Here is a 72,089-nt window from a genome sequence, read left to right as displayed (position 1 = left end):
GCCTCACACAACACATCAGAACTCACACCAAAGAGAAACCATATTAATGTGAATATTGTTAGAAACGCTTTACAATTGCGGTAATAATGATTTGAAAAGGCACATCAGAATTCGCATCAAAGAAAAACCAATCAAGTGCGAGTATTGTTACTCATAGAAGCGGTATTCGGTACCATGTCAGAACTCATTACACAGAAAAAACCTTCAGGCAGCGTAGCAATCCTCATGAACCACAGCAGCAGAACTCACACCAAAAAACCACCAGTGTGAGTATTGTCAGGAATATGATAGCGGGTTAAAACGACATATCAGATCTCACACCAAACCCAAGACCATATAAATGTGAATATTGTCAAAAATGCTCTGCCCAAAGTGGCCTCGTAATGACATTAGAGCTTACACCAAAGAAATGCCACACCAGTTTTGAGTATTGTCAGAAATGTTTTAAGGTTAGCAACTATTTTGCGAATGGTAGTGAGCTTTGGCAAAAATTACATTGATCAATGAGTGTGTATGTAGAAGAATTCAAATATCACAGATATACTTTTGCAGGTCCTGTGGTTCTTCAGTTATGTTGTAAAGTGGGCTGACAAACAACAACACTTTTTTTTTAAAAAACGTACATAACTCATTAACAACAATAAATCAAGCAAGCTTTCAAAGTATATGATTTGTAGAATGTACTTTTGCAGCAAAGCATCAAAGTGTTATTTTTCAATAATATACCTAGTCTACCCTTAAATGCCACACCAGTTTAATATGAGTATTGTCAGAAATGGTTTTGCAGCCAAATTTGATGGTGAAAACACTCCCCTGGGGAGTGGGAACACTCCTCACCCAAAATTGGAATCTTTAATATATCAGATATGTGACCCGAAGCCCATGCGGCTGGCAAAAACTTTTGGTAATGTATTGTAGTTACTTTTAAAGTTTGCTACTATTGTTGTAGTACTAACAATATACTATGCTTCACCCCACGGCTCATCTTGTCATATTCTTGTGCGGTAGAAGAAAATTTCCTGGAAATGTGGGGCAATCATGTCACAAATTCTTTCTTATTGTATGCCCGCCGGCTTCTCTCTTTCTATTTGCTGGCTACTCTTAAACTTAAGGGGACTCGATCTTTTGTGCGTAATTATAGAGGGCCAGGGGATTCACTCTATCATTTAAAAATTATTTGAAGAAGTTAAAGAGCCCTACGAATAAAAAACTGTAGTGTAATTCACGCCAGACACAATTTCTTTATATGACAACAAAAATTAATTTTTTGTAATTGATCAAAAAACAAACGTTTTATATCAATTTTAAATTTAGCCTGAATCGGTAAATATGGTACCTCTCGCCCTTTTTTAGGTCAAGGCTGTTTTTACTTTTATGCAGCGAACCATTGTTGAAGCTATTTCACATACATGTACAAAACATTCTAGAGAAAGAATGAGGCCATATATTGTTGAAATATCTTTTGTTGATTTCGAATGATAATGTCATGTCGTAAATTTTAAGGTCGAATTCCTAAAACCAAAACAAAACATTGCGACGCAGATATTTCCCGACTTACGCAATTTCATCATCACATCAGTGTCTTTATTATTTGTTTAAAACCTTTCCCAAACGTTTGTGCTCTTTATGCATAAAACGGCTAATCTATCTTTACAAAACGCGTCTTTTTTTGTAAACAAAATGCTAAAGATGGCATTATGAGATTTATCATTTATCATTCATTACACTCCTCCACTCAACTGCCACCGTGGCCGAGCGGTAAAGCGCTAGACGCGTAATCAGAGGAAGTTCCGAATCCCAACGAAGCCTGTGGAAATTTTTTTTTTCTTCAAAATTCATGATCGCATTCCGAAATGAGTCACTTGTCGGTAAATCATGTATCGTATCCTTAAGAAAAATCTATATAATACAAATTAATTTTCTATTTTTACCCCTTACTAGTAATTTCCCTCCTCATTCTTCAGGCCCTGCCCTCTATCGGGTGTTAATTTATAGTTTGAATTTGATTGCTATTGTTTTGTGAGCAATATTGTTTTTTATTCTTCAACCCCATCCCTGATGTGGCGGTATAACCTGTAATATTACTTCCAAATACACATTTACTATAATATAATAAGACTGTTTCAGAATTCTCACTGTACCTCTTTATTCTTTTGTTTTGTATCCAGGTTAATTCAGCGTGGTCATCACAAGATTTTCTTCTGTAACAGAATCCGGGAACACTGCAGGATAAACAATGGAGTTGTTGAAGCCTTATCCCTGTACATTTTGTAAAGTTATTTTTCACTCGTTTGATATGCTACAGCAACATAGAAAACGGCATATGATGAAATATATCAGAGCTCTTGCCAAGAAGAGAAAGTATCCCCGTCATATCAGGGACGTGCAGACTACACAACTTTTCTTTCAATGCGCAGAATGTTTTGTCGGAAAAAGCCATTTGAATGAACAGTTGGAAACCCATGATAGCAATGCTATGGGACTGCATCAGTGTCAGTATTGTAGACAATATTTTAGCCAAAAGTTTGCTCTTAAAACACACATGAGATGCCACACTAAAGAGAAACCTTATCAATGCAAATATTGTCAGAATCGCTTTGCCCGGAGAGATGGTCTCGGCAACCACATTAGAACTCACAACAAAGAAAAACCACACCAGTGTGAGTATTGCCAGAAATGCTTCTTACAAAGAAGTGGCCTCATACAACACATCAGGACTCACACCAAAGAGAAACCATATAAATGTGAATATTGTCAAAAATGCTTTGCCCGTAATAGTGACTTGAAAAGACACATCAGAACTCACACCAAAGAAAAGCCATTCCAGTGTGAGTATTGTCAGAAATGCTTTGCCCGGAGATGGAGTCTCGAGGACCACATCAAAACTCACACCGAAGAAAAGCCATTCCAGTGTGAGTATTGTCAGAAGTGCTTTACTCAAAGAAGTGGCCTCACACATCACATCAGAACTCACACAAAAGAGAAACCGTATAAATGTGAATATTGTCAAAAATGCTTTGCCCTGAATGGTGACTTGAAAAAACACATCAGAACTCACACCAAAGAAAAGCCATTCCAGTGTGAGTATTGTCAAAAATGTTTTACTCAAAGAAGTGGCCTCACACAACATATCAGAACTCACACCAAAGAAAAGCCACATCAGTGTCAGTATTGTCAGAAATGCTTTGCCCGGAGATGGAATCTCGAGGACCACATCAAAACTCACACCGAAGAAAAGCCATTCCAGTGTGAGTACTGTCAGAAATGCTTTACTCAAAGAAGTGGCCTCACACATCACAAAAGAACTCACACAAAAGAGAAACCTTATATATGTGAATATTGTCAGAAATGCTTTGCCTGTAATGGTGATTTGAAAAGACACATCAAAACTCACACCAAAGAAAAGCCATTCCAGTGTGAATATTGTCAGAAATGCTTCACACAAAGAAGTGGCCTCACATACCACATCAGAACTCACACAAAAGAGAAACCATATAAATGTGAATATTGTCAAACATGCTTTGCCCTGAATGGTGACTTGAAAAGACACATTAGAATTCACACCAAAGAAAAGCCATTCCAGTGTGAGTATTGTCAGAAGTGCTTTACCCATAGAGGTGGCCTCACACAACACATCAAAACTCACACAAAAGAGAAACCATATAAATGTGAATATTGTGAAAAATGCTTTGCCCTGAATGGTGACTTGAAAAGACACATCAAAACTCACACCAAAGAAAAGCCATTCCAGTGTGAGTATTGTCAGAAATGCTTTACTCAAAGACGTGGCCTCACAAATCACATCAGAACTCACACAAAAGACAAACCATATACATGTGAATATTGTCAGAAATGCTTTGCCCGTAATGGTAACTTGAAAATACACATCAAAACTCACACCAAAGAAAAGCCATTACAGTGTGAATAATTAATACTGTCAGGTATCATATCTAAGGTATCAGCTCATTTAAATATTTTTGCCATACAGACTTAACAATTGCTTATTGATTGTTTAGTTTGATTGCAATGGTTATGAGCCCAAGGGTAAAATTACAAGCTTGTGTGTAAGATTGGTACTTGCGAATATCTTTTTTCGTTAATGTTAATATGATTGTTGCATAAAGAGTTATTGCATAAAGAATTGCAGCTGGCTAAAAGTTTTTCACACCGTGATGTTTCTGTCTATATAGAGCAGTTTAGGATGACGATATTGACGCCCTCTCTGTTACATTACATTAAGGTTACTCTTGTTTCTCAAGTTGCCCTGCGGGGCAATTATATAAGTCATCACTATGGGAGCTGGGGCCCAGTATCAAGAAAAAAGATTTTCACATGATCATGATGCGAATGTCAAGGTCATTTAGGAGTCAGTCGTGATCATCCAGGGTCAAATCGCCATAGATTGTCACTAAGGCAGGCATTTTCGGTCTGGTTTTCGGGCATACCTGAGTAAGAGAGTCAGCATCAGGTTACCATGAAAAAAAAGTTATTTATTTTTTCGGTTTTGGAGTGTCACTGGATTTAGAGCTAAATGCTAGAATCAATCATGGTTGACTAAGAAAAAAAATTAGTGTTTTTACTTTTTACATAATATGCAAAGTGTTAATTTGTGTCCATGTCATATACTCTCTATTAATGATTTCAAAATGCATTGAATTTTTATCCATTTTGAAATCATTAAGAGTATGACATGAACACAAATTATCACTTTTCATAATGATTATAAACACACACAATATATATTATTATTTAAATTATTACCCGAAAATGCCTACCTTAATTGGCTTATGCTGTTGATATTTGGTGATGACCACCAAAGCAAGACAAGGTCATTTTGGGGTCATCCAAGGTCAAATCGCCATAACTTGTCACTGGTTCATGATATTTGATGCGAATGACCACCTAAGTGAGACAAAGAATGTCAAGGTCATTTTGGGGTCACCTAGTGTCAAAAAGCCATAGATTGTCACATGTTCATGATATTTGGTGAGAATAAACACCAAAGCAAGACAAATAATGGCAAGGTCATTTGAGGTCAACTCGGGTCATCCAGGGTCAAATTACCATAGATTATCACAGGTTCATGTTTAATGGGAATGACCACCAAAGTGAGACAAAGAAATTCAAGGTCATTTTAGAGCCATCCGGGGTCAAATTACCACAGATTGTCACAGGTTCATATTATTTGGTGGGAATGACCGTCAAAGTGAGTTAGGGAACAAACCAAAAGATCGATGACGTCCTATAAACGTAACTAGTTTTGTTTCTCAGCCGACCCCCTCCCTCCCTGCCAGAAACGTAATAATGAAATGTTGAAAATTTTGACATATAACAATAATGACACATTCTTCAGACCGATTTTTGGTACAAACGTAATCGAGTATTTTTACCCCCTCCCCCCTAAACGAAACTAGTTTCGTTTTATAGGACGTCATAGGGTATATTGCTGATCCATTAATTATCCTTTTCTGGTGCATTGTGGGATAGAAAAGGGAGCAAATTAGCGATCGATTTGCCCCCTTTTCAATCCCACAATGCACCAGAAAAGGATAATTAATGGATCAGCAATATACCCTATCGATCTTTTGGTTTAATGTTCCCTTAGTGAGACAATGAAATTCAAGGTCATTTTGGAGTTGTCAGGGGTCAAATCGTCATAGATTGTCATAGGTTCATATTGGGTCATCCAGGGTCAAAGCGCAATGCATGTTTATGAAATGTGGTGGGAACGACTAAGGGGTGGTGCAATAATTATGTGTACCCGGGGTGGTGAATTCTCATGTCTGCCAAGAATCGCTTGCCCCCCCCCCCTTTGGCCGTGCAAAAAAATCTTTGCCCCCCCTTTTGACGTGCCAAAATCGCTTCCCCCTTTTGACATGCCAAAAATCTTTGCCCCCCCCTCCCCACCTTACACATGCAAGATTTTGGGGAACCCAATTTTAAAACCTTAAATTGTCTTATCATATAATGCGAAAGCAGCGAGCAGGAAATTTTGCATATTTGAACGTGTTCCTAACGTTTTCCTACACCTTTTTAGGGCGGAATTATTGAAACAGTGCCCAAAATATCTGTGCCAAAAATCGCTTGCCCCCCCTTTCGACCTGCCAAAATCGCTTGACCCCCCTTTTGGCCTGCTAAAAAATCTTTGCCCCCCCCCCCATAATTCACCACCCCGGGAGTACACATAAATATTGCACCATCCCTAAGCCTGCAACCCACAGAGCAAAAGCAGGCTGAATGTTTTCAACTATTACGTAAAAAAGGGGCGTGGCTTAAAACATCAATACAAAAAGGTAGTTATGCCTTCCAGGTGATCTATAGTTGACTTGCATATATTATTTCAAACATTAGTTGCAATCCATATGAAAATAAGCTCAAACATGACTTATGTGTTCAGACCACAAACAGTATTTTTCATAATTATTTTGTAAAGGGGCGTGGCCTAAAACGTCAAAAAAAATGCCCAAATGGTGCCATACATTTGGCACCCATCAGATTGTGAAACTAGACACCCTCGACTACCATTTACTGCACAAAAAATTGTATTTGTACCCTATGTCACGCTTTTGTCATATTATCCTCTTGACTATAATGTCCATTTCAGACCAAACGGTAATTAAAGTAAGTTAGTAACATACACTAATAATATTAGTAGGCTGATACCACACTGAAAACGAAATTTGGGGTGCCCTACTAAAGAATACTTAGTTAAAACAATGTCAAGTACGACTGAGCTATACCTAGTACGGCTGGACTGGACTAAACTATATATTACATCAGGATACACTAGCGACTTAAAAGGGCATTTCGTGATCCACAGCCTAATCCCCCCCAATTTTCTCAAAAAAAAGTTGAGATTTTTATATCAGTGGTTTATGTAGAAAATAGTTCTGTATAGGATGATGGCCACATAATCAGGAAATTTGAATTTCATAATTCGCGAACGCAAAATCGGAATCAACTGAAAATTTGGGAATAGGTTTTTTTCTTGGATATGTAATGAAAAATGACATAAATAGAGGATGCTAGGATACTATTTCAACCTTGACCAACTAATAAATAAATTAGTTCAACTACTACTAGGGGCTCAACTAATATATTGGGGTGTTCTACTATATTGGCTCTACTATCAAAAACGATGCAATGTCCAGTTACTCCAGTACGACTATTTTTCGTGTCAGTTCCTGCAGAACTGACACCTTTAGTACAGGTTTGACGATCACGTGACAAATCGAATCTGTGACGTCAATATTAATATCGATATCAATTTAAGGCTGTTCTAGTTAAATTACATACCCATTGGAATTTTGGCTGTTCCATTTAATTTACATACTCAACATTTCCCTGTGCACTTAGTCCATGAATTGATCCTGATTTGCATTGTCGTATAGAGTTATATATTGTACACAACAGGGATGTTACTATTGTTTTAACTAAATGAAGCATACTGTTGCTTTTATCTTTCTTTGTCCTTTATTAATTATAAATTCGGTGATTCAATTAATATAATTCTTTGTTTCAGCGACCCTGGGGTAAACAGACAAACAAAAACATAGGTCAAAATCCTTCAATTTCTGTGAAAATTGAACAAAAAGTACCCAAATCCCTACATTTTATATCTCCCTGTGTTATAGACAAATTTTATACGTCACATTTAAAATCATTTAAAATGACTTATAAATTGCCTCATGCTATAATGGGGTCTTATACTAGGGATGACCAATGAACCATCAACTTGATTAGAACACTCCCATAGACATGCAGGGAGCTCAACTGTGCACTGCTTGCACAGACATTTCTAAATTGATCTCATTCTTTTAATTTTCAATATTTTTCTGTAAAAATTGGGGAACTTACTGCCAATTATATTTTGTAACTATCTTGCAAATTACAGCAACATAACTTATTTCGTTTTTCTGTAAGTGCGAGTCAAAATTGGTCCATCGCCACAGTGCGCTTAATTGCCAGTGGCTGAGTTCAGCACTGCTCAAGAATGGCACAAAATATTCATGTCAATAATTTCAGGTGAAAAACGTGGCCTACTGAGCTGAAATTTGGCAGAGTTGCCAGTAATACCTCTGTCATACCCTCTGTAAAAAGGTTAAAATATTGAACAAGTAGATCTTGAGTTACAAATTAAATCACCAGCTTCCCATTGGAATTTCCATACTCCTTTCGAATCATGCTAAGAAGACACCTTTCTGAACATAAATGTGAAGTTTCATGCTCATTTGATGTATTTTTCACCTGATTTCAACCCTAAATGTTTTGTTATATTTAGGCCCATACCATCTACAACTTGCTGCTGGCTATACCTTGTTTAGGACTTTCACCTGAATGTGCAACCATAACTGTTTCAAAATAGCCCGCGATAGTCATGCAGGTAACTCCGAGGTCAAGCATTGAATTGGTTTGAACAAAGATACTCATAATGTATTGAGTATCTTTGGTTTGAATGAGGAATACTACAGGAACCAGCGCCTTTTGTTAGAAGTCACACATGAGCATGATGAGTAAAGTGGATAATCTCTATTGTTGTGAATGAGTCAATGACCTTCAAAACTTAAGATTTTGTTTACATACACCTACTAATTGGTCATATTAAACCCAATAACATTGAAATTCTTGGTTGTGAAAAAAAAGTTCACCTTCTTAGTGCTATTTTGATTTTGTGCCATATCGGCTATCTTGGATGATTTTTGGCAAATGTCCTCTAAATGCATGATTTCAATGCCTCGGTTTGAAAAAAATAAGTTATGCCAGTGACTAGATAAGTGCCATTTCATAAGAAACCCTTTGATACTTTCACAATATGCTTGTTTCATGTTTGCAAATTATGTTAAAATAAAGAAATATATAAAGGTAAATATATGCTTATGCCAATTTTGCTCCCAATTGCTATTTTTGGACCTTGCATTTTATTTCGTTCCAATGACCGGTCAGAATGGGAAACTTTGATAATTCATAATTCGAAAAGTTTTTGAGCGATTTTGACCATTTAACCACCAAAATACTTCTGTTGATGAGTTCTACCCAGAAAACAATATTTTGTAGCAATAGGGTCAACATGAAATTTTGATGGTTATCCCTACTTATACATTTGTATTGTGTGAACTTTGTTTTTAAATGCCTTTGGCTTCCAGGTTAGTTTCTCGGAGCTGGCGGGTGAGGTGTGTCTGGGTGTAACTTGGTAGGGTGGTGGTAAGTGGCTGCCCTAAGACTTGATACATTTTTTTTGCGCAAAATATGCAAATTAGGTAGCTAATTTGCATATTAAACTTAAAAATTGGTTTTTTTTTGGTTCTTTTTGCCATTTCGAAGAACTGGTGAGGCGTATAGGGATGTAACTTGATGAGGTTGTGGTAAGCGGCAGTTTCTCGGAGCTGGTGAGGTGTATCGGGGTATAACTTGGTAGGGTGGTGGTAAGTGGCTGCCCTAAGACTTGATGCAATTTTGGGCGCAAATTAGGTAGCTAATTTGCATATTCAACTTAAAAATTGTTTTTGGGTGGTTATTTTTGCCATTTCGAAGAACTGGTGAGGCGTATAGGGATGTAACTTGATAAGGTTGTGGTAAGCGGCAGTCGTAAGATCCGATGCAATTTTTGTCGCAAGATATGCAAATTAGTAATCACATTTGCCTACTTTTTTATTTGTCGAATTGCTTTTGGCCATTTTTCGGAACTATATAGAAATGTAATTTGGTGGGGTGATGGTTAAGAGCAGTCTTAAGATCAGATGCTATTTTTGTCACAAAATATGCATATCAGCCACCTCATTTCCCTTTTTTTTTATTTTTAAAAACGCTTTTTTCCATTTTAGAAACTGTTAGGGGTATATAGATGTAACTTGGTATGGTGGTGGTAAGGGGCAGTCTTAAGATCCCATGTGATTTTTGTCGGAAAATTTGCAAGTTAGCTACCTCATTTGCATATTTTTTTTTATTTTTAAAACGTTTTTAGCTAGAATAGAAGGCTCACGCTGCGCCAAAACGCGTATGTAAGTGTATAATTATTTAATGATAAATGAACTACCACTAGATGTTCCTGTCAGTGCTAATGCAGTGCAAAACTTCTCATGCAATTCCATCTTTAACATTACATTCAAATAATAATTACATTGTAAATTGGAACTGACACCAATTTTTTTCAGGAATTCTTGTTTAATAGGGCATGCTGTACTAATGATGTTTGATTAGTTCAGCTGACTGAACTGGCCTGTGGAACTAGCTCAATTCTAGCCCGGTAGAAGTGGTCGAAGATATGGAAAGGTACGTTTTATTGACCTTTTTCCCAACCTTGTGTTTTTTAATAAATTACAAACCGTTTTAGCATGGTTAGAATTTGAAAAAAAAAACACCCAGATTTGGCCCCGTTTTTCGAGCCCTGTTTTCTACTACACACGGCAAGCTGCATACACCAAGTACATAACCATTATACTTTTTTTAATATAAAGTTTAGGCCTACTTCGAGGACTGTTAAATCAAAAATATCAAATTTTAATAATTTGTCATTAAATTTGTATTACATAGGCCTATGGCGAATTTAAAAAAAATCAAAATCAAAATGTGACACGATCTGGTCCATGGGGGCCAAAGGAGGCATTTTTGACAATTGAGTTACTGTAATTATCACATTCATACAATAGGCTATCATCTACTGAAAACACTTAAGGGCTGGGGTATTAACGTTTGGACAGTATTTATTTTGGGACATCAGAGCACATCAGACATATCGAATTGCATTCTGAATACGAAGAATGTCATTCTGTTATCAAATAATTTTGATTTTTTGAAATTCGCAATTTCATACACATTTTATGGCAAATCATTAAAAATTGATATTTTTGATATTTAACAGTACTTGAAGTAAACTTTATAAATCTGATGATTTATACTTAAAGTGTATGTAGGTGGGATGAAAAGCCGACGATCAATTGACAATTTTGACCTTTCGTATTGAAGATATGGATTTTTTTCCTAAAACACCAAAAAAAAAATTAGGTCTTTTTGGGAAAAAATCCATATCTTCAATATGAAAGGTCAAAATTTTCAATTGACCGTCAACTTTCCTCCCTGCTACATACACTTTAAAATATATCATTAGATTTATATAATTTACTTCGAGGACTGTTATATATCAAAATTTGAAAAATATCAAAATTTTATAATTTGTCATAAAATTTGTATTATATTGTGATTTTTAAAAAATGAAAATTATTTGATATCAGAAAGACATGCTTCGTATTCAGAATGCAATTCGATAGGTCTGAGGTGCTCTCATGTCCCACAAAAAATACTGTCGAAACGCAATAAACGCTCATTTTGGATCCCTTCCCAGCAAACACAACACGTTTAGAAAACGTTTTCTCTAGGTTCTAGTTTGGTCTTTTACGTCTTCGTCTTCCAAAACGTTTTAAAAACGTTTTAAAACGTTTTGACTTGGTTAAAATATTGTTCGTTTTACCATGACGTTCAGAAAACGTTTTTAAAACGTTACAAAATATTTCGATTTTTTACGTTATTTTGCCACGTTTATAATACGTTATTTCCAGAACGTTTTCCGAACGTTTTGTACAACGTCAATTAAATGTCTTTCTAAAGCGTTTAATTATTATTTCATATTATCAAAATGTTTTAACACGTAGCCTACTCTGGTTTAAGGCACTGTATGGTCGTAAATCCTGGGGACAGCGGGGACACGTCCGCATACACTTTGGGATATCAAATGTCACCCCACCCCGTTTTCGGCAAACACTTCCCTGGTCTAGTTTAGAATTGAAATTTTCTCGCGCTCCGCGTACTTCATCGAATTCAAATTCACCTTCATATTCACATCCAATTCACCGTGATTGGGGGCTAAAATAGTATAACAAGATTTGTGTGAATAATACGCGCATCTCCCCGTAAACTTGACCGGTAAAAAGCAATTTGTCTATGCCATACCCCCGATATCTGCTACGTCAGCAATTAACAGAAAGGAAAAAGAGGAGCTATCATGTCAGATGACTGAGGAAAAGGACGGAATCGAAGGATTGAAGAAAGTAAAAAAAAGACAAGATACACATGACAACGCCGACTAAATATTAAATCAACAGGGATTAAATAATTCCTTGAATTCTTATGACAACCCCCCCCCCCCCACATATCAAAGAAGAAAAAAGTGAAAGAAAAATTCCTTGTTGTTTATAGATAGCATTAAACGCCTTGATTTGGTATAAAATAGTGTAAAATTGCATATTTTTGCGCGCTTCGTGGGAAATGAACCCAAATGTGTATCAACTTTCACTTCAAAATATGAAACTTAATGTTCGCCTGCTGTGCGCGCATATAAATCCCAGCAATTATGAAGTCAATGATGTCTGTATATTGTTGATGAATACAAGTTTAACTGTTTAATTCTTTATTATATGTGCATCAATCAGGAAACATGTACCTAATTTGGCAAGTGTTTCACGCAGTCCTGTTTGGGGCATATACTCTAGGCCCTGCATAACAAAATTCAACAATATTCAATATCCAAAGCAATATCCTCACTACAATAGGCCCCCAAAACAGAACTCCCACCCCACATAATCGCAAATTGACACGAAAGCTTCATTCCATGAAGCATTTCTCTCGTATTTGATCATCATATCCCGTCCAGCTCACACTGGGCGCCCCATTCCTTTTTTAAAGGAATTTTTATTATTATAACAATCTCTTCATCACAGCACGGTTCAATTATATGCATTCGACAACATCACTTCTCGGACGTTGATCTCAATTTGTAGAGATAAGCTTTTGCAACCAACATTTTAAAGTCAGCCTAAGCCTAGCATAAGCTGCTGGTTAGTGAGGAACTGTGTCTTAGAGATTGTGATGTATGACCCGGTGTTTGACTTGCTTGACATCTTTAAGTGTGACCTATATAAAAGTTTTATGGTTTTGTGAATCGTCTGGCAACCCAAAATTCAAACCTGGAATGTGAAAAATTATACGTTTCACACGATCGTTTATGCTGGCATGCTGTTCTAAGGAATATACATCAAGTTGCTCATCAAAAGGAACTATTTGCATCTGTTTCTTTCAGTTCTACCAAACAAAGGTAAGATTGTATTTTATTATTACTATATTTGCATTAAACATGTTAAAGCGTGTATGTTTTTAGTCAATTTAATCAGTGAAGTTTTAAGTACAATGAGTAACATATGGCATCCACAATATAATGACGGTTGATGTAATTTGAATTCGAGGAAAGTCTTTAAAAGGTGAGGACTTAAGATGTTTTTAATAGGATATTGTTTTTCTAATTATTTACCATTCTTGACTTAAAAGTATGTTGTAAGGTTTGATGATATTCATGGTTTAATTCCGTATTGGTACTACTAAATAAAATACTTGTATGTTCGTGATGCATTCGTATAGCTGGCCTATTCGTCGTGATTGAAAGCTTTATAAAATTGCAATCTCAAAATTGAAAAAGATCGGCGATGTTGTCAGAATCGAAAGGCCGTGCCTACAATTAATTATTTGGTTGAAATTCAAGGTGGTTTATTGACTTGAGTTTTGTCTTGTTTGTCAAATTGTTATACCTATTTCATAAGTCTATCTGACATAATGTGTTAGATGAGTATTAGATTAGCATGACACTCATGACACTCGATCATCAGATCGTCGGACAACTTAGTACCTGATTTAATTACAAGTAGGCTATATTATTATTCTCATCTATATCATGTATATTTACACAGGCAAATTCCTGAAAGTAGTAAGAGAAGTCATCAAGTATAAAAACAGAACACGTGAGAAGTAACATTATTAATTACAAGTGCAAAAAAGAGTGGCCGTGGTTACCCAATATGTAAGCAATATGTGATTAATAGGGAGTATTTAGCGCCCAAAACCTCATAATTTGAATAATTACTTTAAAGTCAGGCAGAAGGGTTTACTGGAAATCCATTGAAATGATTATCATGTTGCCGGTTATTGCACCCAGAGGTGTATTTTGTGCACCCAGAACTTCACCTGTACCACCTCAGTCTTGACCTATGTTCTGGGTTAGTCACAAACTCCAAGTCCATGGTTAAAAACAACAGATGGTATGACCTATAAATCATATATTACCCAGAGAAGTTCAAGTACGCTAATTTTTGCCCTAAACAATGGAATGTTGCAGATGTTGGAATATTTATGAAATGATTGCAAATGAATAATGATGTATATTGATTGCTTGGAAGTGGAACACATTTGTTTTTATTTTTAGTGTAATTAATTAGGTTTGTGTTGCCTGAAAGCACTGAATTAAAAAAATCAAAGAGATCGATGACCAGTACGATTCTTTAGCCCTAGGTATGCATGCATAAGAGTTCAAAATGATTAAAAACAACAAGTAGAATTTTTTAGCTGTAAATTAAGACCAAAATCAAGTTCATGTAGCCCCTGTAGTCATTAATTTATTCAAGTTACACATGCGAAACGCCCTGTTCCCATAGACTTTGTGTGCTCCTCTTCCCCATCCTTCCCTCACAACTTTCGATCAACCACACATCTCCAGTAGTTGAAAAGCTACATTGTTCATATTTACAGGGTTGCTAATGTTAGTGGTGTTTTAGCTTTCAAATGACACCAAAACAAACTATGACATTTTATCAATTAAACAGATCACAATTTAAAATACATAACCCACCACCCTGTTTGGGTGGCGACTGGGAAAACGCATATCCATTAGTATTAGATTACCATCTCTTGTAATCTTAGTTGTTCTCCTTCGTATAAAGTTTTAAAAGCAAGACAATTACTTATTTTGTACATGTAACATGTCATAAAATCATATAGGCCTTAAGGTCTGGCAACTGCTGGTTCAGAAGTTTAAGATATTGTCCTTCGTTCTGTTGAAACATTTTTTCGATGTGCTAAGAACATTGTCGAAAAATATCCATATTCCATATTTTGCAACATTGAAGTTTATCATTTGTTTAAAGAGTGATAGAGTTACGCAATCTGCTGTTTAGTTAGTTATCAATTAGAACTTTGTAAAGAAACATGACAAGATAGCTTTTTATTGTACCTGATTGAAATACAAAAAAACTATGTCAATATTTTGGTGCACTCTTATGGGATCTAAAATGAGCGTTTATTGCGTTTCGACAGTATTTTTAGAGGGACATGAGAGCACCTCAGACCTATCGAATTGCATTCTGAATACGAAGCATGTCTTTCTGATATCAAATATTTTTCATTTTTTGAAAATCACAATATAATACAAATTTTATGACAAATTATAAAAAATTGATATAAATTCAAATTTTTGATATATAACAATCCTCGAAGTAAATTATATAAATCTAATGACATATTCTTAAAGTGTATGTAGCAGGAGGAAAAAGCCGACGGTCAATTGAAAATTTTGACCTTTCATATTGAAGATATGGATTTTTTTCCCAAAAGACTTTGTTTTGGGAAAAAAATCCATATCTTCAATACGAAAGGTCAAAATTTTCAATTGATCGTCGGCTTTTCATCCCACCTACATACACTTTAAGTATAAATCATCAGATTTGTAAAGTTTACTTCAAGTACTGTTAAATATCAAAAATATCAATTTTAATGATTTGCCATAAAATATGTATTACATTGCAATTTCAAAAATCAAAATTATTTGATATCAGAAGGACATTCTTCGTATTCAGAATGCAATTCGATATGTCTGATGTGCTCTAATGTCCCACAATAAATACTGTCCAAACGTTCATACCCCAGCCCTTAACTATAAGTTTTGCTTTTTGCAAAACATGCACATGAGGGCCGCATGTGGTTTTATATTAAAACTCCACTCAGCCAAAAATATTTCTATATACATGTATTTTAATATAGGAATATCGAATAGACACGAGAGGTTCTTTAAATATTTTAATATTTCTCAGGAACTGTCATTTTATACCAAACAATCATAACCTGTGCAAAATGTTCCTTGCCTCCACCCTATACTAGCTTTAAAAACAAAATTATGAATTAAGATGCAATTTTCGTGTGTTCAAAAGTACACAATATGAAATTGTGGTTGATTTACACAATTGAAGTACTAATAATCATGATCATTTATAAATAGGCCATAATTCAAAATAGGCCTATGTTTGACATTTTGCACTTGCGATGAAAATCACAATAACTTTATTCAGTTGTGGGTCAAAGTATCACAAGATACTGAACCATCAACAACGGCAACATCATAAACGATATTGACTTCCAAATTCCATGCGATAATGCATTAAAATATTTAGCTTTGATTCATATGTCTTTATTCCAGATACGACACCTTAGTCTTGTTGGAGGACATGATCTCAACGAAACCATCAGGAGGATGATGAGGAAGCTGGGAACGAACAATTTGTGGTCCTCCTACAGTGTATAGGGAGAAAAGGCAAGCTGAGCATTAAAGATAGCCCTTTCAAGTTTCTACAAAGTTATCGTCAGTAAGTTTCATAGGCCCAAGATACAATCTATGATTAACATAATATGTCAAATCACGCAGGCCTTTCCTTTTGGGTGAGAAAACAGATCCATAAGCTTCCATAGAGCTAAGATCGGCTAAGCCTAAACAGAATGCATATAATTTGTCATGCTGTCTGAACCAATCATAGTGGGTGTAATATACTCATATTCTGTGACTATAAAATTAAAATATGGATATTTAAATCTGACCCCTAAATCGGACATACGTTTCCAACTTGGTTTTTTTTTGGTTATTTTAGATTATATGTGTATACTTTATTCATAAACTTATCAAATAAAAAATTCCCCTAAGACCACAGACCGCACGTATGGTAACACGTCGACATGTAGGCTTTTGGAAAATCCTAATATTGAGATACAGACCGTTTATTTTGATAAAGGAGTTTAATTTAATACTGAACTCATATCATTTCCACCTTTCTATAGAAGCTTGCATGAAGAATCATCCTCAAGCTAAGGAGGTTGAGATAGAGAAGGGACTTGGAGATTATCTGAAAAGAACACCAAATCGTCCAGGTGGAAAAAAGTATAAAGTAAGTTCAAATATCATTGCTGAAATGCCAAATTCATTTATTTAATTCATGTAGGCCTAAAACAATGTCTAGGGATTATAATATAAGCACTCATTCTGGACACCACCTTGTCCTCTATTTGTAAACACGTTTAAATGCTAAACATGTTTAGGAATTAATATGTCTTAATGTGTTTAGATATTAAACATATGATGTTTTGAAATTTGACATTGGTGTTTAGGTTTTAAACGTATTTACAAATTGAGGACAAAAAAAAAGTGTTCAATCTCTAGACACTGTTTTTGCAGTGTATTACTATGTTTCTGTATCTGAATATCAAAAGTGCATAAATATTGTTCGTTTAATGTAAAATGAAAAAAATATCGCATATCGCACAGCTCATTTTCTTTTAAAAATAATGTTTAAAAAAATAATAAAGCATAGCACAAAGCTATTTTACCAAATGTATCTGAGACATACGTTTTTGTCCTTACATTTCACACACCTACGTGATGTTTCTTTCTCTATGGAGCATTTTTGTTTATTTTCACTTCTCTTAGGTTCAGTAGGGGCACCATGCCCCCTCCCCACACACACCCCCACGCGCGCATTATGATTTCGTTATGGTTTATACAGACCTTGAAAATTACTCAGAATTAATGATACTGATAATATAAATAAGTTGTCTGGATATCTAAGGGTGACCATAACCTGATAGTATTTTTTATTCATAGAATTTCTTATGCCTATTTATATATATTTTGTCATGGCTGCTATTTTAGTGAGCTGATAGATTTAAGGGGAATCGGGTTTCAGTTCAATTTAAAAATGATGTTTCCCAAAATGATGATCATGCTTATAAATAGATTGTTTTCCATTTTATTATCTATAGAAAGCTGGGAATGTGGATGCAGCGGTACCTGTAGGGGAATTGGAGGATGATGAGCGCGGCGAAAATGAACGTGGCTCCCAACAGGAAGAGGAAGAACAAGACTAGGGGACACATTGAAACTGAAGACCACAGGCACTGTACTGGTACGGTAAACATGCTAGTTTTACAACATTGTCGGACAAGGTGCTCACTGTCTATTGAAGTATATATATTCGATAAATATAAGGTTTAAGTTTAAAATAGCTGTGATTATATATCAGACTTTTATTTTAAAACATTTCTCATAAGCATGTTAAGATGTTTTTGTTTCTGGCGAAGTGACGTCCTAATCGGATTAACTACCATAGCAATAGATGAATACAATTTTTGAATAGATCGCTCTGCACTACAGCAGGTTGCACTCATCACCTGTCTTCAATCATATAATAGATTGAATACAATACCGCTCTTTTCAAACAGGCTAATCTTACAGGTGCAAGTGATTAGCATTTCTTTGACATAATATATGGTTCAATGCATCGGTACCGCATGGACGTTGTAGGCATACGGGGATACAGTCAAAATTTTATTCATCTATTGCTATGGTAGTTAATCCGACTAACTACGTCACTTCACCAGTGTATAATCACCTAGTATTCGCTGAGTGCGTTTCCACAATCGTTGATTTATATTAAGCCTTTTTTGAAGTATGGGGCACAAAGAGGAGTACTTTTATTTGGGTAATCTTTTGTATGCTGAAAGAAAGCATACACAAGATTACCCAAATAGAAGTACACCATCTCCATTTGTGCCCGTCATACTTCAAAAAGCTGCTTATTGCAGCGTCGAGGTCCGTTCAAACTACGCCGCAATGCAGTGCGATGCGGTACCGATAAATCGATTACTTTTTGCCTCAACTCAACGCTACTCGTCGCATTTCCAAGTTAAAATGTATTGAACTTCATTTATTGAAGTATTCTGCAGTGCGGCACCGCACCGCACCGCAATTGCGGCGTAATATGAACGGCCCTTTGGTCAAAGTTGCATTAAAGGCCATGTATGGCTTGCGACTTGACGCTCGAGGGACAAAGATGCTATAATCTGAGCCCGAATTAAAAAGACTAATTTGCGTCTGACATCCTGCCAACCAGACCGAAAATGTACTCGGACTTTTAAATTCTGCCTCAGATTATAGCGACTTATCGATTATAGTAACTATACCGTGATTTTAATTTGCTGTAAAACGAGAGCATACTTCCGCGATGTTCACAATGCGACTCAACCGAAGCGTAGGCCTACTATGTGTGCTTTACACGCCGTACGTGTTGTTATTTCTGTCGCCATACTCGCAAGTTGCGCCTTGTCAATCGCGCAAGTACGCTCTTGTCAACGGTTTACAGTTAATCGCTCTGCCCATCAGCAACGGAAGTGATGATATTATCTGTATGTTGTGTAAACAATGTAAATTAGTGGTTTTACGTTGTATTTGGGGACACTAGTAAAGAGGTAATAATTCAATTTGAGGAGTTTTATTTTATCTTTGAGACTAGACTATGCGTATTCAAATTATTTGACGTGTTTAATGACATTAAGGGATCTGGAATGAGCGTTTCGACAGTATTTTTTGTGGGACATGAGAGCACATCAGACATATCGAATTGCATTCTGAATACGAAGAATGTCTTTCTGATATCAAATAATTTTCTTTTTTTAAATTAACGGTATAATACAAATTTTATGACAAATTATTAAAATTTGATATTGTTCACATTTTGATATTAACAGTCCTCGAAGTAAATGTTATAAATCTAATGATATATTCTTAAAGTGTATGTAGCTGGGACGAAAACCCGACGATCAATTGAATATTTTGACTTTCCATATTGAAGATATGGAATTTTTCCCCAAAAGACCTATTTTTTTGGGTGTTTGGGAGAAAAAATCCATGATACGAAAGGTCAAAATTTTCTAAATTGATCGTCGGCTTTTTATCCTAAATAAATACACTTTAAGTATAAAACATCAAATTTATAAAGTTTTCAAAAAATATCAATTTTTAATCATTTCACATAAAATGTGTATTACATTGCGAATTAAAAAAAAAATCAAAATTATTTGAGAACAGAAGGACATTCTTCGTATTCAGAATGCCATTCGATATGTCTGATGTGCTCTCATGTCCCACAATAAATTTTGTCCAAACGTTCATACCCCATCCCTTAAAGGAACAACCAAAAAGATCGAGGTTTTTGGGAGTGGGTTTCAAATCTCAATGACGTTTGTAAAAATATTTCTTTTAAGAAGATAATTTTCAACATTTGTGGATTTACGTTTCTGGCAGGGAGGAGATGATGGCCGAAAACGAAAGTAGTTTCGTTTATAGGACTAATTTGCTCGTTAATGCTTTGGGTACCGGTAGTTCCTAGCACTCTGTACTCTGATACCTGTATGATGATTTTCCACTGCGCTCGCTGCTCGCTCCGCTCGCTGTTCGAGAGGCGTCGCGGTTTGAGAACGGGGCTAGTTCCATAAGGGAAATGCAGACTTATCATCTTTATAGGCCTACATTTAATCAATTTAGGTAATGAGCCGTGAAAAGGCTCGTGAACTGTACATTTGTCAATATTATGCCTAAAATAAATGCATAAATGTTCATGGTACTTTTATTTTACAGAATTCTGCCTTAAAACTTGGTCAATCAAAATGTATAACGTGTTGTTAATTCCGTCGCCATATATTCGTTGTGAGTTGCGACTTGTCAACATCGCGCAAATACGTTCTTGTCAAAGTGTCAAACCGGACCACGTTACTTTGCATAAATGCTAATTAAATTTGAGAGCGGCTAGACATTACGAACATAGTAGGCCTATGGCAAAATTCTACAAAATTAAAGTAAACCATGAACAATAATTATGACTTAATTTTAGCAAAGTGTTGGCAAAAGTTACGAGCACTTTCAAGTCTAGTCATCATCAACTCTCTAAGAAATAATTGTCCTCTCAGGAGAACCCGCCCTCTTAGATCTTGAACCTCTAAAAGGTTCTTTAGTTTGGGGTCATTTTCGATGGTCTTGGAACCATATTTGGTTCTTTAGAAAACCTCTAAGGGTTCTCCTGTGAGGACAACTTTAGAATCTTTTTAGAACCTTTATTTCTTAGAGTGTTAACTGCGCTTTGTACGTGAGAGTAATCAATTAAGTTTGTCGAATTTAACTGAAGACCGAATTGAAAACATTAGTTTGCGTCTGACGTCAGGGCAAAGGCGCGGTGTGATTGGTTGCTGACCTGCGCAGAACGGCATTTTTGGTCTGGTTGACAGGACATTATACGCAAACTAGTCTTTTGAATATTATTCTGTCTTCAATTATAAATAGTAACTTATATTTGAGAGTTTTCATGTATATAAATCATGTTTTAAAACTTTTTATCCTATAAATGTACAATAATCGGGTTTCATGAGTATTCCATCCATGCATATGTATTAAACAATAATTATTATAAATCGAGTAATAGAGTGTATAAACAGTCATCAATGGTCATGACAATAGTTGACTCGATACATGGTAACACAAGTTCCACATGTTCCATGGGGTGATTTTGCATAGCATGTTTGTATAAAATTAATTTATGTTTCAGCAGTATTTTCAACGAAAATGAATGAAGAATAGTATTCATACACAGGAATAAAGTTTAATGAATCACACATCAAATCAACATTAATTGTCTGGTGTGATTTATTATGTGTCGTGTAAGTCGTAAGTATCACTAATTTGCCAAACTAACTTGTTTCATGAATTTTGTATTGGCCTAATTTAATAATATTTGATATTTGTTTTGGACTTTTATTAAATTACATTTTCGCTTTATTTTCATTGTCTTAAACTAATAAAACATAGCACGTTTTCTAAACGTCACTAAAACGTCAAGAAAACGTTCTAAAAACGTAGTAGAAACGTAACATACGTTTTCTGGTGGTGAGTAATGCATCCTCCAATACGTTTTTTACGTTGCTATAACGTTTTCAGGACGTTTTGGACGTTTCTGCAACGTTCTTAGTACGTTAGTTGCGTGCTAGAACGTCCAATACGTTTTCTGTAGGTCCTGGATACGTCTTGGGTAACGGAAAGATAGGTCTTAAAAACGTCTTTTACGTTGCGAAAACGTTTTTAGAACGTCTTTTAATAACGTTTTTAAAACGTCAAAAACCCTCCACAAAATTACGTTTTAAAAACGTTTTATCAGAACGTCTAGAAAACGTCAACGGTACGTTCTCACAACGTTCAGAAAACGTTTTTTGGTTAGCTGGGTTAAACATGGTGAAATAATTAAAACAGACTCCAAAGATATCATCTTATACATGGATGAAATTACTCCAGATGGTGAGAAATAAATATTAATGGACCTTTAAGGGCTGTGCAATAATTATGAGCTCCCGGGGGTAAAATTTTCGAACGGCCCGCCAAAACTCGCTTGCCCCCCCCCCCCTTTCGGCCCGCCAAAAATCCTTGCCTCCCCTCTCGGCCCGCAAAAAATCTTTGCCCCCCCCCCCCTTTAGGCCTACATATGCCAAATTTTTATATGTTGCGAGCGCAGCGAGCAGGAAAATTTGCATATTAAAGCGTTTCCGTACTGTTTTCCTAAAAGCCTTTTTAGAGCGTTTTAGAATGTGTGCCAAAAATCTCTTGCCCCCCCTCTCGGCTTGCCGAAAATTGCTTGCCCCCCTTTTCGGCTCGCCAAAAATGTCTCCCCCCCAATTTTACCCTCCCCAGGGCTCATAATTATTGCACAGCCTCTAATTCTTTATAGTGTACCTACAATTTTGGTACCGGTCGCCGACCTAGCGCGAGGGGTTCGAATCCTGACCAACACAAACTTTCTTTGTTTGTTTTCTCTCCGTTTATTCCTTCATTCTTTCCCTTCCAGTGGGAAAAAAGCAGTTGGGTGTTAGGGCTAGACTATGCCCTCTGGGCTGCTCTGATCCTGCACCTAGGCACCACAGGCAAATGAATTCGATCTTATCATCGACCGTCGATGCTGGATCGATTATCAGCACGGTTATTCAGCGGTCTGCCAATTTGGCGCAGTTTATGGTGTTTATACGGAAGTGGGGTTCTGATTGGCTAATTGAATCACGTATCATCACATCGGCCCCGCATTCGCTGGTCAAGCTGCATCGCCTGACCTCGCTCTTTTACGCGATAATCAGACCGAGCAGACGTACGCCGGCGCTGAAGGAATATGCTGAATCGTATAATGCATAGTTTAATCAGAATTAATGGGGACATTTTATTCCGTCGATACATTAATAAGGATCTGACTAAACATGCCTTGTTGGTCGATCGAACAAATTTGGCTCCATTGCATTACTAGATGTTTTCCATTCTGTGGAGAACGAAGCATAGCATGCTTGACAAGGTCTGTTACTTTTTTTCAGCACCCAAGTTCTATCCAGATTCGAGCACTCCCGGAAGTGACCGTGTGGCCTACTTCACAGACTTAATGGAAACGATCGTGATTGAACAGATCTCGTATATGGATCAATGTGCTATCGACAACATACTCATGACTGTAAGATGCCCAATGGGTTCGACGTGAAGTATGCCAAACGTAAGTTATCATTTGTCTTAGTTTACAGTGATTTATAATTTGTTTGGGCTGAAACAAATACCACCATTGAAAAACATTCCTTTATCATTCATCTGTTGACCAAAAATTATATTTGTATTTTTATGTGCATAATTATAAATTTAAAATGATGAAACTAAACTATAATTATTTATCGTTTACACCTTGCAGAGACGTGGGATGTACCGGGTGACAACATGCGCAAATTGGCTGAAAGGCATCCCGACTTACGAGAGCATTACCTGGCCAAAATCAAAGTGCAGGAAGCCAGAGATTTGACTAGTGAAGAGAAATTGCTTGCTGCATTGAAGGAATGTGATTCAATTATGGGAGAGATTGAAGAAGAACTTGCCAAAAAATGGAATGGAAAATTTGGTAAGAGCATACAGAGAGTAAGATTTATGGTCATGTCGATAAAGCAATCGCATTGAGCGTAGCGTTTCTGATGACGTTTTTCGCGATTTTGTTTTATCGGGAAAGCGCCAGTCAGATGTCGATCAGAAGTCGCTAGCAACATGATCAACGGTCAATAGTTAAGTAAGTTAAGTTGAATCGAGCAACACAAATCATAGTAGCTGGTCCGATTACTCTGATCGCTACCAGCTTTCGATTAAGCGATTTGTCATTAAACAGTGTAAATAAATGGCTTCGACTATACGATCGCTACAATTATTAATAGTTTTCAAATATTTTAGTCGCTTATGTAAGACAAAAGGCGATCGAGGGTCTGAGATCTGACTGAGGTGGATCGTGTATAAAAATTGTACTATAATCAGGTATGAACATGACTTTCCACAATACTGTCATGGACCTGGATAAAGCACATAAAGTCTTCAAAGCATATCCCGCAAAGCATTCTCCATTATCTCCAAGAGGATTTTCTGTGAGGAACTTGCAGGTGGCCGCATATGCATTGTGGAAAACGCTATTGACGTATATGTGACCGTACAGCACGAATGAGCCGTAAATGTCCTCAATTGTATTCTGAGTTACAGTGTAAAATGGGCATGAAGGTCGTATTCATAGGTACCTCAATTTGATGAGATACACGTAGAACCAAATTGAAATACCTATGAATATGACCTTCATGCCCATTTTACACACTGTAACTCAGAATACAATTGAGGACATTTACGGCTCATTCGTGCTGTACGGTCACATATCGTCGTCCTAATCAACATTGAGTTTCAAGGCCCTTGTTACAGTATACAGGTATAATAATGATTGATTTGCTGCAATTTATCTCATTGACATTACAGTAACATTATTATGTTTGTGGTTTCATCCTATTGTTTCCTTCTTCATCTCTCCTTATCCTCCTACTTCCTGCTCATGCATTTTTCCACCTCCGTCTTTCTGTCATTCCATCTCCTTTATTTCATTCTTCGTCTTTTCCATTCCGCTCCCTCCTCATTACCTTGTTCTCCTACCTTTCCTCTTCACGTTTTACAGATAACTTCACCGATTCTGATCCTTGGCTTTGTTGCAATCATTTCACCGTGGCTGACATCTACCTGGCTACGATCTTACACCGTCTTGTTCTAGCAGGACAAGTGAAACGAATGTGGGGTGATGGCAAACGGCCATATCTTGCGGCTTACTATGCTCGTTTGCAACAACGGAAAAGTTTCCAAAGAGCATGTGGAAGCGCTAATAACTTATTTCTAGCGGTTGCGTTACCTAAATTGAAACATCAGATGAGGAAGGCGTTCCCGCGTTTGCTGGGATTTTCTGTGGTTGCTGCTGTATTGGGATTTGCTGTATATGTGCAGTATAATGGGTTTCCTTCTTGGTGGCCAAATGATTTGAAACTTTAGGTAGACGTCAAATGACAGATGGCTGGAATAAATGCTTATGACTTTTAATTTAAAAAAACAAAAACAAAAAAACAATATTTCAAACATAAAACTTAGCCAAAGAGTTCCCATAGCCTAGAAAATCAACATAAGTCAGAGCCTATATAGCGAATTTAAATTTAGGATAACGGATGAAACTTGTATTTTACGCACAAAAATAGTACTTTTGTAGTAGGTCAGGGCCTAGCTATCGCTAGTGGAAATTCAAAGCGATGAGAATTGGACAAAACTGTGAGAATTGAAAATTTCTCCATTTCTATTAAACTTTCTCATCCAAATGAATGAGAAATACTAATAACGTGTTAACAACCTGACTCCCGTGTTAAATTTTCTTATTTAAAGCTATGTGGCAGGTGGTTGACATGATAATCAGTATTTCTCATTCATTTGGATGAGAAAGTTTCATAGAAATGATAAAATGTTAAATTCTCTTTACTTTTGTTCTATGCTCATTGCTTTGAAAGAATTCCCATTATATACTATAGTGTTTGTGTGCGGGAGGGGGAGAAGGGTGGTGGTCTGCAAGGATTGTATAAAAGTATGTCACTCATGTGGCTAAAGACGTAATATGAATCATTATTATTATTATTATTAAAGGCATTTATAAAGCGCCTTTACTAAAGGACAAAGCGCTGTACAAAACAAAGCAACCTTTAGAAATACAAAAAACATTAATCAAAACCTTAAAAATACACACATAGCATAATTAAAGAAATAGTTAAAAATATGATACATGCAAAGCAATGATTACCATCCATAAAATAAATACCAAAATAAAAACAGAAACCTTATATAATGTAGGCCCTACAGAAGTAAAAACTATTATGAAACATGACATGTGTATTAAATGGTTTCAAAATTATTTAACAGATATACCCCACTGTACTAACATCAATGGTTTTACTTCTGACGAAATGTCGTTGCGATATTCCTCAAGGATCAATCCTGAGACCAAGTTAATTTTTATTCATAATGCATATAAATGGTTGTTCCAACGCAACCAGTGTGCATGTATGCGGATGATACCACAATGTACCATATTTATGTAAATGACTATTACCGGTAATAATGATCTCTCTAATGTAAACAACTGGCTTGCACGCAATGTAAGTAAAACAGAGTTTATGATATTTGGCTCGAAGCAGAGATTGACCAGAATAAATGATGATGATGTTTATGTGCATGCTAGATAGGTACCTTTTACTATAATCATGATAATGGCCTCTATGACTGATAGGTCAAACAGTTTGGTCTTTGCGGGTGGGGGGTAATGAGTTTGATTTGCTAACTCGATCCCCCCCCCACACACACACACACATTTCAACTAGTATAGAATTGACCCTTGGTCCGGTAAACACAACATTTCACACTTTGCGCTAAAATATTGTCAAATTGAAAATTGGCCAGGTAAACACAAAATTTCACCTTTATCTTGGGCGAGAATAGTATAAAATTGGATCGGTAAAAACAAAAATACCTTTACACCTTTTTTGGCGTGAACTGGTTGGCAATGCATTATACAAAAATGAATAATAAATGTCGGCCATCTTTGGCGCCATCTATCAGAACTAGGCATATAATTTCTATTAAAAATATCATTAATATTTAAAGGAGTATTTCATGATCTCATCATCCTCTTTTTATGACGTTTTCCAGTAGATATTTACCAAAAAAGCTTTTCCCCAAAATATCAGTTTATTCCGATTTTGCGTTTGCGAGTTATACATGATTATGTGCAACGGTCTGCAACATCTATTCATCTATTGTTTCCGATTAGAGCGTTGACATATTGGAAAAAGCAGGTTGAACTACCGGTCTTCTCAAAGATACTAATCTGACAGGTGCGAGTGATCAGCATGATATGGTTCAATGCAGAGGTACCGCGTGAACGTTTCCCGTGCAGCGCGTTATATTCAAAAATGGTTTATTGATATGACCACTTGACGTCATTGCCCGGCAGTATGCGCACGCATTATGGCACTTTCCATTGTTCTTTGCCCTGCAGTGTGCGTGCGCATCGTAGTTTGCTCAGGGCATCCAGTTATATTTCAAATAAAATATGACCGAAGTTCCATGGCAAATTATAATTTCTGACGCTTGTTGACTCTTTCAACCTCTACGATTTATGATACAGACTATTTTCAATTATCAAAATATCTTTATTAGGTTTGCAGGAAATGACAGGAAAATACATACAACAATAAAATAAACATGATCAACAATCATCCCTTTTCTAACAAAATCCTAAAACACTCTCTCTAAATAATTATACTTCGAAATAATAACACCTATTCGTTTATTCATTATAAACCTCTCGCAAACTGGAATGTGTATGTGGTGAATTGTAATTTTAATAACCGATATATGGAAACAAACAGGTACTATAACATTATTCAAAATCAAGAATAATATCAAACAAATCCTCCTACTCGAACAGTTCACTTAATTTAGGCCCGGGATTTAGGCCTGCATTATGATTATAGACCTAAGGTAAAAATACTTGATGAGATAACAAGAAACCTTTCGTGCTTGGCCACTGTAGTGCTTGGCTGATCCTTGCTGGATGAAGGTCAATATTGATCTATTATGTGAGTGAAATCAAACACCGTGTCCTCGTTGCTACTCCCATGTAATCGAAGGTCGTAAAAATTAATCCGATAACAATAGAGGGTATTCATTAATACACTTCTAGTGCCCGTTTCTATTCATCGTTATGTATTCTTCTCCCGTGCATTATTTTTGCGAACTACCGTTCATAGCCCAAATTATATAAACCTGCACGCTAAACAATGCATTATCTAAAACCCGCACGCTAAACAATAGATTCTAGATAATACGTGCACGCTCAAATACTAGAAATACTACTTTCACATAACTATATAGTAGAGTTAGGTGGCGCTTTCGACACAGAGGTCACATAACTATATAATTGTCTGTTCGGTATATATACCATCAAAAAAGTACGAATATACATTCTGTGGTGTTAAAATGGTATAGTTACAAACGGTGTTCTATTTTGCAAATATCGTTGTCATAAATTATGATAAATGACCTCAAATAAATCAAACATCAAATGAGAATAATCGAGCTTCTATTAATAAACAAAGGGCCAAAAACAGGTGGATCATAATTATACAAGATGACACCATTGCAAAAAATTCAGCATTTTATAAATGAAATACATGTAGGCCTATATCTAAAATAACATGGCCGGGCCTGGGAAAAACACACTAGCGCATAATATCATGATCATGCTTTATAATACTGAACAAATTGTAAAATCCCAATGTCGTGTTTTAATATAAGTAGATTTTTTAAAGTTCAAATTATAGAGCTATAAAGTCCAGTTGATATGGTTTTTTTCTCATCTCAATTCACCGTAGTACTAGTCGGACATCTAAATTGATCGTTTCCAGGTGAACTGGTTCAGTGCTCTCTGTGTTCGAAACCACGATATTAAATGATCACAACATAAAGTCAATTGGTTACAAACCATGCGTGAATAAGTTACTAAAGTATGACGTATGACGCAATCGATACCATTGATAGTTAACTTATACAGGGATTGATTTTCTTTACCAGTTAAATTTTACCTAGCTGGTCAATGACCTGACGGTGTTTTTAAAATGTAAGATATTTTCCCTAATATTAAAACTAATATAATGAATGCAGCAATTAATATTGCCTATTGTTTTAATACACTCAAAGTGTATGACGGATAATGTACACGTGCAAATGCATTCGTCAAGATAATTGCACTTGCCGTGGAGTTATTAACTACACGGCGCGTGCGATTATCTTGACTAATGCATTGCACTCAGTTCATTATCCTTATCCTACATCATTGATGTGGTTGCTCAATGCTCATGCATAAAATTCTTCCACATAGGCTGTTTAGCTTAATCATGTTAATCGGGAAGTGACCTCTTGAAATGATATCATCACACTGATCAGAATGATCTTTATGTTATTACAGTGCGGCCCACATAAAATGTTCAACACAAAGTGAACGATGTTATAACTTGGAGGGCTAACAAACCAACACCGCCAAATTCGACTGACGTGTGTACAACGTGAGAAGCTATGAGGAAATGGAACACTCGTTGTCTGATAATGCATGTGTTTATGGTTCGGATAGCGGTTACTTAGCAGCTCTCGTTCCGCTTGGGTTTATTGAATACACTCTATATATAGTCATCAATATGTCGTTTCAGTCCTGGCTGAACTATAGGGTTCAGCTATTATTTTTTAAATAATTCTTTTCCCCCACGCAGCTGATTGGGGTGGTTACGGGTCGTTTAAAAACCACTATCCTCGAAATGAGGATATCGAACATAGGCCCCCGCAGGTCTACAAAAAAAACTGCTAACCGCGAAATATGGATATCCAACTAGTTTGCCCTCGAAGCTGTAAAAAACACTCATCGCGAAATATGGATATCCAACTAGTTTGCCCCGCAGGGCTACAAAGAACCACAAACCGCGAAATATGGATATCCAACAAGTTTGCCCCGCAGGGCTACAAAGAACCATTAACCGCGAAATATGGATATCCAACTACTTCGCCTCGCATGGCTACCAAGAACCACTTACCGCGCAATATCTTTTTACCTCAAAAAAAGAATTAATATCTACCAAAACACGTTTCAAAACGTCAAAAGGGGCCAAGTTTAAAAAATCTTTCCTGTGTGGCTTTTCACCCTTTTTTTAACTTGGTCCCATTTATGAAAGTTTCTAAAGACCCATACGAAGTCATCTTTAGGCTACTTGTTTGTTTTCTTAGTTGTCAGTGTTCATTTTGTAGAGTAAATTAATTAATGTTCGTGCTTGATTGAAGTTTTTCCGTAAAGACGTTATAATGTATTTTGATTTAAGCAAAAGTAGCAAATACTCACTTTGTTAAATTCTTCATCGTTTTGTGCGATCCTGCGCCTTATGTACAGATGTAGGGCCTATAATATGTAACAGGTTGACAGACAGTCAATTTGCTAAGTATATATAATACTCTACTACTCTTTATGAACACGCAATATAATGAAACATAAACCTTCAAATGTTTTTGATAATACATAGCCTACGTCATATTGCACCGCTTTCGAACAGTCTTAAACCTAATTGTTGCATGTAGAAATTAGGACTCATTCTTCGTGTTATTACGGTACCACTTTACTGAATGGGACCAAGTTTAAAAAAAGGGTGAAAAGCCACACAGGAAAGATTTTTTAAACTTGGCCCCTTTTGACGTTTTGAAACGTGTTTTGGTAGATAGTATTTACTCGACCATCCGCATCAGGAAGTATTGTCCAGCAAAATATTTGCCAGTATGCCTAATTTGTGTTGAAACCCTACTGTCGAAACATTACGTTATTATTTATGAGAACTATAAGGTTTTCTAAAATAGGCCCAGCTTATATAAATACATTCCTTGTGTATTTATTTATTTATTTATTTATTTATTTATTTATTTATCTATTCATTTATTTATTTATTTATTTATTTATTTATTGTGCGAATGGGTCTGAGAAGGTGTATGCCTATAGGCCTATTATAAAACGACACATTCATTTTCAATTTGTTATTTCGTTTTGTTTGTTGAAACAAAAGAACTTTTATACAAGAAAATATTATTTAAAACAATCAGGTTACAGAAAACATTTCTTGTAAAGTTACTGTATCTGAAAATGTCAAGCGAATGCTGATATTCTTGGGAAGGAATGGTGGTATTAAACAAAACTCAATTTACATTGTAAACCAGTTGAAATGACGAAATCCATAATTTTAATGTCCTTGTTTAGGAAAAAAAATGCTCAGAATAATGTTATGCATAAAACGTACTCGCGCCATATAATTTCGTGTAACAAAAACCAGTGGACCATCATCACCTATAGAACCTATCCAATAACCGGAACGGTATAACAATTGAAATGGCAGGACAGGTTGTTTTGCTAAATTGGATAGGGTCTATGCCCTAAGTTGAGAAATGGACCGTCCCACTCGATTTGTAAAAAGGTCGCGAACCCTTTCGGTGGACCCAAGTAACTGCATGCCCAAAATGAGGCAAAATTGAAAAGAAATGGGGTTTTAAATTGAACTTGGGAATTTGAAAAGTATAAATCACGTTAGATCTAAGGCTGTGCTAACACTTTTCTTTGATGACTTTGGCCACAAGTTTTTATTTTTTCAAATATCTTAAAAATTCAAGAATCTAAGCTAATTGAACAGACAGTAATGAATGTTATTATGGTTCCCGGGTCATTGAACATCCCCATTTCTGGTGGATATCTCATTTAAGGGTAGGCCTACACGCGGTATTGTTGGTCGAAGCAGAAAAAAATAAAAATCGATTTTCATTATCTAAATCAATATAGGGCCTATTATTGAAAAATAACACTTTGATGTTTTGCAAAAGTTATTTCTACAAATCATAAACTTTGTCAAGTTGCTTGATTTATTGTTAATGAGTTATTGAGTTATGTACGCAGTTACAAAAGTGTCGTTGTTTCCCTCTTTACAACATTACTCAAGAACCATGTGACCTACTTTAAGAGTATAATCTGTGATATTTAAATTCTTCTACACACTCGCTATGAAATGGTCAATGCATTCTTTGCCAAAGCTATATGCTAATACTAGTAAGAGCAAGTGATGTAAGTAAGATAGGAAATAGGCCTAGAGGCTAAAATATTACACTGGGCTAATTGGGATATTTAAAAAAATATATTTATAGCTAAGGGAATGGTTACCACGAAAAATGTTTACCCTATTTTAATATCTTGACTCATTAGCCATTATGGATATCATGGGTCATGAGTCACTTCTAACTGTGGTCCAGGTCCTGATCTGCTGTAGCTTGCTGTGTCCCAGCTAAGTCAAACTGCCCTCATCAGTCCTACGTCAACAAATGAAGCGTGTCGAGTAGCTTTGCAAATAATTTACTAGTTTGACAAAATATAGCACACACGCCCACTACAGAAAATATGCACACACACTACACTACATGTACAGTACTGAACTAGTAAACTATTAGTTCGTTTTGGTTTTAATACCAATACAATGTACTTGCATTTCAGTTGAATTTTACTACGTTCAGGACACTACCTGTTGAATGTATCGAGACAGTGAGACATGCTGCAGCTACATGTAGGCCTATGTTCATAATGTGGATTTAAGTTATATTTCAAAAGAATATACCCGTGTTTTATGTCACAGGTGCAAGGTGAGTGATATATTTATATTTTTAGGCCTATATATATTAATATAAATATAAGTAAAACAAATCGAGGGACCGAAGGTCATGATTTAATTTAGGGGAGCTTGGTGCCTATGCATAAACTACATAGGCCTATGAAGTATCCCCTTGATATAAGGAAATATTAGCTATTAAGATAGCTAATATTTTTGTATGTATAAAAATGTCTCAGATTAGAAGTGCCAGAAGCATTCTTCTAATCTATGATTAGCTATAAATTAATATGATAAGTGGTTAAAATAAGGATGTAAATGATCTGAGTGAGAGTATTAGACCCCGGGTGAACTAGAAATACGCTAACCTTCGCACCCGGAAATTTAAGAATAGTGATTACCTTTAAATTGTAATACTGCGCAGCAAACTTTTAATAGGTGATATGGTATATAAACATGTAGGATAGGTTTTCTATTTGTCAGTATTGAACTTGGCATACAAGTCATTGTGACAAAAAATGACCCGCGGGGGCTCAACCTTGCACACGAACACCTACCTATTCATATATTACACATGTTTTAGCATGGCATACCATTCACGCAGAAGTCAAATGGTTCTTTCAAAAGTTTTTATCATTAGACCGCGCTGCCTTGACTATCTTAATAACCACTGAACTACTCCTGTACTGTTTGTGCTCATTTGAACGCGTGGTCTGCACACGCACTTTTAAAACACCTGGCTATTCCAGAAAAATAGAGCACTCATTTTTTGGAGTTCAAAAAATATTTTCCTGTTTTGCCAAATGAAACATACTAGTAGCTATTATCCTATAAATCCTTAATTTAGCTCTATATAAACTAGCAATAAAAGTCAAATTTTTGCAATTTGAGGGGATAGGCCCCATAGGCCTATGAGCCAAAAACATGTAATTTTTCATGTTTTCTTACAATTGTACAGGCTGTATCAAAATGATTGGTACACAGTTCTCAGTTTTGATGGTTTGAAAAGCCTGCTACTGCCAAATGCAACATTGGGTCTTCTTGCAATGACCATGGTTAATAGTAGTTATTTACTGTTTATGACATTACAATCAGCAAATTATGCGGATCCTATGTTGCATTTTGATGTGGCAGTCATGTCCATATCACTAGAAACTGATGGGTATCAATCATTTTGATACAGCCTGTATAGTCACAAAATTCTAAAACTTGGCATAAGTCTAACTGTCTAAGCATTCAAACTCCTGAGTATAGGCCTAGATTTAGCTCATAATAACTTTGATATTTGGTTTTGAAAAAAAGTAGGCCTAATGTTCTCCAAAAATTAGAATGCATAACTTGAAATTATAGTCTTTGTTCAAGTCTTAGGGCTTCATTTTCACAGCATACGAAAAATGCCATAAACACGCATGTATTTGGCCCTTATTTCCCCAAATTGACCAAATATTAAAGTTTGACTTTCATTGCTACTATCTAAATATATAAAAAGGATTATGATTTAGCTAGCCTATGTTTCATTTGGCTAAATAGGATAATGTTTTTTAATTAAAAAAAAAACTATAAAAAGTAGGCCCCTAGTGCTTTATTTTTCTGGAATAGGGAGTAAAACTATAATCATATCAGTACATATCGGGTTAATCGAATAACAAAATGCACTGTACGTGTGCAGGTAAGAAAATGTTCTAGTTCACCAACTCCATATTATTCCCAAGTTTCCGCCTACGAATTACAGCTCAATTTACTTGCATTGTATTTATTTTGTACACAAATGGCAAGATATATTTATTTCGGCATGGTGCGCATGAATTATTGTGTAAAAATAGTTCGATGCGCATTTTTGTGATAAAAATTATTGGTGTGTAACACTGTGTGGCCATTAAAATCATGTTGGGGCTATACAGTTATTATTATTAGAAAATATATAAGTGGGATATATTAGATCAAATAAAAATTCGTTTCGCGTCCGCCTCCTTCTCACTTTCTGGGATTAGTCCATATTTTTTTTTTCATTTTTAAGTAAAATGTTAATGCCTATAAACAAATTTACTAAGTCAGCATGAATCACTCAACTGTTTTTGTGAAACTCGAAGGAGTCTAACTCCTCATAATCTTAAATTTTAAAAAGAAGTCTCATCGTTTTCCTGGGAGATGCTGAAAATTGCTAGCAATGTCAATTTTACGTGAAAACTGCTGTATTTTGACAATTGAGCAAAAAAAATCCCCCTCCTCATTTTTCCAAAACTTGGGTGTGGACGTGAAAGAAATTACTATGTTATGTACACTCATATAGAAATTGTTCGTTGGCATTACACAGTAAGTTGATGTAAGTCGTTGCGTCAACTTTCCGAGTAATGCCAACGCGTACAATTTTTGAGTAACGCTGACTCGATATCATTATGTTGGTCGCACTCATTTGCACTTACTTTATTGAGTTAAAATGAAACTAGCTTAGGTTAGCCTAATTTTCTAGAGCTATAGTATACGAAATTTTGCACTGATTACAAAAATAAATATTTGAATACTGTTAATTGTGCAGAAAATGATCCAATTACGTGAATTAAGTAACAAAGTACCAAATTGGAATAACTCAAAACAATAAGTACCAGTAACTTAATATGAACGAGTTAGGCCTACATCAACTTGCATGTTGAGTTACAATAACTCAACTAATTGGTTCTTTGAACCTTGTTTATTTTTCTAAGTTCCCTGAACTTGAATTCAGAAGTTGGCATTACTTAAAAGTTGACGCAACGACTTACATCAACTTTTTAAGTAATGCCAACAAAGTTGATTAGTTGACGGAACTTTTTGAGCTTTTTCAGCATTTTTAAGTTCGGATAACTAAAATGAATTTTGTTTTGGCAACTTTTACACTATTTTTGAGTTGTCCAAACTTACTCCTTTTGAATTGCGCCAACAAGGCGAACAAGTCATTTCTATGAGTGTAGCCTTAACATGTTATGTAGCCTTAAAAATGAGTATAAGTTGCAGTGTAACTAAGTTGTGTAACTCAATATATAACTTCCTGCTATATTTTGTTCGGGAATATGGCCAAAACGGTAGAATAGCAACTGATCGAAATATCGAATGCTATACTTCCTCAAAACTTACCCAGATCATCATGCAAATAGGCCTATGTTTATAGGACATCGTATAGGTCCTAATATAGGCCTACATTTAAGGGGGTACTACACCCATGTGGTAAATGTGTGAATATTTTTGCATTTTTCTCAAAAAATAATTACACACTGGTAACAAAAGTTATGTATATTATTGGGGCAAGGAATCCAATTACTACACTGAAATTTCAGTGACTCAAGACAAGCGGTTCACTACGTATATATGATAGGAAATGAGGTACATCCTATTGCGGTACCTTATTTCTGATCATAAATGTGGCTGGACGCGGCGAATGAGCCGTAAACTCGGCAAACTTCATTTCGAGCTACAGGTGAAAATATATGCAAATCTCGTATTTTGGCGAAGTTGAGATTTTTGCAGATTTTAAATGTTTAAGCTTTCCTCTAAACACATACAAAGTTTTATTTTAAAGAAATAAGTGGAAATATGAAATAATCTACATTTTCTGAGGCCCATCTGATGAATGGTCATTATGCTTCCCTAACTTTGAACGTGTTTTTCTCGGTTTCGTGTTTTGATTCATGACAACCTATAACAAGCCATAACTTCGCTTCTGATTGTCATATGAAGTTCATTGAGGTGTCATTTTAATCCCTGAAACATGCTCTTTGCAAATATGCAAAAAAGTAAAAATGACCAGAGGGGGACTTTACGGCTTATTCGAGGTGTCCAGGCACAAATAACAAACCGCTTGTCTTGGGTCACTGAAATTCCAGTGTAGTAATTGGATTCCTTGCCCCTTATAAATATACATAACTTTTGTTTCCACTGTGTTATTAGTTTTTGAGAAAAATGCAAAAATACACAAATTTATCGAGGGGTGTAGTACCCCTTAATATGAAATGTACATGTAATTTATAGGATTATCTGTATAGGCCATGCAGTGTTGGGGTAGGGTGTACCGGGTTACATTCGCTGAAGTTGATTTTTTTAAATAAAACCTCTGTAAAATTAACTTTTTTGGGGCTAATTTGAAGGTTTTAACATGCCATGAAAAATGTCTTTTGTTAATTTTCCTTTTAATTGGGACCTTAGTGGGTACATTTAGGTTCATTTTCCTGAAATATGTCCTTTTAATGTAGACCGGCATTGTGTACCCCAAAACACAAAACATTTTCGACATCATTATTAGAATAGGTTGTCAGGAAACGTTTAAATATCGGGTTATAAAACGTTTTCATAACATTCAAAAACGTTTTGTAATAACTTACTGCAAATATTCTAACATAATGTTATTTAAGGGTGCAAAAATATTTTACAATAACATTTTGAAAACATTTAAAAATATTTTTGTAGTGTGTTTTCATACAAAACGTTTCAAAACGTTTTTTTGACCTTTAGGCTATATAACCCGACATTAAATGTTTTAAATTTTGTTTTACTTAAAACCAAAACGTTTTAAAAACGTTTTTTGTTGGCTGGGTATGTCTATAGAGATAATAATAATTATATTATGCCTATATAATATACCGTATATCTATATTTGAATCTTGAAGTACTTAGAATAAATTTTTACTATTAAGTAATTAAAAAACGGACTTTGATTGCATATAGTCAATCAAAATCAGTAGAAGTATATTATGTATCGATTGAATTCGTGTTTATTGGGTTAACTGGTGCATGTACGTGTATAGGCCAATGCATAATGATAATGTAATCTTCCAATTCCGGTTTCGATTGTTTTGTAGTAGCCAAGATGAAGAATTGATTCAGTTTAGTATAGCTTTAATAATTAATAATAAAGTTTGAAAATATATCATCGTCATCATGAAAATCTTAAATCTTTATATAGCGCGCTACGATATATGGTCATATTAGTAGTGTCAACAGTTTCGTCGGGCCCGCGGCATGGCCAAATAAACCGGCGGCGCAGCTTCCGACGCTTCCCTAAAAAATGAAGCAGGCCTAACTTCTATGCCGATGATATAAATTGATATTATATTTACCACATTTTACAAAAGCTTCCTGTTCCTTTTAATGGATCAGTTGCAACAGCTTTAGTAGGCCTATATTTATCATGTATGATAATAAGAAAATAATTATAGAAACGCACACTCACTGCAACCATAGGCCTTAGGCCTATGCTGCAACATGATGTCCATACCTGGAGGGGGATTCATGTGCCACGGTTTTGGGGTACCTTTTATAACGATGGGAGGGTTTTCACTCAGTGGAGACCAATGCGCCCAAAAAATGACCTTATAAAAATTCCCTTTAAAAGGGAAGGCCAGCCTCAATGCAGAAGAGGTCTTGTAAATAGTTTGGGTCACCGTGAAAGGCATTTTTAGGATCACGCTAACATCCATGTTACATGACAGTTCACCAAACCATCAATGGTGAGAACATGCACACTGAAACAGCAAAAAACATTAACTCCTATAACTCCTGTCAACTCTTTAATTCATTACTCCAAATGGTTCTGTATTTTTGTCTTTACTGCATTTTTACCCATGCTTATTATTAAAATCAACAAATACACTGCAGTTGTATGTTAACTCAACTTACATGCACATTTTATTTTAAAATTATTTCGCAATGTATAGTTTACTATAAAGTAGATAGTGGCAAGCACATGATAAAGGACTGATCATTCACTACAATCTTCACTTTTAAACTGTATTTTTTGAATGTGTTGGTTGTTAGTCCGAAACTCCTGCAAAGCTATGGACATGGCATCTAACCTACTCCATTCTGTAATAGTCTGCATTGTGTGTTTTCTCAGTCTTCAATCATTTTGTTGAATGTAATTTTATGAATCAAATAAAAAAGATAGAAATTGGCCTCACTTTAGTTATGTGTCATTTTACAGTATTTATAATTTATAAAGTAAGACAATAATTTATTTATTTCTATAAGTGCATGTCAAAATATGGGATATATTGTTCAATATTATAGCTAGCCCCTAAAAACTTTATTTTCAATCGGATTTTTCCCGTTGAAAAGACAAAACTGATGTTAAAGATAGCAATAATATCATCAATAACATTTTAAGTCAATTTTATCCATAAAACGATACAGGATAGGATAGATAATTACTTTGACTTCAATGTGGTCCATATAATGAAGATTTTGATACTATATATACAACATTATTAGATCTGTTATCAACATATCAATTATGCACTCACAGGCAACCAAACATCATGCTATGCTCAGTAGTCCACTGATATGACCTCGTGATCATTCCCCCGCTTTGACCATGTCATTTTTTTGATATGCTGATTGCTGAACAAGTTTATGTTTATATGTGTAGGCCTAACCTATGATAACTTTTTAAGTCATAATTAATTCAAACATAACTTTGGCAATACTCAATCGTTTTCGTTCGTTGAAACGGCAAAACATACTTTCTTTTCCTTGCAAATCGAATTAGCAGACATCAAAACCATTTCCACCACGAGAAGTAAAAAAAAAAATTCATACCAATAGAAGAAGGCTATAATCTTAGCTAATCTTTAGTGTACACAGACCCCATCTCAGAAACAGGTACCAGCCCTATGGGCTGGCGAAAAGGACCCAATTTGTACTCAGCTTGTGTAAATATTTAATCAATATTGAGTTAGGGGCTGGGCAATAATTATTATCCCCCCCCCCCGGGGGGGGGGGAATTTCCAAACGGCTCGCCAAAAATCGCTTCCCCCCCCCCCCCTCGGCCCGCCAAAAATTCTTTGCCCCCCCCCCTTGAACATGCCAAATTGTTGGGATCCCAAATTGCAAACCTTAATGGTCTAAATAGATGTATGTTGCGAGCAGGAAAATTTGCATATTTAAGCGTTTCTGTACTGTTTTCCTAAGCCTTTTTAGAGCGTTTTATTAAAAAGGCGCCCCATGAATGTGTGCCAAAAATCGCTTGCCCCCCCCCTCGGCTTGCCAAAAATTTCTTGCCCCCCCTTCGTGTTGACAACAATTTCTTGCCCCCCCCAATGTTACCCTCCCCCAGGGCTCATAATTATTGCACAGCCCCTTAAGTTCCATTTGACTCATTTTGCTGCTCTATTCCCTTTTTACTCAACATTGTGTTATTTTCATTTAGAGTGTATAGTTAAAACTGGAAAATGGCTACTTCCACCCCACTGGCCTTAATTCACAACATGGCTGTAAAGCAAAATCAATCATGCAAAATTTATGCCGTTCTTTACAAAATTTGCCAAGGTGCCATGTATCATTTTATTGACAACGAAGCTCTTGATCTTGGTGATCTTGATATTTCAAAACAACAATATCGGTTTTTTACTTTTGTACTCCTCATATTTCTAAGTGATGAGCCCGAATATGGTTTAGAGTAGGGGTGTTTGCGAGAGTGTGTTGTGAAAAAACAAACAAAACAAAAAACGGAATAAATTACGACTAGGCTTCATTGAATACTTGTTGTGAAGTCCATTTCACTGATGATTTTATTGTTGCTTGAAATTAGAAGTGATTTCCTTCTTTCTTTCTCGTTGTGTTTTTCTTTTTGGGCAGGATTCGCTTTTTGACAAAAGCTGTTCCAGCACTAATAAACATTAAGACAAAATGACAGAACAGGCTCCACCACCGGCCTCGCCGCCGGCCGCTGAACAAGTGTCCCTGTCAGATGGCCTGGCCACCATTGATGGCCTGGCAACGTTGATATCAGATGACCAGAAGCCAAAAGACCAAGAGTCAAAAGATCAGCAACCAATAGGTCAGCGGAAAAAAGACCAGCAACCTCCTTGTATCGAAGCAGTTACAGCAGCAGTTACATACCATGCTAACTTTGATACCAACTTCGTAGATCGAAATGCCTATATTGCAAATATGCCCAAATATATGGAGGAAACCAAGGCGCATTCTGAATTGGTAAGTGCAATCAGTTGAATGCTTCCTATTTTGTTGGTAACCTAACAATTTCAAATATACAAAAACAAACACACAATAATGCTAATAAAAAACATTGATAAATAGACACTGTGCAATCAAGTTGTTTTTACTCTGGCTGAGCAATACTCACCTGCTTCGGCATATCCGTAGGCGGCGCCAGGGGGGTAGAGTCAGGATCTTGCCCCCCCTCGTTCCCCCAATAAAACAAAACACAACAACAACAACAAAAATATCAGTACCATATCATATCTCGGCTGTTTTGCGGAAATCCCGATTTTTGACCCCCTAAATTGAAACTTTACTGACACTTTGGCTTTGCCCCCTCGCACTACAATCCTGGCTACGCTAATGAATTTGGTATTAAAATATGCGTGCCCTTTTTCAAACTTCCAAAAGTTAACTTCCCCACCCCTCATTCAATAAACTCACTTCCACGATCACCGAAATATTCATGACCCTTGCCCCTTCCAAAGAATATCAGCACCACTTATATTACTTGTCGACTTATTTGCCACACTGACTTAGGCCCCCCCCCACCCCGACAAAAAACAAAGTAAAAAATCGTGAATCATAACAACATTAATAATAAAGTGAATGTAGTCATATCATAATTATTCTTAACTTGTTCCAGAATAAACTTTTGGATGAAGGAGAAGCATATGCATCAATGCTGTATACCTGGCGAGGATGCTCCAGGGCCATGCCTTCTGTAAGTATATCATTTCGTTAAGGGATCAGATAGCAACGTTTGCACAGTACTTTTTGTGGGACCTGAGAGCACATCTGACACACAAAATTGCATTATTCGAGACATAATACAAATTTTATTGCAAATGATTAAAAATTTATATTTCGAAATTTGATATTAACAATTTATCTTAATATTAACAATATCTTCAATCTTCCCAGCTACATACACTTTACATTCATATCATTAGATTTATAGAGGTTACTTCGATGACTGTGTTATAAATGTCACAAATATCGATTTTTAATAATTTGCAATACAATTTGTATTATATCGCGAATTTCAAAAAGGCACAAATTATTTGATAGGCCTATCTGAAGTACATTTCTCGTATTCGGAATGCTATTTAATATGACTGATGCGCTCTCGTGTCCCACGGAGCAGTGACTCCCATACCACGTTTCACATTTATATTCTCAGTTATCTATATAGTCTATTCTATAACTGAAATTTATATTACACATCTTTATTTTTTGCTTTGAAATATTTTCTCATCTAAATAAATAGCGTAAATAATTATGTTTCAGATCAAATCCAATGATCAACCAAACCGTACGGAGATTTACCAGACATTTGTGGATATCATGAAGCCAGAGATTGAAAAACTCTTCAACTTTATGCGTTTTCAGGTAAATAACTATCCTCTTTTCAAATCCCGAGGCCCGAAGTGTAGCGTTGGCGGGAAAGCTAAATATGTTATGTGCCCGCCTGCCCGCCGACAATTATCATCCATCGATAATTTGCCATTTCCCCACAAACTATACTGTTCCGTCAACTATATGCACCTGGGGGGCATTGAGGGGGAAAAGTGAACATGGGGGGGGCAAAATCAACAAATTTTGCACAAAATTAACGCAAAAAGGTGACATTTTCGTAATTTTGAGTTTTTACTGGGGGCGCAACAGGGAGTGTGGGGGGGTCAAAATCAACAAATTTTGCACAAAATTAACGCAAAAAGGTGAAATTTGGAGTTTTTACTGGGGGGGGGGGCAATAGGGGTCAAGAATTTTGACTGGGGATATTTGTCCCTTCATGCCCCCCGTGGCGCCGCCACTGCCAACCCGCGCCTCCAACCTGAACCTGAGACAAATATTAGTCAGCCTCCAACACCGGTTTTACTTCTCCCTTCATGACGTAGGCCTATAGATATCAAACTTGTGATTATCATTAAGGTTAGCAACTATTTTCAACTGTTGCGATTTGGTAGTTCACAGCATCTTGCGAATGGTATCGAGCTTTGGAAAAAATTGCACTGATCATCAAGTTCATTTTTGTATAGAAGAATTCAAATGTCACATATATCCTTTCGTAGCTCCTGTGATTCTTGAGATATGTTGTAAAGAGGGCTGAAACATCAATAGTTTTGTAAAATGTACATAACTCATTAACAACAATAAATCAAGCACGTTTTCAAAGTAATTTATACGATTTGTAGAATGAACCTGTGCAAAACATTAAAGTGTTATTTTTCGATAATATGTTGATTATAAGATAATGAAAATTGGCTGCTTCGACCAAAAATACCGAGTCTACCCTTTAACTTAAAATTTAAAACATTGTAATTTTACCTCAGACATATTTTGCATGCATGATCTCTGATGATAGAAATTATTTCAAAGTTCAAAGTGGAGGTGGTTTCAACGTGTGCATGGGCGTTCGCCGCCCATTATTTTGCTTTGCCCCCGGTGAAAATAGTTTACTGATATTTGAATACTTTCATTCAAAGTCATAAGTCATCTTTGTAGTTGAAGTGATAATCTCTATACGATCGTTCTAAATTAATTTGATTAAACAAAAGAGCCTTAAATTAAATCCCTTCATATTATTCCTCTGCAGTGTTTTCCGGCTTAAATATAACCAGAAATCCTTCTCAACAGTTGTTTATTATTTCATAATTTTGCTAAATAATTTGGCAAATAATATCAAAATCAAAATGGGACCGAATGCATTCTATAGGATTTTTTTGGATAACTTCTAAAAATGGCATTCAAATTTTGACACATGTACATATGGGTCTGTTACTTAGTTCCTGAGTTATTGGCCAAAGTATAGAGAACTTACATTTTTCTTACCATTTTGTATCCATTAAAATATGTTTTTAAATACCATTGACCATAGGCACGGGCAGTCGACGTGTTTTGCAGTGACATCAAACGAGTTAGCCAGCAAGAGAAGAAGAACGAATTTTGGTCCGAATCTTATCTGCTGACGCTTGGTAAAGTCATTAATATGTTTGTTGTATTAGATGCACTCAAGGATATCAAGAGCAGCATCAACAACGATTATTCAGCTTACAAAAGGTAAATGATTTTTAAAAGCATTTTTAGTATTATTGGTATGCAGACATGGATAGGCTATGCAACTTTCCACCTCATGGCCTCAGGTTATATCACCTCAGGTGACAGGTGACATCACCTGAGGTGGTGGCACATTACCGGTATACTCTGCCAAAATAGACGTGTAGATGTCGTGCATATTGACGTATAAATATCGTATACCTTTACCACTTCGGGTTGATGAACTGACTTGACATACCACTTGAGGTGATGTTTGACTCTAGGTTGATCACTTCAAGTGGTGTATGCAGTAACTTCAGCAACTTGACGCATATCGCTTTAGACGTGTAGATGTGCACATTGACGTATAAATGTCGTACACATTTACTACCACTTTAGGTTATTGATCTGATTTAACATACCACCTGAAGTGATGTTTTACTATAGGCCTATATAAGTAGATCACTTTATGATTCATTCAATCACGATAGCATGATAAAATAGATAAAATGCCTGGGAATAAAACAGAAACATGAAACTTCTAAAAACACCAGGCTGACGATACAGATATAGCCGCCTATTAAATACATTATTATACCAACATAGGCCTAACAGTGGCTGAGTTGCATGCCCGGGTTGCTTATTGTTATACCGGTAAATTGTAGTTTCGATTTAATATCGCAACGTTTTTAAAGCATGTGGATTGTTATCTTTTCATGTTTAGATAGCAGAGTTTACTCTAAAAGACTATGATTTTTAAGGGCCATTATATCTAGATCTATATCTATATTGATGAGATTTGCCAATAATGTTTTAGGGAACATTAAGATCACATCACTTTTCAAAAGCACAACTTTTAAAACGTTTTTCACAACTTTTCAAAGAACAACTTTTAAAACGTTGTAGTAATTTCAATTTCACCCTAAAATAAAGCGTGAAAGACCGTACCCTGAAGCTCATGAAGTGATTCAATTACAGTGAAAATTAAGTTTTTATAATAAACCAGGAGATTCCCGGTTTTATTCACCGTGTTCACCGATCAAGTGATGGCTGACACGTCTCGTGCATGTGTATCATTAAATCATTGGCGTATAGGCCTATATATCGCTTATTGGTATTCAAAGTACACACGTTGTATTTGAAGTACAGACTTTGTATTCAAAATACAGACCTTGTATTCAAAGAACAGACTTTGTATTCAAAGTATGCCTACAGAATTTGTATTCATAGAACAGACTTTGTATTCAAAGTACACACTTTGTATTCAAAGTACAGAATTTGTATTCAAAGTTCACACAAAGTACTTTGAATATATAGTGTGTACTTTGAATACAAAGTACAAAGTGTAAACTTTGAATACAAAGTGTGCACTTTGAATACAAAGTGTGCACTTTGAATACAAAGTACAAGGTGTACACTTTGAATTCAAAGTGTGCACGCACTTTGAATACAAAGTGTGTACTTTGAATACAAAGTCTGTATTTTAAATACAAAGGTGTACTTGAATACAAATTGCGTACTTTTAATACAAAGCGTGTACTTTGAATATAAAGTGTGTACTTTGAATGTGAAGTGTGTTATTTGAAAATAAAGTGTGTTCTTTGAATATTAAGTGTGAACTTTAAAATACACACTTTGAATTTTTTTCAAAGTACACACATTATATTCAACGTACACACTGTGTAAGTGTAATCAAAGTACACACTTTGTATTCAACGTACACACTGTGTAATCAAATTACACACTTTGTATTCAAAGTACGCACTTTATATTGAAAGTACAGACTTAAAGTACAGACTTTGTATTCAAAGTGCACACTTTATATTCAAAGTACGCACTTTGTATTCAAAGTAGGCTACAGGCTTTGTATTCAAAGTACAGATTTTGTATTCAAAGTACACACTAAGTATTTAAAGTACACACTTTGTATTCAAAGTGCACACTTTGTATTCAAAGTACACACAGTGTATTCAAAGTACATACTTAGTTTTCAAAGTACAGCTCATACCACCGGTTCATGCACTATAGAAACTGAATTTAGAGATTGGAAGGTGCGAATCATGTTACAAACACTTTCTATTTTTAGAACCCCTTTCAAAAATCAAAACTCCGATTATTTCGTAACTTACCCCACAGAGGGGCACAAGTCGTGCGAGTCCTGGACTCTCCAGATGCTCTGCAAGAGTCACATGCCATGGTGACCTTTCTTGCCAACAAAAGTGAAATCGCCAAAACGTTGAAGAAGAAATTAGGAGAGGTGGAAGGGTACGACGAGATCTTAGCTGACATCATCAATCTGTGCGCCACTATGTATGACAAGGAACAGTTTGTCTTGCCAAGGGAGAAACATATGCTAATCAAGGTAAGATGGACATCAGTGTTGGAAATAAGTCGAGATGTTCAAGGGCCGTTTGGGCCCCAGGGGTTTGGGCCCTTATAGGAGTCTACGAGCCCTAATCAATTTGTAACTAAGTTCGTCTTGCTGACTTTGGTGTCAACATTTCACGTGCCTGTGGGGTGGTATGTTGACGAGCCCGCAGGAATATTTACGGGCATTTGGCCCGAGGGCCCTCCTTATTTAATTCCACCACTATGCAGAATAGGTATACACACAGGTATACACAGAGGGACAGACAGACAAATATATAAATGGTACCAAGTGATATATAAACAATAATGAACGCGCGTGTAAGAGAAAGGACAGACAGATATGATGATAGGATATGATAGGATATCATACTAATATAATTAAATATTCATTACGTTTTTGCCAATACATGGACAAGAAACGGTTGATATCAAAGATGCATTGATTGAAGACGTAACATGTACAAAGACATACGACAAGTAGAGTCAGTAAGTCGGACACAAACGGACAGACAGAGTGTGCATCGATATAAAGATTAAGAAACTTTTTGAAAGGAGATACAGGGAGAATTGTCCTTTCGGGAGACATACAGACTTATTTAGACAGGGAGGTATGACTTCCTAGATTAGTATTCCTCGATGGATCTATAACGCCTTTTCTTTTCACAAAGGCCTAATATTGTTACAAAACCAGATAGCCTAATTTAGTTTTTCTTTACTTGATTGTCTTTAGATTATTGCGTTCGGACTGTATTTGATTGATACCCCTGAAAACAACATGTACAAGACAGATCAGAAGAAGAAAAGAATGGTCCATCTTTCGAAGGTCAACTCATTATTCAAGGTTTGTTTATTTATTTATTTAGTTAGTTAGTTAGTTAGTTAGTTAGTTAGTTGTTTATATTTAAAAACATGTACAACTTAGAACCTTTTTGTCGGGCAGGGGGCATCTTCAGGGAAACAGTATTCTCCTATGGTTCCTTATACTAGTATGTTCAAGAACACCAAAAGGGATCGATCCAAGAGTGGTTCTAAAGACACATGTTAGACCCCTTTGAAGAACCTTTAATAACCACGACAAATAAGGGAATTTCAGTTGTGTTTTTATGGATATGCCTATAAGTTACCGATACTAAAATCTTATTATCAATGTCTAAATAACAGCAATTGCAGTGTGTTCCTCTCTACGGTGACCAACAATTGGAGGTATTCGCTTACATCAGAATGACACCAAACTTTGAGAGTCACAAGTCATTTTGGACGTGTGATTCCAGCGCAAAGCTTGAAGCACAGTACAACATACTACAGCGGCTACCGTCTATGAAGGAGGACCATACCAAATTTATCAGTGATTTGGCAAAGCACAGCCATAAGGTAAATAAAATCAGCGGGTTTTATCCGTTTAATCGCTTAGTAAGCACTTTTGCCACTTTTGGACAGATGTCCGATATATTGACAAACAATTTCTAATTGACTTATACACAATACAGGCTCTGCATTCCACATCTTCCCAGCTTCGCCTTATACTGGTACTAGTGAGAGACAAATGAAGTATATCAATTTAAATATAAAACTAGACAAGCCGTTAAACGTGCGAACATCAATTGCAAATTAAAATTAAAGTATATGGCTTTACGCCCATACAATTAATTAACAACATTCTTACGCTATTTTAATAGGAATATTTTGGAGAAACCCGTCATCCGAAAATGCTGACTGGCGATTCCTCTACCAATCCTAGACGTTGGCGGTGCCTTATAGTGTTGATGTTTCTAGTAGTAGGGAATCGTCGATAGTTGAAATTTATGGCCCATGTCCTTGTTTAGATTTGGTTTTTATAATTTGCGAATTGCATAACAGAGCTTTAAAAAAAAGTTTTCAGTAAAGAATAATGACATATGTTCCACATGTATATTGTACCTTTCCATTTTCATTCTTTAGATGGTAAAATCTGGTGAAAAGAAAAAGCGTTCAGAGAGTGAACAAAAGGCGCTGAAACAATTGGCATTCAGAGGGCTCCGTCTGATATCAAGCTGGACGGCCAAAGTCACAGAACTGGTAATATATACCTATCATCAAGCTCAATTCACTGTAACATACTCAGCCAACACAAAAATGTTCTTAAAACGTTATAAACGTGTAATAAACACCTTTTGGCTTTATTCAAAACGTTTTAATAACATTTGAATGTCCGGTTATATAAAGGTCACGAAAACGTTTTTACAACGTTTTATATGAAAAAAAATACCATAACGAAATTTAACAAATGTTGTTGTCAAAATGTTATTGTAGAATATTTTGGGCAAACATATTTGCAAAATATTTTGTCAACTATTAAATAATATTATGTTAGAATGTTTGGCATCAAGAACGTTTTATACCGTTTTATACCCCGACGAAAAAAGCGTTCTCTGCAAAACGTTTTGTGCTTTTGAAATTCAACAATTGTGCATAAGAGGACAATATGTAATATCGTTATGAACAACCTTGCAAAGAGGTCCGTATTAAAATGGTTTCAAAAATTCAAAACTAGCGAGATCTAGCCACCTGGCATGGATGGCCTATTTGGATTTACACTTTGCGTCCTCGAGGTAATATAAATAAAGCTACAATGGATCTCTCTCTTGTTTTGATTTTCGCCTGCGCCTGGTCTCTGATTCTCATACATGTTAAGTTATTGGTAAATATATGTTATTTTGTTGCCTCTTAACTCTTCTGCTTCAGTTCTCTTGGAAACTGATTCACCCTGCTGATAAACGTGAAAATAAAGACATCAACGACGACACCGACGACTACGAGAAGGTATGATTCCCCAATCATTTATTATGTATTATAATTATATTAGATTTGTCTGAGGGGCAAAGACAAAATATTCTTAGTGGCATCATTTTGGTTCTGTGTTCCTGCTATGCGCGAAGCGCGAAATATTTTTTAATTGTACAGTATTTTTGCCCAAAATATAGGTAAAATTTCGTGTTTTCACAAGTCAATTGTCAATTTTACACTATTTTTGTTCAAACAAAGGTAAAGTTCTGTGTTTATCAGGCTAATTTTCAAATTTACACTTTGGCGGGAGCAGGTGTTAAAAAATTCTTTAGGGGGGAGGGGGTTGAGTTAGCAAACCAACTCACGGGGGTTCTACCTCACCCCCGCAAAGATTACACTGTTTCCAAAGCCGACAATAGATTGCAGTAAACCAATACCAACATTTCATTAAATGTTCTTATTTTGCATTTAGGCACTCCGATACAATTACAACAACCAAGAAAGGTTTGCATTGATAGAAGTTATAGCCATGATTAAAGGCTTGCAGGTGTTACTCAACAGAATGGGCAGTGAGTTCCACGAAGCCATCGAGACCACCATCTTTGCTGAAATGCAAGACTTTGTTCAAATCACTCTCAGAGATCCAATTAGGACTGCTGTGAAGAAGAAACGAAAAACTACCGAGAGGTATGAAATTAAAGCAGGGTTCGGTTTTTGCCGGCAATGTGGCAAAAACTTAGTTTAAACCGGTAAAAATGGCAAAAAGTCAAGTCAAAAAAGTAACATAGAAAGCTCATAAACTTTTTATGCATTCAATATATTCATTAAATCCTTAAAATGAAAACGTTTTAAATTTGATATGACATAAGTGCACTAGTGGGTAATGAAAACCCACGCCTTTAATTTTTTTTATCTTTTCAAGGCTGTTAGGTTGCCATCTTTATTACAACAATACAAGGACATTTAAAAATACAACCTCTTTTCATTTTTTTTAATACATAAACATAATTAAGAAAAATTCAAGAAAAATATTATTTAAGATCACCAAAAAATCACAAAAAAGAAGAAAAAAAAGAGATAGATTGAACATATCACCATGCATAAACTCAAACAAACAAATATTGCACAAAAGTTAATTTCGTAATATGTTACGTATAAAGTTATATTACTAAGTCTTACTACACTCAGGAAACAATTTTTGTTACTTCATAATTTGTTTTGAGATGAACAAAAGTGAAATATTTATCACTCTTTTAGTTTTTGGCAAGTGGAAAAAAGCGGTTAAAACCATGTTTTTTTTTCTCCTGCTGCAAAAAAACCGACAAACCCTGATATTAATATAATATTACTTAAATAAGAAAGCGATTTTATTTTTAATATCCTAACAATATTTTTTTTCAAGGCTGTATTTTATAGATTTCATGTCTTATTTTCTTGAATATCTAGTGTTCTTCTTAGAATACGAGATGCGTGTGCCAATTGGTTGAACGGCAATGCTCCTGTCGATGACCCATCTATGAAAGGGAAGAAGGACCCACCAGATGGATTCAAGATTAAAGTGCCAAGAAAGAGGGTGTCACCATCAACTACACAGGTTAGTTAAAAGCCTGAAACAATGTTGGGTCACTCCATATCATATCAAGGAGGCCCCCCACCTGACCCCTCAGATTTGCTTTATGTTGTACACATAATATTGTAAAAGTTTGAGGTCTGCAGCTCTTACGGATTTTCTGTGGCAGCCATTTAAAGTTGGAATAGGGGGTCTAAATTTGGACCCAAAAGTTGCCCTTTAAATGAATTTCATCTTTGGGAGTATGTGCTTTCTTTATAAAAAGAGAGAGAGGTCTGAAACCTTGTATACACACTAACTGCATGCACAATTTGGCAAAGCAAATCTGAGGGGGTCAGGTGGGGGCCTCCTTGATATGATATGGAGTGACCCTGTTTCAACTGGGTACGAGAAGAGCGTGACAAAGTTGCCGATGTGTTTGACTCTTGTGCAAGAGGTCCTGGGTTCGACCTCAGTGGAGGAAGCAGACATCATTACTAATTATCTGCGCCCTCCATTAGGCTAATGAAAGTTGATTCCCAGTTTCCCGTTACCCTACTCCGCTCAAAACAATTTGCTGGCCAAATATTTCATTATTTTGAATAAAATGTTGATTTCTAACAAACTTTAACATACAAATAAATAATTGTGGTTTTAAATATATCATAAATCTCTTTCTGTTGATTTTCAGGGATTTTCTTTGCAGTAGGAGCATGGTATATGGTTAATAATGAATTATTAATGAATACCTACTCAATTCTCTGTCCCGCACTTTTGATCTGCTCTGATCTCATCCCGTAAAAAATATTGTGAAACTTTTGATAATAGTTGTACAATCACCTTCATGTGGTTGTAAACTACATCTGTAAACTACAAACTGTGATTTATCACATTTATACATGGGTAGTTATTGGTTTACACCTGTAACAGATGCAATAATGAAATGGTATAAAATAATGAATAATGAATAATGAAATGGTCACCTACACAGTCATGACAAATAATGTAACGGGAAACTGGGAATTGACTTTCATTAGCCTTACTGCATAATTGTTATTGGCAGTAGATGGCAAAGGTCAGGCAGACAGTTCCAATTAGTTTCTGGCTGTCTGTACATCCTGCATGCCCTGAGCACCATGGGAAAACAATAATTAGTATCTATAGATGCTGAAATATGATTCACCAGATTAAAATTTGGAAAATTAATGTTTGGAATAGGTTTCATTAATCTCGTATTTTGTAGTCATTTGCAGTAATAAAACGAAAATAGCTTATTGTGTCAAGGAGCATTAAATACACTGGACAACAAAGCTTTGGCTTGCTTACTTGCTTAATTCGAGTGGTGTCCACGAACTGTGATGGCTTTCCACAACTTCCTGTCATCCATTGCTGTCTTGAAGTCTGCTGCCTCCAGTCCAGTGTCATTTTTCAGAATGTCAATGTAGGTCAGAGCAGGTCTTTCAGGTTTCCGCCTCCCATGCTTAGGTGTCCAATGAACCATTTTTGATGCGGGCTCATCACTTCTGGAACAGTGGCCAGCAAACCGGGTTCTTCTGTCCCTGATCTTGAGGCTTAATTTGGGAAGATCTCCATATATAGGTCTGCATTTGATGTATGTTCCTTCCAATGCACATTCAGTACAGTTCTTAGCATACGGGTGTAACAGCCATCCAGACCCTTTGCAAGTTTAGGGGTGACGGTCCATGCTTCGCATCCATAAAGCAGCACCGACTCCACTGTTGCAGATACTGGGGTAAAAGTATGTGTTCTAGACTAAATTGAGCATGCTTGTTCCGAATCTGAAGTCAGAATTAGTCCATCACGTCAGGATTTTAAGATATATGTAAGGCCTATCAGCAAATTGGCTTAAAATGAGTCTAAAATCGCGCCTTTTGTATTCTCACCTTGATTGCGTTCCAGCTAATAAGGACGGTGTAAGTGATGAGCATGGTGAAAGGTTCCACCAAGACATTCAGTGATGGAAACTAGGTATCAAGGATGGTTTAACTCAAACATGATAACGGATGTATTTTATAATGTCCTTTCATATAACATTCTCAGTAAAAACTAATTTTGTAATATACTGGGTAAATTCTGACTTCATATTTAAAATAAGTGGCCCTGATTTAGCTAAGAATACATGGATTTTCCTCAGTAACAGATAAAAAGTTTTCAATTGTTGTCCAGTGATTAGCCTCATATTTTGGCAAACAGTGTAATTTAACTACGTACTATTGTTTGTCGATTTACTGTTTGTATGTCCCAACATTGCTAAATATTCATGGTAAAACGGAGTTTAGTCATACATATGGGTGAAACAAATAGTAAATGAAACCGTTCTTCTAATTGTGAAATAACCCGGTATTCCATATGTCAAACAGATCTACGCAATGCGTACCATGTTGGAATCCCTAATATCGGATCGAACTGGAGGAGGGAAAAGCAAGTCAATGAAAAAGGATTTTGATGGCAGAACTATAGAAGCAATCGCAGACTTTCTGAGGAAATCGTTCTTCTACAATCACCTTATCAACTTCTCGGGTGAGTGAAAAAATTGATTAAAAATTATGATTCAACATTATAAGGTAATTTAGGGGTAAGCACAATATGGTGAAGGTGATGATGATGATGATGATGACGATTATGATGATGATGATGATGATGATGATGATGATGATGATGATGGTGATGGTGATGATGATGATGATGATGATGATGATGATGATGATGATGATGATAATGGTGATGGAGGTGGAGACGGGAAAGATAATGTTTTAAAAGCACAACGTTAATCATTCATAGTTGTATAATGTCTAAAGCACATCATTACACAATCCTTATGATAATATTTTTAGAAACTCTTCAGGAATGTTGTGACTTATCTCAGATGTGGTATCGTGAATTTTTCCTTGAGCTGACTAACGGACAGCGGATACAATTTCCTATTGAGATGTCCATGCCATGGATCCTGATTGATCATATATTGGAAACTAAAGATCCAGCCATGATGGAGTAAGTAAATGTGTGTGGGGTGGGGTGGGGGTGGGGATGTGTGGGTGGGGAGGTGTTGTGCAATGTGAAAGAATATTACCTTTTGGTACGCTATTGCCAAAAGTGCAATCACATTGCTTTGTTCGAGAATTAGTTTGGTATTCAAACTATACTGGTTGCTTTTGGCTTTGTTTTAATCTTTGTTCGAGAATATTGAAAAGTGCGCATGTGTAAGAAGTTTATTATGGTATTGCAAAGAATCTGGAAATAAATACATTGTTCTACACATTATAGTTTGAATATTGCAACATTTGGTACTGCAAATTGTGGCAAAAAAACTATATTCCTCACGTTTTTGTCAGAGGATTTGAAAATGTGGTGTTTTAAGTTGTAGAACTACGTTGTTCACGCTTTTGTCAGAGGATTAAAAAATGGTAATGCAAATTGTGGTAGAACTACATCGTCAGAGGATTTGAACTTATTGTTCATGCTTTAGTCAGAGGGTTTGAAATTGTGTATTGCAAATTGTGGTAAAACTACATTGCTTGCGCTTTTGTCAGAGGATTTGAAAATGTGGTATTGCAAATTGTGCTAAAACTATTACCTGCGCTTTTGTCATTGCCCTACGTGTAGTTTAAATATTGCAACATTTGGTATTGCAAATTGTGGTAAAACGAGATTGCCCGTGCTTTTGTCAGAGGATTTGAAAATCTGGTGTTGCAAATTTTGGTAAAACTACATTGCTCGCGCTTTTGTCAGATGATTTGAAAATTGAGTATTGCAAATTGTGATAAAACTACATTGCTCGCGCTTTTGTCAGAGGATTTTAAAAAATGGTGTTGCAAATTGTGGTAAAACTACATTGCTCGCGCTTTGTCAGAGGATTTAAAAAAAATGGTGTTGCAAATTGTGGTAAAACTACATTGCTCGCGCTTTTGTCAGAGGATTTTAAAAAATGGTGTTGCAAATTGTGGTAAAACTACATTGCTCGCGCTTTTGTCAGGATTTTTAAAACGGGTGTTGCAAATTGTGGTAAAACTACATTGCTCGCGCTTTTGTCAGAGGATTTAAAAAAATAGTGTTGCAAATTGTGGTAAAACTACATTGCTCGCGCTTTTGTCAGGATTTTTAAAAATGGTGTTGCAAATTGTGGTTAAACTACATTGCTCACGCTTTTGTTCGAGGATTTTAAAAACTGGTGTTGCAAATTGTGGCAAAACTACATTGCTCGCGCTTTTGTCAGAGGATTTTAAAAATGGTGTTGCAAATTGTGGTAAAACTACATTGCTCGCGCTTTTGTTCGAGGATTTTAAAAACTGGTGTTGCAAATTGTGGCAAAACTACATTGCTCACGCCATTGTCAGAGGATTTGAAAATTTGGTGTTGTAAATTGTGGTAAAACTACATTGCTCGTGCTTTTGTCAGATGATTTGAAAATTTGGTATTGCAAATTGTGGTAAAACCACATTGCCTGCGCTTTTGTCATTGCCCTACGTTTAGTATAAATATTGCAAATTTTCGTAAATCGATATTACTCACACTTTTTTAAAATTTGGTTTTGCGGATAGTGGTAAAACTACATTGCTTGCGCTTTTGTTAGAGGGTTAGAGGATTTGAACAATTGGTATTGCAATTTTTGGTAATGTAAAGCTATATTGCTCATGCTTTTGTCAGAGGATTTGAAAATTTGGTATTACAAATTGTGGTAAACTTATTTTGCTCATGCTTTTTGTCAAAGGAATCTATTTTTTAATACTAAATTTACAAATCCTTAAACAACATTTTAACTTTTGCAGTAGGCACTGCAATTACCCTCTGCACTATTGCAAATATCAAAATCCTCAAATATAAACAGAAGCAACGTTGTTGTTTTTTCACCTTTCAAAGTACCGCATTTTCAAATTTTCCATCAAAAATGCAAGCAATAAATAGTTTTGCCACAATTTGCAAAACTAAATGTTCAAATGCTCTGACGAAATGCTAGCAATGTAGTTTTACCACAATTTGCAATACCAAATTTTCAAATCCTCTGACAAAAGCACGAGCAATGTAGTTTTACTACAATTTGCAGTACCAAATGTTCAAATCCTCTGACACCAAATTTTCAAATCCTCTGACAAAAGCGCAAGCAATGTAGTTTTACTACAATTTGCAACACCAAATTTTCAAATCTTCTGACAAAAGCGCAAGCAATGTAGTTTTACCACAATTTGCAACACCAAATTTTCAAATCTTCTGACAAAAGCGCAAGCAATGTAGTTTTACCACAATTTGCAACACCAAATTTTCAAATCTTGTGACAAAAGCGCAAGCAATGTAGTTTTACCACAATTTGCAATACCAAATTTTCAAATCCTCTGACAAAAGCGTGAGCAATGTAGTTTTACCACAATTTGCAATATCAATTTTTCTAATTCTCTGACAAAAGCAAGAGCAATGCAGTTTTACCACAATTTGCAATATTAAATTTTCAAATCTTCTGACACAAACAATTTGAGAATGATAATATCATATTATAACTGCAAATTATCGGTAGAGAAGGAAATAAGGCCCACCACCCTATATTAACAGCCACACACCAATATGAAGAAGACTCCTCAGTATTCTGAAATTGGGAGATGTACATGTAAATTAGATATTCTTCAATGATGGTTTCACAAATCAAGAAAACAATTGATTTTTTTGCTCATTTACAGGTGTATACTCTATCCGCTGGATCTGTACAGTGACAGTGCACATTATGCGCTTACGAAATTCAAGAAACAGTTCCTATATGATGAAATCGAAGCAGAGGTTCGTTGTATGCATGGTATTTTAAAAGGAAATAATAAAATTACAAATTAGTGTTTAGGTTTTTAAATTGTCTCATTCGTATTCGGTTGTTAGCTAGTTAGTTTTAGCCGACCGTTGGTTGTTAAAATTAATTTAAAAGAGTATTATTTTGTAACCACGCCGTTGAAAATAAAAGTACATGGATATCGTGGATTTTGGGTTCGGTGTATGAATTACTATGCATTATCTATTGTTAATGGTGTGGTGGTGGGGTTTTTTATGCTTCCTTACGGCGTTGTGAAATAAAGTGTAACTTTGAAAACTTGTTTTGAATTACCTATCTTTCAGGTGAAGCTATGCTTTGAGCAGCTCGTCATCAAACTAAGTGATCAGATATTCGCACACTACAAGACAGTGGCAGCCAGCATCTTGCTTGATAAACGATTCAGGCTAGACTGCGAGAAAAATGGAATTCCTATACCTGATCCTTTCCCGTCTGCTAATAGATATGACACGCTGTTGAGACAGACAAATGTACAGGTAACTTCAAATAAAATGCAAATAATATATAACTCTGGTTTCAACTATATAGAGAAAAACGGGATTCTTGGTATTGCCGAAAGTTGCACCAACTACTACATTGTGTGCGTGCTTTTATATTATACATATTGTAACATCATAAATCATCATTTGTATGGGGTGTGTCTGTGTGGGTGACCACGTGCATACGCGGAATGGGGGTGCGATTTGTAGGAAGGTGTAGACGTAAATAGTGGTCCCTTTACGGAATTTTTACCTAAGCAATTTGATCATTTTCAAGCGCATTTTTGCCCAGTGACCTGCAAATTCAAAGCATTTTTATGTTATTATTTTCATTATTTTTCTGCAAATTCTTCTGTGTCAATTTGTTAAATATCTTGCTGAGCCAACCAATTTGGGACCATTATGGTCTTAGGAGGGAATGCTTGGCCTATAACTTAAATGTTATGAACCACATTTATAGCCATTTGATAAAAACAGGGTAAGGAACTTCAACATATCATTTCTTATACAGGTTCTTGGTCGCTCCATAGACTTAAGTAAGCTTCTGAAACAGCGTCTCACTGCAGCTATGCAAAAGAGTCTGGATTATGCAATCACAAAGTTTGAGGCTAGTGACCTTACGCATATAGTGGTAAGTATCTACTCCAGGGAGGGCGCAGTTAATGTAATTTACTACGGAAGTTAATTAAAGCAAGCCCAATATGATCAAAATAATTTACTTGTTTTCATTAATATATTTTCCATAAATATTTTATGAAAGTGCAGACGACAGCAAATCAAATTCCAAAGACAATTTGTTGGCCTTTATGTGGTGGAATATTTACGCCAGTACTTTTGGGCGAGAAACCTTTACATATAGGAACCAGGTTGACCTAGCGGTTAGGGCATCGGACTCATGGTCGCAAGGTTGCGGATACGAACCCCGTGAGGGCCAACGCGTTGATCCTTGGTCAAGACACTTTATCTCGCTTATTTCACTCCACCCATGTGTATAATGGAGAGCTGTTACGGTTAGTCATACCAGGGCCGCTGCAGTTGTTGACAGCCACATAGTGTGATATATCCTTGGGGCAACGGAATAAAATGTACTTTGAACACATTGAAAACAGTGTCTGCAATAAGTGCGTAGCAGTATCAAAATGCTACACAATTTTGGAAAGTGTAGCGATATTGTACCATTTATATTAAGCATTCACTCCCAAATTTGGTGAGCATTTTTGCTACACAAATTTAATTGCTTAATGCGGACCCTGATTGAAAAGGCGCTTTATACATGTAAATGCCGACATTTATCTATTCAATTATTGTGTTGTTTTTATTCTAGGAACTTGATGTTCTACTGGAAGTGAACAAACTCACACACAGACTACTCAGCAAGCATGTTCATCTAGCAGACTTTGAATGCATGCTTCAAGAAGCTAACAACAATGTTGTGGCTCCGTTTGGACGCATAACACTCCATATCTTCTGGGAGGTGTACTACGATTTCATGCCCAAGTATTGCTACAATGGCACCACACATAGGTATACGAAATGATTTCGATAACCACACAACTTTGTATAGAACACGTATTTTTCCTCGGTTCCAAAGGCAAAATTGTTAGATTTTTCACAATGCACTCCAAATAACCAATGCTCAGTTATTGACCTATAATTGAACCTCTCGTCATTAATTATGTCAAACTTTTAGGTAGAAGCATCATAACTTCTTACGCTCAGCACGGTTTGTTTTCTTTTTGATATTAGTTTTTATCGTGAAATGGATTGAAATTGTGCATAGAATAATCGAAAAAGACTTACTTTCTATTATTTCTATTAATATACCGTACTGTAATTTGATGTATTTAATATTGATAGGTTCACGCAGTCCGAACTGGCCAGTTTGGATCCTGTAGATCGCGGCAAACCACCATCAGCGAGCACCGCTTTTCAATATGGCGATAAGGTCAGTTGATATCAAACTAACACAATTGCACTTCAGTTAATTTTTTATGTAGTTTTGTAGCTTCGACTAACGTCATGAAAAAGAAGGTGGCGAAGATCCCGGGGGCGAAGATAAAGATGAAGAAGATGGAATGGACGAAGAAGAAGAAGGAGGAGGAGAAGAAGAAGAAGATAAAGGAGAAGGAGAAGAAGACGGAGAAGAAGAAGGAGCTCGGAGAAGAAGAAGATAATGATGATAAAGATGAAGAAGGAGGAAAAGAAGACGAAGGAGAAAAAAATATGACGAAGATGGAGAAGGAACGGAAGTGATGAAGAAGATATAAAAAAAAAATTGAAAATGAAAACGATTAAGAAGAAGATGATTTAAAAGGTGTATCCAGTGGTATCTTGCATGTCTGTCATTGTTGTAATGGAATATCTGTTTTGATGTATTACTTTCAGCGACTCAATTCAGCCTATGAGAAAGTCACCGAGCTGTATTCGTCATTCATTGGCATGCCGCATTTCCGATGTATAGTACGCCTGGTGCACTACAAAGGAATCGCCATTATTATAGAAGAACTGCTCAAGATTATCAGAACACTGGTAAGATATGTAACCCAAAGAAACAAGTTGCAGCAACATGTGTAAGATCAGTAGTGCGAGATGTCATGATTACCGAGAGGGCCGGTACCCCCGGTGATCCTCGCGTTTCCTCTCACTAAATTGAAACAAGGGGTCAGTATTAGTCCTATAACCTAATGGGCTCATGTTGACATCGAATCAAGGTTAATTCCACGTTCACGTATCAATTCATCGATTATCAACCCGATTTCGAAATTTAGTTGATATCAGGTTAAAAATGTGGACGCACATTGACGTCGATACAACGTTGGCTGGACGTCGTGACGTCGATTAATTGACGTTGACGCAAACTTTCAAATCCGACCGTTTTTCAAGCGTCAACTCAACGTTAATGTAATTATCAACCCTGTGCCCACTGGGAATTTGCTGCGCGCAAGTTCCGACAAAATACTATGAGATGAAGTCGGAACATCTTTCTTTAAAGAAACATGCCCGGGGAAGTATGAAAGAAATGAAATCTTACAATGGACAGATAGATATTTTTTAAACAAAACGTTCACTTCACCCGCTTATTGTTTTGAAATAATCTTGATCCTGATTACGTTTTATTCATTTGCTTGTTTTTGTGTTTAGATTCAGAACACCTTACTCCAGTACTTCAAGATTCTAACGGAAGCCATGCCAAAGAAATGTCAGCTTACAAGACAAGACTTTGGCACAATGGGTAAGCACAACCGATTAGGGAAAGATGGTTTGATATTTTTGCAAAATGCGCCAATCTAATTATAGTACCATAACCTTGTTGAAGAGGCAAACAACGTAAAAGCACATCAGCTATATTAAAAACGAATGGTGAAAGTTTGAAATATATTTTGAAACTTGTACATAATGAAGTGTAAAAAAGATAAACCAAAATTATAATTTGATTGTATCGATGATTAACACAGGTGCTGTGGCATACTACTCGGCACATCTTCAAGACATCATACAATACGCAGATCTAAGACAGGTTGTCTTCGGGCATTTCCAAGAAGTTGGTAATGCCATCATATTCTTCAAGAAGATGGAAGAAGCTTTAGCAGTAGAAGAAACCATGGACCTGCACCATGCGGCGCCCTTCCAAAACCTCATCCCCAAACCTTATGCCAAACGTGAGTTTTAAATATTCTTTAACTATCATGACATATAGGAAAGAAAAAGATCAAGGTACACCAACTTGATGTGGGGAAACAAGTAAAATACAGACTAGACAGTATGCAAGGGGGAAAACATCAAATGTAGGCATATTAGAAGTAGGCAAAGTTCGATAGTCAAAAATGGTCAGTTCCAAGGCCCACAGAGGTGCTAAACCTTCAAAAACAACAAGGATCAATGGGAATACAAAAGTGCACTAGAAAAAGTGATGATAATTACTGCATATAAACAGACATGATAAACCAAACAACCAATGTAGGCACAAAAACAGGCAAAGTTTGATGGCCAAAAATGGACAATTCCAGAGCCCACAGAATTTTAAGGAAAACAGTACAAAAGTACACTGGAAGTGATGAAAATCACAGTCCACATAACAGACAAACAAAACCAAACAGATAACCAAACTGTTTCCACTTCTCACTTACACAGAAAATGAGAACTCAGACATGAAGATGAAACGATTGGAGCAGAATTTCGAGACATTGCGTGTGGCTGAAATCATCGAAAAGTTTGGAACCACAGAGGTAATAACCAATTAATTTCACCTTCAGATATGCAAATTAAAAATATAGGCTATATAATAAACAAATATTTTTTCGTGGGGGATGGAGGGCAAAGTCAATTTCCAGCGGGAAGGGGGCAAATCAACAAATCTTACGCAAAATTGCCGCAAAAAGTCAAAATTGGGTTTTTACTGAGGGAAACTGGGGAAAAGAAAAATATGGGGGGGGCAAATGTCCCCTCGTAGTGCTGCCACTGCGTAAGGGCAGTTTTGTAATCCTAACCCACAATCACCCCTGGAATATTGATTCACCAATATTTGGCAACTGTACAAAAAGGGACGGGCAAGGATTTGTTGGCTCGTTTTAGAGGGCAGAGGAAGTATTTTGGGCAGCAGAATCTGGCACCAGAATTCTGAGAGGTCGACTAGTATATTACGGAGTGAGAAGACTATAGTAATATCATGTGGAGCAGTTCCAGAGGCGTACTCAGGATTTAGTTGGCATGATTTTGAAAATTAAGTGGACTTTTTTTCCCCAAAAGTGAACATTTTGGGACTTTTTTGACAAAGAAATCTAATTTTATCGATCACTATGCAAATTTGGACCCTTTTTTTTTACCGAAAAAGCATAAAAAAAACCCTGTTTTGTCACCATTTTTATGTCACTATTGAGATGTATGACACTCAGGATTAAGACAATATAAATAGGCCTAATACAAGTACCTGTTTTTCACATACTTTTTCCACTCTAACAGCAAAAGAGCTATACCAAAGAGGCCGATCTTCTCACCAAAGAACGTCTCTGTAGCGGCCTCTCGATGTTCCAAGTAATCTTGCAGCGCATACAAACCTTCTTTGACGATCCTGCATGGAATGGTGGAGAGCCTGCCAATGGTATCATACATATTGATGAATGTACGGAGTTCCATAGGCTATGGAGTGCGATACAATTTGTCTACTGTTTTCCCTTGAAACAAGGAGAATATACCCCAGAGTAAGTATAATAAGGCCAATAATTTTTGCTTGACGTTGACACAAACTTTCATATCGGACTGTTACTAAGCGTCGATTCAAAACAATCAACCCTATGCCCACTGCGATGGGATTCCACTGCGCTGCATGCTATTCAAAATGTTGACAGTGCAGCTATTCAAAATGTCGATAAAGCAGCTATTAAAAATGTCCATAGAGCAGCTATTCAAGTCATATCATTACGCTACTTCCGCCTTAATTAAAGTTTACATTTTCACTTCATAACTTGAGTTCCCCCAGTCTTAGTTCCCCCTGTGGTTAAGTTCTATGGGGACCACAGAAATATACATTACCCAGATGGGTCAATTAATGAGTTACATTAGATTAGGTTGTCAAATGTTGGCCATCTCACTTCATGAGGTACGCTACATTATTTTATTTTATTATTTTATTTTTTATAATGGTTTGTTGCATTGTTCCCATACAACAGGGAAACCCATGGTGATGGTTTGAATTGGGCGGGTGCTACCATGATAACTCTTCTAGGTCAGCAGCGACGATTCCACGCATTGGATTTCTGTTATCACATCTTGCGTGTCCATGGTGTGGATGGGCAGAAAGATGACATCAATGGCATTGTAAGTTTATGAAAGTATAATGAATCATCATCTGAATTATAACAGCGCATTTAAACAGCATTCGTGATTCTAGCATCCTCTTTTTATGATGTGTTTCAGTAGATATCCACGAAAAGAGCTTATTCCCAAAATTTCAGTTGATTCGGAGACTCGGAGTTGGCATTTGCGAGTTATGCATGTGCGTATTACATAGGCTCCATAGACCACTGTGTTGTAATTTCGTTCTGTTAGCAGAACATAAATACAATTATGACGATATGTTTGCCAGGCGAATGAATCTGCCAAAAATTTTTGCATACAAACATCATGTAGCCAGAAGTTTCCGATGTTATAAAAATCTCAACTTTCATTTATAAAATGGGGATGAAGCTGTGGATCACGAAATGCCCCTTTAAAAAAGACATACAGTTCCTTGTCATAATGCAATCATAATGTACTAAAGCGAAATTCACCAACATACATTTGTAATATTATCACTATTAAAGATAGGATAACTGAAGGCTAAAAAAGAAGAACAAGTCAAGTTGTAAGCATATCCCGCTAAAACGAGCTGATCATTTTCTTTCTACATGTATCTTTTTTTGACAGTCAACTGTTCGACTCATAGATAGAATAACAAAGTACAGGTCACTCAACAATGAAATCTTCAGTGTGCTCAAAAATTATCTCTCCTATGGGGAACCAGATGAGCCCGTACAAATAGACCAAGTCACGTGCTACCAGCCACCGGTACATCATTCTCAGATTGATGACGACTAGCTTCAGCCGAAACGTCTGACATAAGGAGCAGGGTCCTTAATTTATTTTATAATAATGTTTTCTTTCATACTTATCGAGGTGTACACTCTAAGAAAAAAGTTCTTACTAGAACCTAAAAGGGCTCTTGAGCTGTATGTAGAACCTTCATTGGTTCTGCAAAAGGGGTTCTGGAAAGTAGAACCATTTTAGACCTGAAAAAGGTTCTAGAAGAGCCAGAAAGAATTATTTTGGGGTTCTTTCAATGTTCAAGAACTTTTCTTGAGGGTTCTACATACATGATAGCCAAGAACCTCTTTTTCTAAGAGTAGCTATAGTCTATGGCACTCTCTCTTTAAGAGTGTTTTTGGAACCCACAGATTCTTCCAATCATAAAACTTCAACCCAATCAAACTTCATATTGCAGATATTTCATATATGGCCGGCGTCATTGACGTCTTTTTGAAGTACTTTTTCAGAAGGTAACACCGTTTAGGAGTATCTAACGGCCACATCGTTTGGTGTTGATTACCATTTTGAGATGACTTTGAAGTAAATTGAGGCGCATGCGTATTATATTTTGTGTATTAAACTTAAAGCATTATTATATTTATGCCTAAAATTACATTTTTATCGTGTTCATGAAAACACATACTTGCACTGTATATATTATATTTGCATATTGAATTATATTATTATTGATGTAATCAGAAAAATGACATGGGTTAATTGACATTTGACTTTTTATTTGTATTTTATTTATATCTTTTGTAACGGAATTTATTACCTAATAAGAACTCGGATAGCGACGTTTGCACAGTATTTTTGTGGGACCTGAGAGCACGTGCATAAAAAAACGCATAGGCGTAGATCCCGGGGGTGGGGGATAAATTCCCCCACTATTTTGCCAGGGGTGGTCCATATGTTCCATTTTTGCACCATATTTAATCAATTTAGCTTCAAAATGGTAAAATTTTTCGCGCACTTCGCGCGCATTTGTACCATAACCTTATTATGTCGCCAAAAGGTGCTGAATTCACTATAGTTTAAGATTTTTTTTCCAACCCCCCCCCCCCACCCAATGTCAAAAAGAGATCTACGACACTGCTAGACATGCCAAATTGCATTCTGAATACGAGAAATGTCCTCAGTTCTGTAATTTAGATTTTTTAATTCGCGATATAATACAAAGTGTCAAATTATTTAAACAAATTATATTTTTGACATTTAACAGCCCTCGAAGTAAACTTAATAATCCAATGATGTACTTAAAGTGTATGCCTATGTAGCTGGGATGAAAAGCCGGCCATCATATGAAAATTTGACCTTTCGTATTGAACATGTTGAAGCATACATTCCCCCCACGAGACCTACAATTTTAATAATTTGCCATAAAATTTGTATTTATCTCGAATTTCGAAAAATCAAAATGATGTGATATCAGAATGACATTCCTCGTATTCAATGCAATTCGACATGTCTGATGTACCCAGGGCCCAGAAAAAATGCTGCACACGTTACTATCCTAGCCCTTAACTGTTTTCATTTTAAATTGATAAATGAGTGTGGATGCGTTGAGTTTTATTAGTGTTATTGTTGTTGTTTTTGAGGAGAATATTATATTTCGTTGTAAGTAAAGCATAATTACTCAGGCCGTCATGTTTATGTGTAAATTATTATCTTGATATATCTATCCACATTTTAAATAATTAAACTTAATTTAATGCTTGGAAATGGCATCTTATACGCATAGCATGACCTGCCTTAATAATTATATGTATGCCGATTTTTATTTAGGGGTCAAAACATGCGCCCGACATCAGTGACAATATGGGGGTGGCAATCTTTTTCATATACTCCCCCCCAGTTTCCTCCCACTTTTAAGGCAAAAAAAAAAATCCCAAATTACACAATTTTCAACTTTTCCCAACAATTCTGTGCAAAATTGATTGAGTTTGCCCCCTGAAAAATCCTGGTGTCCCCACTGAAGATCTCATCATGTTATGAAGACCAAATAAAAGTGTTCATTTTCCTGTTGTTGCGCAGTGAGCGGCTCTGTCGGATACTTGCGCATTATAAGTAATTCCATTATTATTATTATTATTATTATTATTATTATTAAAATGTGAACCGATATATTTTATTCAAAAAAAATTTGCAACAATCTTGGGAATCATGGGGTCCCCTTGGAACAGAAATCATATGACTAGGCCTATACCCGACCCTCCTTGATGGGTAATTGAGTGCTTTAAAGACCAACATGAAATACATGTGTAGTTGTGATAGACAATACCGACAAATGCAAAGAAATTTATTTTTGTATGAAGCATGCAGTGCGCAGTAATTCTCAATTTTGATTTAAATATTAAATATTTTACTGAAATGAAGGAATAAACAATAAATTATAATCATGCGATTTGAAAAGTATCAGCTGTTCTATATCTTGTCATTTATATTCATATTTACAGTCTGTAAACTAATATACTATAACATTTGGAACTGTAATTTATCAAACAATTTGGGTATACAATCTTGGTTTCAAATTAAAGTGTTTCCAGAAGACAATTAAATGAGGATTTCAAATTAGGCCTAAAAAATCATTTGATTGGCGTAACATTAAAAAAATTTATAAAAAAATAGGGTGGGTAGGTAGGAGGGACTTAAAACAAACAAAAAAGTCTAGGGTCGGGCCTACTTTTAGGGTCGGGTTGGTCGGGTTACGCCAATCAAACAATTTTTAGGCCTTATTGTTGGTGCGTATTTTACAAAGGATGTCTTGTGTGTTTTGGGCTTTTGGGCGGTATTTGGATTTGAAGGATATAATATAAGTTTTTTTTTTTATCAAAGTCAATTTTGGTTCAAAACCACACCAAAGTAGGCCTATGCTATGCCTTTCATCATAAGGATTAACAAATATAGTATAGTTTGACCTACCTGCGACGTAGCCTACCGTCATCTTCAGAAGATACCAAGGTGCATGGATAAGCTATCTTCAGTAGATAGCAAGGTGCCAGCGTAAGCTATCTCCAGGCTTCAGGTACCATGGTGCCTGTATAAGATATCTTCAGGAGATATCAAGGTGCCAACTGCGTACGATATCTTTGGTAGATAGGGCCTACCCACCAAACATAAAACGTTTTCGACATTATTCGCAAAAGGTTAGATAAGATTGCCAGAAAACGTTTAAATGCAATTCGGGTTATGTGTATGTAAATGGTATATAATATTAATAGGGTGTAAAACTTTTCATAACATTAAATAAAATGGAAAACTGCTGCAAAATATTTCAACATAATGTTATATAAGTGTTGGCGTTGGCGAAATATTTGGCAAAAAAGGATTGCAAAAATATTTTGTAATAACATTTTGATATTTAAAATATTCAAGTTCAAGTTGAGTTTTATTATTAAATACATTCAAGCCTTTTGCCCATAGTATTTCAAAATATTTTACATTATAAAACGTCACAAATACACAAACAACACAAGTTATTTAAAAATATAATATCATGCTTTTAAAGGTAGAAGCCAAAAAGTGGTGCATCAGTCATGTACCACCTTTTGGCTTCTACCTTTAAGCATGGAAGCTGCACTGATACCGATGCCACCAATAGAACGAGCAGATTTGCCCCTTCATTTTGCATACCACCTTGTCCATTTTTTTCTCATTTCTTCACAAAATGCAAAAAAAAAAGAAGAAAAAAAAACGCAAAAAAAAAAAAAAAAAATGCAATGGGTGTAGTACTCCTTAAAAGTCAAGATCGTCAAGTGATCCTTACAATATTTTTATGTCATTAAATGATAGAGCACACTTATATTATACTGGCTCCATTTCAATGAACAATGGCCAATTCTCAATAAATTGTAAATCTTGTGCAAAAAGTTACTAGTTTTGCCTGTTTTGTCATACGGTTGTAAATCAATGAACTATATATGACTTTGCTAAAGAGCGCTTACAAATTAATTGATATGCCTATCTGTACAAAACGTTGTTTTAAAAAAGGAGGTCATTGAGTACATCATCATCATCATCAGTCGGCTGCGGAGCAGGCGACTACAAGCTTTCTCCAACTGTTGCGATCTTGGGCAAGCGAAACAATTTTGTTTGGCTGCAGCACCCCTTCAGTATCTCCTAGGAGGTGCTGGGCATGCAATTCGGGTTATGTGTATGTAAATGGTATAATATTAATAGGGTGTAAAACTTTTCATAACATTAAATAAAATGGAAAACTGCTGCAAAATATTTCAACATACTGTTATATAAGTGTTGGCGTTGGCGAAATATTTGGCAAAAAATGTTTGCAAAAATATTTTGTAATAACATTTTGATATTTAAAATATTCAAGTTCAAGTTGAGTTTTATTATTAAATACATTCAAGCCTTTTGCCCATAGTATTTCAAAATATTTTACATTATAAAACGTCACAAATACACAAACAACACAAGTTATTTAAAAATATAATATCATGCTTTTAAAGGTAGAAGCCAAAAAGTGGTGCATCAGTCATGTACCACCTTTTGGCTTCTACCTTTAAGCTATGGAAGCTGCACTGATACCGATGCCACCAATAGAACGAGAAGATTTGCCCCTTCATTTTGCATACCACTTTGTCCAATTTTTTTTTCTTCACAAAATGCAAAAAAAAACGCAAAAAAAAAAAAAAAAAAAAAAATGCAATGGGTGTAGTACTCCCTTAAAAGTCAAGATCGTCAAGTGATCCTTACAATATTTTTATGTCATTAAATGATAGAGCACACTTATATTATTGCAAAGACGCGCGATTTCGATTTATTTATTTTTATTTCATCTCACCACCCCCTGCATCTAGGGCTACCCTGCATCTCACAAAGTTAACTAGTAACAAACGCACGGCGCATGCGCGAGCCGGGAAGTTCAAGCTTGCTGTAGACTCGGTCCCTACACATATATGGCACGTTTGCAACGCCCTAACTCAGGTGTCAATTTGTGGATAAAATTAAATAAAATTAAATATCTTTTATTCTATATGTCCGTTTTTCCGTCTCCCGGGGAATTGACTTGAAAACACTATGAGGATTACTCAGTTAATTTTTTAGGACAAAAATCATGAAATGGGAATTTTTTATGGCCAAGTTTTAGGCCAAAAAAATGTGATTTTTTTCGAAATTTTTTTGACCGAAAATTCGACTCTTTCTCGCTTATCTGATGAATTTTCAACTTCTTTTTGACATATGTGGTAGATATGACTTTGGTGTTTATATTCCCTGAAGTAATTGTTGTCATTTTGCTTAGTTTTATAAAAAGAAGTGATTTTCTGCATGGAGTTGTTTTGATATTCGGCTTTGTTTACGTTTCAAAACCAAAACTGAATTTCCCGGCTCGCGCATGCGCCGTGCGTTTGTTACTAGTTAAGGGTACATGCCACAAAATAGCTTTCCATAGACTTTACGTGCAAAATAGGGGTCACGTTTTAGGCTATAAGTCGAGTTACGTCTTACTTTGAAATATATATTTGATATCATCTTAATCAGAACAAAATTCTGCATAACATATCTGAAAATGACACCATATTTTAGGTCTACTTTTTTAGAAAAATAGCGCTATATAAAAAGACCCGATTTTCCCATGTTTACGTCCGACTGCTAACCGCGTTTTGACCTCGTGTGTTCATGCGCTCATCATCGTAAACATCACTCAAATTTTCGCGTTTTCTGTTCAAATTAGTAGAGATCACATTCACAAGTTCTAGCAAAACACGATTTGCAACACTAAAATTGTTAATATTGTACCGATTTTGCACATTTTTTATGCAAAGTTGGGACTATAGTCGTGATAAACTTTTACCGGAAACCGCTTCACACGCGGATTTAGTGGCATGCACCCTTGAAGAGGCTAAAACATCGTTTTAGGCCTTGAAAATGATTTTGTTATCTTTTTCACTACATTTTGAATTAATTGTAAGAAATTTTGGGTTATTTTCTTTCATACTTTAGACAGGATGTCGATTTCAAGCACAAGCATGATAGCCGACAATTGCCATTTTTCGTCATTTTGATGCACATGAATGCACAATGGTTGCTGATTTGCTATTTTCATGAAGATATTAATTGATGTTAAGAGTAAACGTTCTTTAAACATCTTTTACAAGTGCATAACTTCAAAATTAAAACATTCTCAGTACCTGCAGAATATTTAAAAAGACAAGAAATGCAATCAAGTAGGCCTACCCCCCCCCCCAGCGTCACTTTAACCCGTTTTGTCCAAAAAGCAAATGTAATGAATGGCTATTTGAAATTAAATATTAATATAAATTAAACTTTGAATGTTATAACAATTTAAAATACTGGACAGTGGTACAAATAAAGCAAACTAGAAACTTAAATATCTTAAATCTAATATTTTATGTAATTTTATTAAAATTGAAGGCCAAAACTTGAGTTTAAATGACAAAAAATTGGTTAAAAATAACAATGAAATTGAAAAACTTCTTTGTAATTTAAACACCAATAAAAATGTTTTCAATATTTTGAAACTCTTCTTTATTCATATCAAAAGGTTTCAAACTTCTACCAAAATCGGAACTTTTATTAAATTGGAAATAAAAGCAGGCCTATTCGCGGCAAACGCACATACAGCGAAAAACCTGGCGGCGTCCATGAACGCGCTTGTTGATGTCCCTCCTCTTTTCTTCGCGTGCATTTTAAATAGATAAAGACGCGCGGAAAACGCATGGAATTGCTCCTTGAAGAGGCTAAAACATCGTTTTAGGCCTTGAAAATGATTTTGTTATCTTTTTCACTACATTTTGAATTAATTGTAAGAAATTTTGGGTTATTTTCTTTCATACTTTAGACAGGATGTCGATTTCAAGCACAAGCATGATAGCCGACAATTGCCATTTTTCGTCATTTTGATGCACATGAATGCACAATGGTTGCTGATTTGCTATTTTCATGAAGATATTAATTGATGTTAAGAGTAAACGTTCTTTAAACATCTTTTACAAGTGCATAACTTCAAAATTAAAACATTCTCAGTACCTGCAGAATATTTAAAAAGACAAGAAATGCAATCAAGTAGGCCTACCCCCCCTTCAGCGTCACTTTTAACCCGTTTTGTCCAAAAAGCAAATGTAATGAATGGCTATTTGAAATTAAATATTAATATAAATTAAACTTTGAATGTTATAACAATTTAAAATACTGGACAGTGGTATAAATAAAGCAAACTAGAAACTTAAATATCTTAATCTAATATTTTATGTAATTTTATTAAAATTGAAGGCCAAAACTTGAGTTTAAATGACAAAAAAATTGGTTAAAAAATAACAATGAAATTGAAAAACTTCTTTGTAATTTAAACACCAATAAAAAATGTTTTCAATATTTTGAAACTCTTCTTTATTCATATCAAAAGGTTTCAAACTTCTACCAAAATCGGAACTTTTATTAAATTGGAAATAAAAGCAGGCCTATTCGCGGCAAACGCACATACAGCGAAAAACCTGGCGGCGTCCATGAACGCGCTTGTTGATGTCCCTCCTCTTTTCTTCGCGTGCATTTTAAATAGATAAAGACGCGCGGAAAACGCATGGAATTGCTCCTTAAAGGGTACATGCCACAAAATAGCTTTCCATAGACTTTACGTGCAAAATAGGGGTCACGTTTTAGGCTATAAGTCGAGTTACGTCTTACTTTGAAATATATATTTGATATCATCTTAATCAGAACAAAATTCTGCATAACATATCTGAAAATGACACCATATTTTAGGTCTACTTTTTGAGAAAAATAGCGCTATATAAAAAGACCCGATTTTCCCGTGTTTACGTCCGACTGCTAACCGCGTTTTGACCTCGTGTGTTCATGCGCTCATCATCGTAAACATCACTCAAATTTTCGCGTTTTCTGTTCAAATTAGTAGAGATCACATTCACAAGTTCTAGCAAAACACGATTTGCAACACTAAAATTGTTAATATTGTACCGATTTTGCACATTTTTTATGCAAAGTTGGGACTATAGTCGTGATAAACTTTTACCGGAAACCGCTTCACACGCGGATTTAGTGGCATGCACCCTTAAAGGGTACATGCCACAAAATAGCTTTCCATAGACTTTACGTGCAAAATAGGGGTCACGTTTTAGGCTATAAGTCGAGTTACGTCTTACTTTGAAATATATATTTGATATCATTTTAATCAGAACAAAATTCTGCATAACATATCTGAAAATGACACCATATTTTAGGCTACTTTTTGAGAAAAATAGCGCTATATAAAAGACCCGATTTTCCCGTGTTTACGTCCGACTGCTAACCGCGTTTTGACCTCGTGTGTTCATGCGCTCATCATCGTAAACATCACTCAAATTTTCGCGTTTTCTGTTCAAATTAGTAGAGATCACATTCACAAGTTCTAGCAAAACACGATTTGCAACACTAAAATTGTTAATATTGTACCGATTTTGCACATTTTTTTATGCAAAGTTGGGACTATAGTCGTGATAAACTTTTACCGGAAACCGCTTCACACGCGGATTTAGTGGCATGCACCCTTGAAGAGGCTAAAACATCGTTTTTAGGCCTTGAAAATGATTTTGTTATCTTTTTCACTACATTTTGAATTAATTGTAAGAAATTTTGGGTTATTTTCTTTCATACTTTAGACAGGATGTCGATTTCAAGCACAAGCATGATAGCCGACAATTGCCATTTTTCGTCATTTTGATGCACATGAATGCACAATGGTTGCTGATTTGCTATTTTCATGAAGATATTAATTGATGTTAAGAGTAAACGTTCTTTAAACATCTTTTACAAGTGCATAACTTCAAAATTAAAACATTCTCAGTACCTGCAGAATATTTAAAAAGACAAGAAATGCAATCAAGTAGGCCTACCCCCCCTTCAGCGTCACTTTTAACCCGTTTTGTCCAAAAAGCAAATGTAATGAATGGCTATTTGAAATTAAATATTAATATAAATTAAACTTTGAATGTTATAACAATTTAAAATACTGGACAGTGGTATAAAT

General features: G+C 35.8%; 3 protein-coding genes across 3 annotated transcripts; all 3 read left to right on the top strand.

Annotated features, from left to right (window-relative positions):
* The first annotated feature begins 12,994 nt into the window (after positions 1-12,994).
* On the top strand, positions 12,995-18,037 carry LOC140172788 (uncharacterized). Its single transcript, XM_072195915.1, has 4 exons — positions 12,995-13,084; positions 16,286-16,387; positions 16,872-17,024; positions 17,896-18,037. The coding sequence occupies exons 1-4, from the start codon at positions 12,995-12,997 to the stop codon at positions 17,998-18,000; spliced, it is 450 nt and encodes a 149-aa protein (XP_072052016.1). The 3' UTR covers positions 18,001-18,037.
* Positions 18,038-22,180: 4,143 nt separating this feature from the next.
* LOC140136285 (ganglioside-induced differentiation-associated protein 1-like) lies at positions 22,181-25,650 on the top strand. The gene is made up of 4 exons (XM_072158012.1): positions 22,181-22,252; positions 23,308-23,480; positions 23,670-23,873; positions 24,951-25,650. The coding sequence occupies exons 2-4, from the start codon at positions 23,414-23,416 to the stop codon at positions 25,313-25,315; spliced, it is 636 nt and encodes a 211-aa protein (XP_072014113.1). The 5' UTR covers positions 22,181-22,252; positions 23,308-23,413; the 3' UTR covers positions 25,316-25,650.
* Positions 25,651-32,342: 6,692 nt separating this feature from the next.
* LOC140136284 (cytoplasmic FMR1-interacting protein 1-like) lies at positions 32,343-63,435 on the top strand. Its single transcript, XM_072158011.1, has 26 exons — positions 32,343-32,569; positions 40,138-40,494; positions 41,147-41,224; positions 41,791-41,892; positions 43,382-43,563; positions 45,676-45,901; positions 46,640-46,750; positions 47,071-47,280; positions 47,848-47,964; positions 48,631-48,708; positions 49,145-49,359; positions 50,119-50,266; positions 52,603-52,762; positions 53,077-53,233; positions 55,909-56,005; positions 56,333-56,524; positions 57,039-57,158; positions 57,852-58,051; positions 58,385-58,472; positions 58,913-59,056; positions 59,669-59,759; positions 59,983-60,186; positions 60,659-60,753; positions 61,487-61,725; positions 62,194-62,341; positions 62,930-63,435. The coding sequence occupies exons 2-26, from the start codon at positions 40,189-40,191 to the stop codon at positions 63,098-63,100; spliced, it is 3,879 nt and encodes a 1,292-aa protein (XP_072014112.1). The 5' UTR covers positions 32,343-32,569; positions 40,138-40,188; the 3' UTR covers positions 63,101-63,435.
* The last annotated feature ends 8,654 nt before the right edge of the window (positions 63,436-72,089 follow it).

The sequence above is a fragment of the Amphiura filiformis genome, chromosome 16 (assembly GCF_039555335.1).
Source record: "Amphiura filiformis chromosome 16, Afil_fr2py, whole genome shotgun sequence".
Classification (NCBI taxonomy): Eukaryota; Metazoa; Echinodermata; class Ophiuroidea; order Amphilepidida; family Amphiuridae; genus Amphiura; species Amphiura filiformis.
This window is presented reverse-complemented; position numbering and strand designations above follow the sequence as displayed.

Excerpts from the sequence above, each read along its gene's own strand:
- LOC140172788 (XM_072195915.1), top strand. The coding sequence starts at position 12,995 with ATGCTGGCATGCTGTTCTAAGGAATATACATCAAGTTGCTCATCAAAA. Across the intron at positions 13,085-16,285 it reads TTCAGTTCTACCAAACAAAG|ATACGACACCTTAGTCTTGT; the intron begins GTAAGATTGTAT and ends TCTTTATTCCAG. Across the intron at positions 17,025-17,895 it reads CAGGTGGAAAAAAGTATAAA|AAAGCTGGGAATGTGGATGC; the intron begins GTAAGTTCAAAT and ends TATTATCTATAG.
- LOC140136285 (XM_072158012.1), top strand. The coding sequence starts at position 23,414 with ATGTGCTATCGACAACATACTCATGACTGTAAGATGCCCAATGGGTTC. Across the intron at positions 23,481-23,669 it reads CGACGTGAAGTATGCCAAAC|AGACGTGGGATGTACCGGGT; the intron begins GTAAGTTATCAT and ends TACACCTTGCAG. Across the intron at positions 23,874-24,950 it reads AAAATGGAATGGAAAATTTG|ATAACTTCACCGATTCTGAT; the intron begins GTAAGAGCATAC and ends CACGTTTTACAG.
- LOC140136284 (XM_072158011.1), top strand. The coding sequence starts at position 40,189 with ATGACAGAACAGGCTCCACCACCGGCCTCGCCGCCGGCCGCTGAACAA. Across the intron at positions 41,225-41,790 it reads GCTCCAGGGCCATGCCTTCT|ATCAAATCCAATGATCAACC; the intron begins GTAAGTATATCA and ends ATTATGTTTCAG. Across the intron at positions 59,057-59,668 it reads TCAAGATTATCAGAACACTG|ATTCAGAACACCTTACTCCA; the intron begins GTAAGATATGTA and ends TTTTGTGTTTAG.